Below are 72,089 nucleotides of genomic sequence, written 5' to 3'. Positions count from 1 at the left end.
CCATCAAGAAACCCTTGATCTCACCTCTCCCTCCTCGGGACCATGAGCTGAGAGCAAGGTGTCCTTGGTGCCACAAAAATGTTGTTCTTGCTTCTTCATGCAATTACTAGTGTTAGATTCTCAGTTGTAAAAGTTGATACCAGTTGTGATTACATGCGTAGATATGTTCTTGCTTAGTTTTCATAGTTATCTTACATGATTTCCTACCAATAAAGTTCTGTTCATCATGATTGCTGGGTTTCTAGGTCAAATTAGGTCAAGATAGCTAGATCTTTGGCTTGCATAGTCTTTCTTTGATTAGTTTTGACGAATATTCTGCAGAGCATCTGTGATACTTCCCTGTCTATCCTTCCTCTATCATCCCACCTACTCCAACCTCTAATTCCAGATTCCTTACCTTCATTCGCCACCCTTTTCCAACTTGACCTAATTTCCACCTCTTTGTGCAACCTTGTTCCTTCCATCCTTGAACCAAATCCAACCACTTTCATCAGCTCTTAGCTTCATTTACTAGGTCCTAGACCACTTCACATCCTCATACATCCTCCATTTCCACTTTCTCACCATTTGTTTCACCATTAACCCTACAAAATCCTCTCTTGGCCCTTCCTGTAGAACATCATGTAGAACCCTTGTAGACTTCTTGCAGAAGATCACGTGTGTAGTTTCTCGAGATCTAATCACTATGAAACTCTCTGGAAGGGTGCTAGGGACCCCTTAGGCCCTCTTCTCACCCTCCCAACCTCCTGCAAGCACCCACTCCATTTCCTTTTGCCAATCAACCTGTGCAGAATAAAAAATAGTTAAAGAACATGCATAATAATTCTGCCAACTTACTCAAAAATACAAAAATATGCCTTTTCCATATTTTACTTTAGAAGTAGCTTAGTTACATGCATTTTACCTTTCCAAGAAGTCAATGACATTCATTTCCACCGCTTTCATCTCTTTTTGCGCACCAGTAGGGTTAGTCGATAAAAGTAGGGTTTGCTAGGGTTTGAATTTCCTTTCAGCTTTCAGCTTCTTTCTGCAAGTATACTAGCCTCTTTTGAGTTAGCTTTCATCCATGATAGTTAAAAGCTTCTTCTAAGAGCTCATAGAAGTTGGCTTAAGCTCCTAGCGGACTTGTGCTAGCTGATCAAGTGATAGCCTGCAGTAAGAGCTAGTACTTGTGCATACAACACTGTCGCTTTCAAGTTTGTTACGAACTACGAAGTTGATAAAAGTAAAGAAGGGAGCCCTAGAAGTTGTATCATTATTGCTACAATACTAGAGCCCACCAAAAATCTAGCTTCTTGTGATTGGTATTTTGCAATAATCAATTTCTTGCTGAAGCTAGAAATCCCTTCAGGCCTTACTCAAAGTCAAGCCATAACTATTAAGCTTAGGGAAGCTAAATATTGCATTAATGAAAATCCACTCTATTGGAGGGATCCATCCAGAGTGGTTTTGAGGTGTCTGGATAAAGAAGTGTTAATAGAGGTCATGGAACAGTTTCATTCCAGCATGTGTGGAGGGCACCATTATTGGAAAACTACTTCCCATAAAATTCTCGGAGCTCGGTACTATTGGCCTACTTTATTTTCTGATGTACTTTCATTTGTTAAATCTTGTGAAAGATTCCAAACATTTGAAGGAAAGCAGTAGTTGAAGTCCCTGCCCCTAAAACCAATACATGCAAAGGGACCCTTTCAGTAGTGGGGTTTGGATTTCATTGGAGAGATCAATCCACATTCCAGTGGCCAGCACAGATGGATATTAGTAGCCATTGATTATTTTACCAAGTGGATTGAAACAATTCCCACCAAGAAGGTTGATCATAATGTGGTCATGAAGTTTTTGATAGAGAATATCTTCAACAGATTTGGTTGTCCACATAAATTGGTCACAGATAATGCAGTAGCCTTCAGGGCAAAAGATTTGGTTGAAATGTGTGATTCATTGGGTATTAAACTTGTTCATTCCACCTCATATTATCCTCAAGGAAATGATCTGGCAGAATCCTCTAATAAAAGCCCGATAAGGATAATTAAGAAGCTCTTAGAGGACAACAAAAAGAATTGGGATTCTAAGCTCAAGTATGCATTGTGGGCTGACAGAGTGACCATTAAAAAATCCGCAGGGAATTCTCCTTTCAAGCTGGTATATAGCACTAAAGTTGTATTCCCCATTTAGTTAACTCTCCCTATGGAAAAATTCCTTCAAACAGAACAAAATGAAGAAGAAGGCATGGAAAAAAGAATCACTGATTTGGCAGAGTTACATCAGATTAGAGAATAGCTGGTTGAAAACGCTATAGCACATCAGAAAAAGATCAAGGAAGCCTTTGACAAGAAGGAAAAAACAGATAATTTTCAGGTTGGTGACTTGGTTTTGAAATGGGATGCACTAAAAGAAAAGAAAGGCAACCATGGAAAATTTGATACTTTCTGGACGGGGCCTTTCATCATTTCTCAGATTCAAGGGAACAACACCTTCATACTGAAAATTATGGGAGGAGAAGCATTTTTTGATGGCCTACTTAATGGGCATTTTCTGAAAAATTATGTTGTTTAAGGTCTTTGGCCTTAAAGATTGTAAATATTTTGTTTTTATCAGTTTTGTGTAGGCAAAGTAGACTCCATGCCCAATGGAACACTAGGAATTTTGGCTAATTTGATTTCAACTGGAAAGGCATTGATCTACAGGTTCTTGAAACCTCACATCGAGGATCTCATCCCCAGAAGGAGCCAGTGTTAGCTCTGCTACATAATTCGGTATTTGTTAGGTCAAAGACACCGAGGCCGTGTGGTTTTTTGTAAAAAGGGAGCTCGCAACTGTTCATTTTATCCTTTCCCTCTTTATTTGCTTTATACCCTTATAACTCCCGCCACCTCCATTTCCTCCTTCCCCTTCATGCTCCTTATTCTCCCTTAACCTCGCTGTTTCTATTTCCTCTATAATCCTTCAAAAACCTCGTATAAGTCCTTTTCCCTTGGGTCCCGAGTGCAAAGTTAACCCATGAAACTATGGTCATATAACCCTCGGAACTAAGGTATTAACCCTTTATAGCCACGCGTATACGAAAAAGTGTTACCGTTGAGGCCGTCCCCTATCACATCATTCAACAAATGTGTACATTAATCCACCACTGTCCGATCCTCCACCTCATGATCTAACGATTTACACTGCTCTCGCTCCCGTAACCTGCACGTATGATAGCCTGCGGGGAAAGCGGTTTCCCGTTAGACCCACCAGCCACGTGTCGCTCATTGAATGTGCTCGTGCCCCCGCATACGGAAACTGCCTGCCATCCCGAAGCAGTGTGGGGAAACTGCTTACCACCCACATGTACATTTCCCCGCTCGTTAACCTTCTCACACCTTTCCCGTGCGATAACCATGGGATCTGCCACGTCTAGATCCAACGGCCCATGTTCTCCCTGCTCACATTCCTATCGATATCACCTGCAAGTTGATCCATGTCGTCTATTTGTGAGATTCGATGATGTATATTCACTCCTCCCGCCATGAGATCTCAGCCGTTTGCTAGTTCCATCCAACTGCTAGCATTCATTCCCAGGCCCTCATTCATTTTCCATACGGTTTTCATCTTTTTGGCCTGTCCTGTGCACCCGAAGGAGGAAGGAGGCCATGATCCAACACTCTCTGCATTAAATCTGCAACAATCGCATTCAACCAACAGCACGACCAGGGAAGGAAAGTACAACCTTGAGTAGTTAGATGCCTTCAGCAGTTATGGAACTTGTTCCATACGACATTCCACCAGTTCGTGAAGTACAAAAAAGTACCAGAAAGGGTCATTTTGTTCATTTAAATAGTTAGATTGTATCAGAGACCCATATTAAACAGTTAATGTGGTTGGTGGTCCTTTATGACCCCTCCATGCATAGGATAACAGATATTTTGTAATCACCTTCCATATATACCCAGAAACAAGATGTAATGGAGGTTGATGAATGTTATTTTTATGTAAAGTTCAACTTCTAGAGACTGTAACTACTGTAATACCTGCAGCATCTGGTATTCATTTTCAGCTAATGCAAGCTTCTTTTGCTATTAATTGCTCACTTTCCACTTCTTCTTTGTTCCAGGCTATGCCTGTTATGCATTTTTCATGTGCTCTTGATGTTTAGCAATAGAGGGGCTATCATCCCACCTCTGTGTTAGAATCTAGTAAGTATTATTGAATGTGTATGCAGATTTATGTTGTTTTAATGCCAAAGAGTTGTCATCCTGTCTGTGCATTAGGAAATAGTTTTGCAGACCTCTTTATTGGTTGCAACTGGCCATCTCAGGGTCCAGTGCATCTGCTAGTGTGATCAGTATTCTCCATTTCCACTTAATCCTCAAACTGTGAGTAATTGGTGGTCTAAAGCCTTGTAGTATGGGGGTTTTCACCCATGTCTGGGGTCAAGCATAGTAGAATTGGTTATTTGGCTTGAATATGCATCATTCCTTCCATTCATCCAACATTTTCCAACATTTTTGTTGAGTTTGTAATGTTCTCAAGCATCTCTGATATACAACCTAGGAGAGTTTCTTGGGGTGATAACAGGGTCATTATTATTATCATACCAAATTTCTTGTCACTTTTAGTAAGATATCCCTTAGAATGAGGGGTTATCTTTAAAATAGGATCCTTATGGTTTCTTAGAGCTTCCAAAGTAATTTTGCATATTTGAGTTGAAGGATTTTTATGACTTATTGGAAAGCTTAGTTCAGCCATAATGAACTCAAGAAAGATCTTCAAGCAAACAAAATTAATAAGTTAGAATGTGATTTAAAATAGTAAACCCTATCAAAATGGTTTAAATGATTTAATAAAAGAAAAGGTATGATGGAGGATAGGATATAAATACCTTTGTTTTATGACATAATTTTGGGAGATATCACGTTCGAGAATTCATAGGGTTGAAGAGAGATTAGAATGGATTTAGATTCAAAGACTGACGGAGACATTATTTGTTTCACATGAAGGTTTGAACTCGACATCCTACAATATTCAAATTCAGGGGTAAATATGGGAGGGAACTTTCACTTATGTCACATCAAAAGAACTTGGAAAGAATCTCATCCAAGGAAGATAATACGCCATAAATACTAACAATTACTTTGGTAAATACTTGGTGAGCACTATCCATCAAATTAAACAAGATAAAAAAGATATATTCGTCGATTATTTGACTGATGGAAGTGGAAATACATGAATTTCCCCTGATTGTGACATATTGTAGGTGAATCAACTTCAAATCCCTCATTCATACCTAGCAAGATATAGTAGATTACGTTAATTATCATTTCCATTAATGGCGATTTGTCTCGAATTGGTTTACAACATAATATCGTGGTTGGTAATCCAAGGCTTTCTTTTGATGATGGAATTTAGCACATTTATTTTGATGGTGATAGTTGTACCATGGATTTATTTTTTGATGAAGATTATGTTAGAGCATTAAATAACAATTGCAACCTTTCAATTTTGGCAAATAAGAGGGACTGATTGATTATTTGGACAACTAACAAAAGAACAAAGTTTTTAGATAGTTCATCCTTCATTCTTTCTTAAATATAACATAAAAAGAACACTAATGTTCCATCACTTATTTTATTGAAGATTACTCCATCAACTTCAGCAATCATGATTCTCATTAGTCCCACAACGACAAAAAATATCAGATTCACGAGATGGATTTCCTTTTTAACTGAAAATCCATTACATTCAATACTTATAATATCATTATAATTGTTATAGGAAGACCTCTGGCATGTTTGTTTTTATTTACATTGTAAATCAAAATTTGCACAACAATTAGAGCTACCCAAGAACCTATAGAAAATTTTCCCCTTATCTCTATTCAGCAACATTCATTATTCTTTGCTCCAAAGTGAAAACAATAGTCATCCTGGTGCAATCCACATTCATCAACATGGATCTCTTAACACAACCATCAACATCAACATCAACATCAACATTGGTCTTATCAATTTGTTTTGCATTAACCTAATGGTATACAAGTCTCATGTTCAATTTCTGTTCGTCATCATGCTTGGAAATTCCAAACATACTAGCTCAAAAATTTTTAATTTGTCGAAAATTTTGAAAGTGATGGTAAGAAACTACTATAAGCATGACATTCATATCCTACCATTTCATTTTTTCTACATCTCTTTTGCAAAATATTTCTCCAATATTGTTTATCCCCTTATATGTTATCATCATTATGATATAGCATCATTATACTATAACATCGTGAAACCATTCACTTACTCTAGTATCCATTCAATTTCTATTTCATTTAGACATCGCATTTTCCATAGAAGTATCCACTTCTAACTAAGTTGCTAAATTGGCAAATACTTCATGCTTTTGCATTAATAAATCCTATCAATAGTTTAGACACTTCAATCCTATTCAAACTCGAGTATTTACAATTATTCATAACTCAGAAGATAATGTTTTAATTGTAGCAGCTATTGATAGTGGTAAGACTATTTGTGCATAAAAAGGCATATATAATATATTTTTTTGTGTCTATATTGGTCCTATAAAATCTCTTGCTAATCAAAGTGATATATAATATATTTCATTGTGTCTATATTGGTCTTATAAAATCTCTCACTAATCAAAGTGATCAACATTGGGAGAAGAAATTTGGAAGAGGATTGAATGTGAAAGTGGTTGCACCAACATGTGAATCTACAACCAATTTAAATCTCGTTCAATAAGCACAATAAAGAGATGGGATTCTTTGGTATCTTCCCTCAGAAAAATTTGGGAAATGCATAGGGATGAATGATTCCAAGGATTTGGATGCACCAGTAGAGAGAAGATGCATGTTAGGGATTTACATGGAAAAGTATCAACCAAAAAATTTTTGGGAGCATATTTCTGATGAGAGCTTTCACTTAAGCCTTCAAATATTTTTGACAAGGATTGAATGGAGTTATATTTGGTATGAGAACATTACTAAGATATTGCAAGAGAAGTCCCTCCATAAAGGGAACTACAATTCCAAGTATGTGGGTTTGTTGATACAGATTCCATGGCACTGTAATTTGTTTGGAAATTAATCCCAACCAAAATAAGTAAATACTCTACACATGCCATACCACGAAGTACAAAACAAATAATATTGCGGATTTCTCTACATGCTGAAGCGATGTCGAGTAAATGAGTTTCTGAGAAATGTACAACTCCTCCCATCTACAAAATATGATTCAATCTAATTCAGTGTTCATTTCTGAGCAGAGTTGGTAAGTTGTAAATGCCAGGGTGTACTAGGCAAGAAGGTGTATGTACTACACATTGTCTTAAATTTTTGGAAATTAATTTGGAATTGTTATGGATTCTATGTAAACAGAAGGGCTGAACAAATCAGAGGAATCCCTAGACTAGTAATCAATTATAGACCTCTGAACTCTGTTTTAGCTAACAATACCTACGCAATCTCTCATAAAGGGGATCTTATTAGTAGGATTGCATGTGCTAAAGTGTTCTCCAAATTTGATTTAAAGTCAGGATTTTCGCAAGTTACAATCTCAGAAGGAGACAAATCTAAGACTTCCTTCAGTGTGCCAGCAGGTAACTATGAGTGGAATGTGATGCTTTTGGACTCAAACATGCACCATCCAAATTCCAAAAGGTATTTTTAAACCCTTCTTTGATTGGTTAATTGTTTATATTGATGATATTCTTATCTTCTCAAAGAATGTCCAGGACCATTTTATGCACATACAGATTTTTGTAAATACCATTAAAAGAAATGGTCTTGTTCTTAGCAAAACTAAAATTGAAGTCTTTCAAACTTCAATTAAGTTTCTTGGTCATACAATTTTTAATGGCCAAATCTCTTTGCAAAAAAATTCTCTAGAATTTTCTAGCAAGTTTCGAGATGTTATTACAGATAAGATGAAGCTCCAAATATTTCCTGGATGCTTGAACTATGTTAGCAATTTCTAAGAAGATTTTGCTAAAGATAGAAGTTTGTTAAATCAACGTCTTAGAAAGAATCCAGAACCTTGGATTGAAGCACACACCAGAGCAGTGAAAAATATAAAGGCCAAGGTTAAATCCCTTCCTATTTTGCACATCTTTGATGATGAAGCAAACAATATTGTTGAATCCGACACCAGTAACATCAGATGGGGGGGAATCCTGAAGCAAAAGAAAAATAATGAAGAGAAAATTGTACAATTTGTTTTAGGTACATGGAATCCTGCTGAAAGAAACTACTCTACTATAGAAAAAGAATTTAAGGCAGCATGGACGTGTATAGATAAATTTAAAATACATCTTGTCAATAAGCCATTTCTCGTCAGGATAGATGCATGAGCTCTCAAAAAAGTCTTAACCAAAGACAACAAAAAGACGGGAGAAGCGAAATTCACAAGATGACAAGCTCGCTTTGCTAACTTCGATTTTGAAGTGCATCATATAAAAGGATATGAAAATTGTTTGCCAGACTTTCTCAGCAGAGAACATATCCAGAACCAACATCAAGAACATGTAATGATCATTGTGACAGAATGGGACCCAGCTCAGCAACAAGAAGTGTTGAGAACAATTAATGAAGATCAAAGTTGGGATGAATATAAAAATAATTGGAAACCTACATGGCAGCCCAGAAATACAAAGGTTTTAAATGCAGACTTATAGCTGCACACTGACATCCTACACCTTGTTCCTGAAAGAAGAGTATTTCCAAAAGGAAATTGGTGGATACATGATATGGTGTACACCAGCAGTATGGCCGCAACTCAACAAGCTGGAGAAGAATTACAGTATGCTTTCCATGACATTGCAATGGTATGGTCAGAAGGAGGAGATAGAAGAAAAATATTTCATAGATTTTTCTTGATTAATAGAACTAGAAATACAAACTGGCCAATCATGAGAAATAATGTTGCAATCCAGCCAAAAAATGATCCAAATCTCATTTTTCCTGATACCATTTATAATTTTTCTAGATACAAGAAATTATGGTGGGATATTTTAAATGTCGATGGAAAAGATGAAATTCATTATACAAAGCTTAAATTTGGATCCACAGGAAGAATGTAGAGAAATCAACAAGCAGAATGGTTAAGAGACTGGTGGAAAGATTATGGAATAAATAGAACTGCAATTGATCCAGTCTACTATGAAAGCTACTTCCAAATGCAGTGTAAAAATTGTTTTGAAAGAAACATTGTAGATTGTTTCCACATACCATGTAAAAGGGTCAAAGATTTATTTCAATATCCTCACCATGCAACTTTACAACAATTCATGGCTAGGCATGATGAATGTTTAGTCATGACTAAAATAAAACATCAATATGTACTCAATAAACCCATGATCATTAGACGAGTGTATACTAAAGCATGGGGTGGGATCATATATCCCAGAATCTGATTTCTAGGGATTACACCTCTTGGTAGTCCCAATACATAATTGGTTCTCGTGGGCTTTTCCAAAAAGCATCCACATTTTAATTATGATGTCTAGTCACAGACTGAATGTGACCAGTTTTCTAGTGGGCTTTATTGTTCAAAAAACATCCACTATGTAAAATTTATGCTTCCACTATGTAAATGTAGTACAAAGATTCTTTAGTCATGAGACTTGGAGCACTTCTCTGACTCCTGGTGAGCTTTGAGCCACATCTCATGTACTGACAGAATATTTTTGTACTAAGTTTGTCTGCCCAATGGTCGGATGTTTGTCCCCTCCTTTTCCTATATAAGAAAGGGGTAAGGCTCATTTGACGCATTCTGAGTTGGAATGTCTTAGATATTACATGGTCTAGAGAATTTTCTTCCCGCTCTGCAACTGTGGACTACTGTTTGATCTGCTTGCATCACGAAGAGATCTCAAAAGTCTTAGGTCATCTGAGAAGCCTACGCATTTGTGTGTTCGGCACAGGTGAGAACCTAAAGTGGCCAATTCTTCAGAGATTCTGTCTATATGAGTGTGAGTATTCAAATACTGAGTTTGTGATCTCGCTAGGTAGCCTCTAGTAAGATATCTCCTTGTTGAGTAGAAAAAGTATGGTAAAAGCGAACACAATCTATCTCAGGATTGAACATATTGTAATCCATTTTAATCCATTTCTGAATTAATATAAAAGAGTGTTATCTTGATTTGAAATCTAAGTAATTATGCATTAATGAACTGTTGAGGTAGTATCTACTTGAGTTACTCTGTATTGAGGTTCACCAGAAGTTTGCCAGAGGTTCGCCAACGCATAGAAGGGACTCCAAACCGTGTAAGACATAGAAGCTGTGAAGAAGGTCGATAGAGCGAGAAATGTGCTAGTAGTTTCATGTATGGGTTCGTGTAAGTTAGAGTAAGTGGCAGAAGTAGAGAAGAGACTCAGCAAGGCCTCACAGCTGTGTTGCTATTGCAAGCTTCGTTAAAGCCCCTACAAAAATTGGTATCAGAGCCAGTAACGTCTGGTTCAACTGTTAGTACTCATAAAAACTCTATATCTAAATGGAACCTTTCAGAAAGTCTATTTCTTTCTGCGAAATAGAAGAAAGAGAATCATCTGTTCAAGATAATCCCCTTAGGGATATGTTCACATTTGCATCCAGCCGTGTTTTAAATTCTGCTCAATTAGAATATGAAGAAACACAGTCCTCTGCTAGATGGCAGCTACCCAGAATAAATGCATCTAAAGTTTACTCACACCTGTTCGCTTTCCATTTAAAAGCTGCAAATAGAACTTCTATTAAGGAATCCAGAAGCCAAATTCAAGAAAACTCCAATTGCGTCCAATCTATTCCTCTTTTAAACTCCAAACAACTCCAAGCTGAGGCAAAAAGACTAAAAACTCAGTATCTTCATCTTGGATGCATACACATTGGGATTCGTGCTTTAACACATCAGGGTCTAAATACATTTCTCTTAGCCACTGTTGGGGATTTGACCCATAACAAATACTTTGACTCATTGATAGGTGGGATTGTAGCTCCTCTATCCAATGGTCCTGTCTATTTTGATTGTTATCCTAATCTCTCTGTATATGTTTTCGATGAAACAATTGAAAGTATTCTTCAGCTGCAAATCCATACAACTTGATTTGACATGGCCAAAAAGAGACAGAATATTGCAATACAAACCGGAGGTTGCTTCTGTCATACAAACACCTCTATCCTGCAGTCTTACATGACCCCAACAAAGAGTCAAAAGCAAGTGTAGTGGTGTTAACAGATTCTTGAAATCAAAAGATTGAACACCAAACTATAAGATGGGAAGATCTTACTTTCCCAGAACACTGGGTGGTATCCAATCCCAAGCCTCCTACCATAAAGAAAATTACTTCTACTGATATTAGAGAAGAACCCTCTTCTGCTATTCTTTCCTTCCCTCGAAGATCAACTATTGATAGGCGAAGAATAGATCAGATGTGCAGAAGTTCACCATTGTATAAAAACCCTAAACTTGTAGATACAGCTTGTTCTAGCTCTAGTTCAAATTCTTGTAAACATATTTCATTGTTTGAGTTTGCACAAATTGTAAATTTTTCTTCACTTGAAGTAAAATGCCCAAAATGCCATTGCTCTGTAAATCTTAGCTATCTTGTTGAAATGGTCATGCATGAGAATCATCATCCTAGGATAGATGAAGCCCTACCTTCTACTTCTATAAATCCCTATCCAAATCCTAAATGTTCGGACATACCATTTCTGATGATGCATGAGGTAACTACTTTAGAAAATGAAGATCCAAGGCTAATAGAAATCTTTAGCCTAATCAGACCAGCAAAGCCTAGATATGGTCTAGGATATTTAGAGAAAGCAAATGGCTTAATTCCAGATTCAAGATTTGGGAAAATACCAAATGACTGTAAAATTCTTACAGTCATGGAAATGCATAAATTTTTTACTTTGATGGATGGCTTTCCAAAGCACAAAATTGGTGCTTAATGGATGAAGGCTATGTTAAATTGGGATATCTTTACTCATCCAAAGGCTGAAGAATTTGGTCTAAGTCATTCAATTGAGGAAAAGATCAGACTGTCCCAAGATTGGAAATAGTTCATGGAAGAAAGCAATACATGGATTTCATTCCATTCATGGATCCAGAAGAAACAAACAAAAACAGTTCTGATGAATGATGCCACTACATCCACATCATCCAAAAACTCTTGGTCAGCATTAGATGGTAGCAAAGTTTAAACTCCTACCACATTCCCTCCTTACAAAGGAATAGTCCTAGGAGAGGGCCAGAGTTCTACTAAAGCCATTCCACTAGTATTAAAAGATGACAATGCTTTAGGCATTGATGGTATAATACAAAAAGCCATCGAATAGCTAAATTGGAATAACACAGCTCTCACAGGGCTAGAGATGAATATAGCCACAACAATGCTCAGAGGTTATATCAGAGAATCTTTGATGAAATTAGAAAATGTAGATGAGAAATTTGTAGGACATATTGATTCTACTTCAGGCAAAATAAATGGACTGGAAGGAAAAGTTGATAAAATGTCTTTATCAGAAGAAGATAAACCTGTTCCATCCTCTTTTATGTACAAAAGAAGTGTAAAAGTATAAGATCCTATCAAGCCTGTTGATAGGTTTCCCCATTTATTTCCTAAAGAAGTTGCACCTACACAGAAAAATAAAACTAAAGCCTCTAGTTCTGAGGAACACATTTCCTTGGCATCTCTATTCAAAGAAGAAGAAATGGAAGAAGAAGTACTTCCAATATATGATCCCTTAGAAAGCCAGTACAACAAATACTCTGCTCCAGATCTAAGAGGCAAAGGCAAGCTCCCAGATTCTCACACATTTTTTCTCGATTCTCATAAAGAATGGAACATTAACAACCTTAGTATTGGTCAAATCAAGCAGATGGTGGACATGATGTTCACTGAATATAAGCTCATGTGCTTGAGAGGGAAAAATGAAGTAGAAGCTTATAAAACAATAATTCAATGTTTCATAGGGACACTACTATGGTGGTGGGAGACTAAGTCTTCTCCAGACTTAGTAGCCAAGATGGAAGAACAATTGCTCAAAGATGAGGAGGGAAATATTATACACAATTCTAATGGGACTGTTCAGAATAACATGATTGGAGCATTAACCTCCATGATATTAGAGCACTGGTGTGGATCAGAAGCAGAGTGGTTGATAAACATGAGGTCATCCTAAAGAATTGAAAGTACAATAAGATGTCCCAATTTGAAGATTTCCATTGAGATTGGATGCAACACATTTATGAGGTAAAGGGTTCAAAGAACCTTCTCTAGAAGCAGGTATATCTAGTAGCCTTATGTTCAAGGTTTGTTGATTACATTTGCCTATAAGAAAATTTTCAAATGCTATTTGAATCTTACACACGGGAAAAAAATTATTTTAATATAACAAAAGATTTGGTTGGCCTATGCACTAGCTCAAAAGTTAACAAATCTCTTGAAAAACTATCTAAAATCCCATACAGTAAATCTATATGCAGCAAACATGGATTATCCATTGATGAGCCATTAGTTAGAAGAAGAAATATCAAGAGAAGAGCTAAAAAATAAATGAATAATACAACCAAGCACCATTATAGGAAAAAAAGGCCTATCTTCTAGGCCTAGGAAGCAACAAAGAGAGGGATATTACAGGTATGTCCCTAAGACTCACTACTACAAGCCATCAAATATCCATTTTCATAGTGCCAAGCAAGAAAAATGGAACAAATTAACATGTTGGCTTTGTGGTAACACTAGAAGCACTGCAAATAGATGTCCCGTAGGAGAAGAGTCCAAGAAAAATAGAGGTAAGAAATCTCAACCTCTATCACAGAAAAAGACTGTAAAAACAGAAAAAACAGAGACCCCAATGTTTTGTATGAGATGTGGGTCTAGAACACATAAAACAGAGCACTGTCAAAATGTAGTAATCAAAGATCATCCTCTGATTCAGCAACAATAATCACTTTATTCCTCTGCTGAATATTCTAGTTCCAGTTCTGTTTATACATTAGTAAAAGAAAATGAAGAATTGAATCTTCATGCTCACGTCTGTAATTGCTCAGATTCCAAAGAATGCCAGTGTAATTACTCACACACACATTCTGACTTTTTTGATGATGAACAAGCAAACAAACCACAGAAACAAAAAGTATTAATGGCTCAGACAGAAAAAGAAGAAATCAAGATTCTGTCACAAATAAGAGCAATGGAAGACGGTGAAATGAAAAGTCGTCTCGCTAAAGCCTTCATGGACCAGCTCAAATCTTCTAGTCACAGTAAAGGATCTTCAAAGAAGCCCCTATTCATCGATGCCTCCTATGACCGCAATGTAAAATCTTTTCAAAGGCAAAAACAGCAAGATAAGCTTTGTGCACTTACCTTCGGGGAGGTAAGTAAAGAAATTCATAACGTTAAATCCAGGGAAAATTTTAAGAACCACCCTAAATTTATATGTATAATAAATGGGATAATCCCCATGATACATAGGAAAAATGGGAGGCAATTTTATCAATAATATAATATGTATATATAATTTTTTTGACGAATCTCTCACCAGATTATATTATCTTGTACAATGATGGAGAATCTTTCACTAAATTATAAAGTCTTCTAAGATCTTGGAAAATCTTTTACTGAATAATAAAACATTTTGAAGTCTTAGTGAATGTTTTGTTAAAGTATGAAACCATATATGATAATAAGAAAACATATTCATTAAACTGTAATATACTAACATACATGTTTGGAAAAAAGAAACATAATTTTCTCTTCGTACAAACAATGTTCCAAGTTTCAGTGATGGTGTTTGTCAAGGTTCTTACAATACACTCTTTCATATCCTTCTATTAGTTTTGATAATATTCTACAACAAAGTTCTTGTAGGTGTTGATATTGACCATGAGTTATGTGAAAGTAGGAGAGATTAATCTTTTCTCTACAACTTTTGCCAACCTACCACTTTTTTCAAGTTATCAAATTTATTTCTTATTCCATAGACTCCAAATGCGAGATAAAAAAAAAAAAAAAAAAAAAAAAGACATCAAATTTGTTTACCCCAACTCGCCAACAAGTAGCAAGCCCCAAATATATTATATAAGAAAGTAGTAGGTATCCCAAAGGCTTGAAGGAGATATAATTGAAAGAAGTGACAATTGTGAGAAGTCTTCCAATCAATATATGAATATATCTTTTTAGATTTATTATTATTTTAATTGGAAATGTTCAATTAAATAATAAAATTTAATTACGTCTCTCCCAATCTAAATTGCTTATTAGCATAATTCACTACTCTCATACGTCTCACATTTTTTAAGATCGTTGTAACATGTAGACTAATTTCCTTTTTGGTGAACAATCTCCACCTTTTAGGAAAATATGTTGCAGTGGATCCAACCCCTACAGGTCATTAAGACAAACTAAGAATAGCACAGAAGATGAAAGGTTGTACAAACCAGCTTATTTTTCAAACAGCTAATCCAACATGAGTACCTAAACTTTTTCATGAAGATATCATATTGAGAATGTAACATGTAGATTAATTTCTTTTTTGGTGAACAATCTCCACCTTTTAGGAAAATATGGTGCAATGGCTCCAACCCCTATAGATCATTAGGACAAACTAAGAATAGCATAGAAGATGAAAGGTTGTACAAACTAGCTTATTTTTCAAACAACTAATCCAACATCAGTACCTAAACTTTTTCATGAAGATATCAAATTGAGAATGTTTGAAAAATGGTGAGAAATCTTCTATGAGGGTGATGTGGAAAGAGTGATAAGGTTCCATTGTTTTGAATTTTTTTTGTTAGAAAACCAATATTAATGGAGATATTGGTATTTTTACTATATTTTGTGAAGTGACTAAATGTAGTTTTAACCATTCACCTTAAGATGTTTTTACAATATAATTTCCTAAGTCTATTTAATATCTTCATTGTCATAAAAACCAACCTATATCCATCTTAACTCCACATCTACCACTCTCAGAGGGATGAAATCTATTTATCCCTCTCAGAACTTGGTAGACCCAGAATTAAGATGGATCTAAGATGATAGAATTTCCCCTTTAAATAGTCTATGCTCACATGAATACCATGGTATTACCATGGGTCAATACCACGGGTTATCATAAACCTCGAGCTTAAAAATTACTATTAGTAATTTATAAAAATTAGTAAAATTAATAATTGATTTTTATTTTATTTTTTATTTTAACCAAATTAAAATGTTTAACATACATTAAATTACAACATCCATTTTTATTCTTGATCCACCAATCCCCCGAGAGGGATCAAATATTTTTTCACTCTACGCTAGTTTGCATATCACGATATTTGATCCCTCTCAGGGCTTAGTATATCCAGAGTAAATATGGATCTATGTTGGTTTAATTCCCCCCTTTAAATAGGCTACATTTCATGTGAATACCATGGGTCAATACCATGTGCCATTTTTATTTTTACTAATACTAATATTAGGGTTAATAATGTTTTTTTGCATGGTATTAATAATAATTTAGCCCATGGTATTTGGCCCATAGTATTTTGCCCATAGGTTTCATCTAAATAAAACGGATTTTTTGAGTGTTCCTAAATATAAGGTGACTTATGGAGTAAATATAAAAAAATGTTCTATTTGTTTACCATACCTCTCATTTATTTATATTTTTATTAATTTACCATACTTTTTTTACAAATATGGTATTTGGCCCATACGATTCACTTAAATAAAACCTATTTTTTGAGCCTTCATAAATAGAAAGAGGGTTATGGACTAAATATAAAAAGAGGTTTTATTTATTTACCATACCTCTAGTTTATTTATAATTTTATTTATTTACCATACCTCCTTTTTATTTATATTTTTATTTGTTTACACCCTTGCATGTACATGAGGTGACTCATGGAGTAAATATAATTATTTATTTATTTATTTACCTTACCTCTCATTTATTTATATTTTTATTAATTTACCAAACCTCTTTTATAAATATGGTATTTGACCCATGGATTCACTTAAATAAAACCTATTCTTCAAAATTAGGGCAAATGGAAGGTTGTAACTCCTAATTTCAAGGGCTAAATTTACCTTTTTTACCCTCTCCCTTAAAATAAGGTGGACTAACCTCCATACCTATTTTTTTTATAAAATAAATTTGAGGCGATTTGTAAAAATGTACTATGATACAAAATATTCGCCCACTAAGAATTTAAAACTCCTTAATTTCGCCTAAGGGTGAAAATTCGCCCATAAAAGTTTCCATGTTTAAATCTAAAATTTCTGCAAATAAGATTTAGGTTGAAAGGTTAGAAAAAGGAAAAAAAAATGTTGCAGTTCAATGAATATGATCCACCAGAATTCCAAGAATCAAATATCCAGATATTTGAAGGAAAAAAGGATCGATAAGCTCATGAGAGCTTGTGTAACGAATTCGCACTCCTTGGGCTTTTTGACCCCCAACCATGAGTTGCTCAACACTTCGCACTCCTTGGGCTTTTTGACCCCCAGCCATGAGTTGCTCAACACTTCTGGGCTTTTTGACCCCAGCCATGAGTTGCTCAACACTTCGCACTCCTTGGGCTTTTTGACCCCCAGCCATGAGTTGCTCAACACTTCTGAGCAAAGCTGCTTCATTCCATTCCACTTGCCCAGAATGGGAGATTCTCCTCGAGTCAACTATTTTTAGCTTCGCGGATGGCGGCGAGCCCCGTCAATAGGGGGCTTTTTTAGATCCAGGTAAATGGGGGGATGATCAAGAGGGGGATTATGAATATAAATGCCTTAATATCTTCTCGGAGCAGCCCCCCCTTACCGACTAATCTGGAAGAGGGGTCAGCCATGTAGTTGCCGTCTTACTGCTGGTTTTCAAGAAATGAGGATACTTGCAATAGAATATCAACAACACCATGTACAGGTTAACAAATGTATTCAGGGTCAAATGTTTAGTCTAACTGCTCTTATAGATTCACGAGCAGATGTTAATATATTAAACACTAAAGTTGTTCCTGCTAAATACTGAAAGTCTGCAGAAAGAAAGGTGATTGGGTTGGGTGACAAAACAATTAAATATGAAGTACCCAAGGCTTCAATCTATTTTGGTAATCATTGTATAAAGCTAAAATTTGAAGTTGGTGATATTCGAGTAGCCTGTATTATTGGCAATATTTTCTTAGCTACACTAGAACCACATGGGTCTATCCGATTGAAGAAAAATAGAGGTGGATATTTCATCACACTACCAACATCCAGTTACATTCCTAAAAGGATTGAGATACTTTACATCTCAAATCCCACCCATGTTTTTATTTAATGCTTGTCTAGCCTTAAGTTTAATGCATCAAATCTTAGTTACTATCCCTCCCGCTAATTAGGTATTATACATTGGGTTTGCGGTTGACCACCTATTATTCAGTGAAACATATCAAATACTTTTTAGTTTTACAAAGTTTTACTTTAACAACTTTTTATTTATTTTATTTTTGGAAATAATTTTATTCACACTTATTTGTCATCTAATTGGTTTTTATTTATTGATGTTCTTGCCAAATGCGTCGTTTGGAAAACAATCTACAACAATACAATGAGCAGATGTTTAACACGAGGCGACTGTGCAACCATAGCATCAGTAAATTTATGCTTTATTTCGTTGTAACTCATTTGTGGAGCAAGCACGACTCCATTTATTTCTTTAACATACCAACGCTATGTAGGAATATGATGAGAGGAAACGATTGTTGAGCCCATATTGTTAATAAAATTATGTTGTATTTCAATAGATCTAGTTTCTGAGCAATCACATCGCCGAGGATACCAATAAATTAGTTATTATCGGTTGAGACTGACATCTTTTATCCGCAAGGCCTCCGCAGGTAAAAACATACATTTTCTCTTCTTTTTTTTCACACTGATATGTCGTCATGGCTTCGCAGGGCCAAGGAGGTGCCTCAACCTCACGATTGATACAAACATGGTGGAATTCGCCATATGAAAACATGATTTTACCATAGGAAATGGCAAGTACAAAGTTCCCAGCGTCTTGTCCAAGATAAATAGTACATTTTTCACTCCCTTAAGTTTCCTTCCTTCCTTCTTGGAAAAACACAAATCACAGCCGAGAAATGTTCAGAACCTGTTTTTCTCGTGAATATCCCCGTACTGTGTTACGATGAAGATGCTCTAAATAGAAATTAAAAGTATAATTACTACAGAGATCTCTAGGGTGGCCTTCCATTATCTTCTTCTTCTCCTACTACTACAATAACTAATGCAGAGGATTCTAAGCCCGAAGTTGTCGTTGCTTCTGAAGTTGTGAAGTATGATTATGGAAGAATGAATAATAATGGGTCAGCTAATAATCAACTCATGTGAAACTGCTAAAGTAAAATTTGTTGTAGGGACAATAATATTGTAAATTTATTTTATCAATGGTACGTTTCACACTAATTAACCATTAATGTGTTTTCGCGACCTTTGTTTTCAACGATCTCTAGGCTTATTGATTACCTACAATTCTTGCTTATTAACAAGTGATACAACTATGACAACAAGGTTTCCTGCTCCATTCCCCATGCCCCTATCATTCACATTACTTGCCTAAACCTGTAGAACACATACCGTCAAGCCGAATTTCTGGGTAACACTAATTAATTCTGTTACGTTTCAAGATTTTCAGTGAGGTTTTTGAGTTTTCAGGGTGTCCTTGGAAAACTTTCCATGAAATTTTATAGTATTTAGGTTTTTGTTATCAATATTTGTCGGTGTAATGATCACTCCTACTATTCCTTGGTGGGGAGTTAATAGTTCGTGAGAGTAGACAAGTTTAGGTAGAAAGTAAATGGCAGAGGGTGGCATCCCTATAGATTCTCTCACTAGGTTTCTCTATAAATTGTCATATTTTGAATGCAATCATTAAGATCTTGAGTTAATTTTTCAACTCTGACTAGGTTTCTCTATAAATTGTCATATTTTGAATGCAATCATTAAGATCTTGAGTTAATTTTTGACTCTGACACATGGTATAAGAGCCATGTGAAGGATCAATGCTATGAATGCCTCATGGAGGTCAATAGAGTTTTGTATGAGCTTGGGTTTTGAGGGCTCAGCGGTGTGAAGTGTTGGCAATTGGAATAATTGCTACACGTTGTGGAGTGGTTGGAGCACTTGTGGATGCCCTTTCGACACTACTTAGAGTAGCTCTGTGTCAGCATTGGACACTGTCATCGCATTTTTTATTTATTTGTGGTGCTCCATGTGGTGGAGGCATAACGCTATGTTTTAAAGTTGGAATGTATGCCAACAAGAGTTGTGGAGCATAGGTTTGAGTGGTCAACTAGGTGTTTCTCGTGGCTAACAATGAGAACTCAAGAGGAGATCAACATTGTTGTGTGAATATTAGGGAAGTGGTTTGTGCCTGCTGTGGATCACAACATCAAGAGCTGTGTTTGTGGTTGATTATGGTGTCTGGCATAGTTAAGGAGGTTTTAAACATGTTTGAGTCAAGTGTGATACATGTGGAAAGTTGGATGAGTTCCTCCATTGTTGATTATTGCCTATCACAAATTTGTTTACTTCCCATAGTTGATTTGTGTGGTGCACAAGTAAAGTTGGTGTGAAAAGAACAAGGCTGACTTATGTAAAGTCGTTGCAGAGTTGTAGTCATTAAAAAGCACATGCTAATAGTTGTGGCTTCGAAATAAATCCACAAATGTGAGGTGTGACAACATATTTTGTTGTTCTATGTAGGTGAGCTACATAGTGGTCAAGATGCCTATAGTGCATAAAAGAAAATAACAAAAGGTTGTTGTTTGTAGAGTTCTAGTGAAGGAGAGTGTTGATGGTGCTCAATCTGCCAACATTCAGGGGATCAACCCGGTATGAAGGCCCAACTAGTCCTCACACCGTTTGGTGTGGGAGTCCCATCCGGTATGATGGCCTAGTTCCCAATTTTCCTCAACTATTGCTTGTCATCATAGGAAAGTGATTTTCTTTGCCTTTGAGAAGTGAGGTTTGTGTGCTTGGTGAATGCTAGTGTACTTGTGTCAATGGTTCTTTCACTGTAAGGGGCGAGGGTGAGAGTGAGTCCCAGGTTGGTTGGGATGAAGTCCCAACTCAACTAGGAACACACAACATAACATGACGTGCACAGCTTCTGGAGGAGCAGTCCACACAGATGCGACAGTCACAACACACAAGGTAAGATAACACATACAACACTAAATAGATGAGTCCGAATGAGTCCAATGGTTGTTACAACAAGCTTTATGCGAAAGGTCTGTATGATCTCCGAGGAGATATCCACCATGAGCAAGACAACGTTAACAGCATATACAACACATTTCCATTAAAAAATTATGCATTACAACAAGTGAAATAGTTCAAGTGTTCAATATTAGTCTTACAACAGTTACAATACATGTGTGAAAATGTGTTCGTCTGTTAGCAGGCTTCTAAATTAAGCGAAAGTTCCAAGACACATTATTACACCATACATCACTAACCCTATAAGTAGGGCATTGGAGCCACTACTTACTGTTCAAATAAAATATTATAGACTCTCTTGGCAAGGTGGGTGGAGCTGAGGTGAAAAAGTCCCTTCATGTACAAATAATGGGGGTATCTATAGCCAAAGGTGAAACTGACCCTTGTGGTTGTTCAACTACCCTCATGATTGTTTGACTTCCATGAATTTTCGAATTTGTATGACTCTTTGTACAACAAGTGGCTCTCCTAGACTTCCACGTTACATTACATTGATTGACAACATAGCCCATAGTAGAGATGTGGGCGACATGACTCATGAAATGACTTGACATGAAAATGCTAGTACATTCGTGTTGTTGTTGGAGCGCATGTCAAGCTACAATGCTACTAGGTGATGGATATCTTCATGGTGTAGCACAGATTCACCTCCACATCGAAAAGTGGGCAGAGTCTTCGATGGTATTTGGTTCGCTCAATGATGCTTTGGAACAATTTTCCTTGCTTTCATGTTGGAAGACTTGACAAGGTCATCTGCTCACGAAAGATGCATGTTCGTTTGTTCATCCATCCATGAGCACATCTTGCATGTTTGCTCATCCATCCATCCCCCAGCACATCGTTGCATGATTATCCATTGCAAGCACATCTCTTCGCATGCATCATTCGTTCATCCGTTGGTGAACTTGTCCTTCTGCATCTGCTCCCTTTGTTCATCCCTTTCATTGTCGCACCATGTTTGTTAGTGTACCTGTGTCTGCAGTCACTCATGATGAGATGACATCAAATCGAAAAACCTCCTAGTCTACCATCAAAGAGGATTATTTTAGATGCAGGTGACCCAAAGAGACAGAAAGGTTGCGAAGTGGGATGATGGCTCCGAGCACTACTGATGAAAACTGCGCAAGAGTCACTGAGTGATGAAGATGGGAAATCCAAGTCGACAGTGATTGTCCGCGAGGTCTGGCTCGGTTGGAAGGCAAAACTGCGTAAGTTTTGGGAGGGACAGTTCGCGTTGCAGGAAGGAAAGGTAGGTAGAATCTGCGAAGTTTCCGAAACGAGCAGAAAACAAGTGCTGGAAAGCAAAATCTTTGCAATTTTCCTGAGGAACAAGCTAGGTTGGAGGGAGGATTAGCAGGAAAAAATTGCGCAGTTTTTGGGAGGAACTAGCTGGGGGCCTAGCAGTCAAAACTGCATGATTCCTAGAGAGAACTGGCAGTTGGCTACTGGGGGACAGGCAGTCATACGCTGAGTGCTTGGCAATAGAAACTACGTAATTCCTAAAGGGAACTTTCAATCTGCTGCTACGAGCTGTTGGTGAGGAAAACTACATTAAGGCTAAAAGGCTAGCCTGCTAATCATCTCTACGAAGTTTCTGGGTAGAGAGGACTGTTGTCTAGAAGAAGGCTTGCTCAAGAAAACTGTGCAATTTCTCGGATGAGCAGCCAGTCGACTGTCGGGAGGACTGACTGAGAAAACTACTCAATTTTCTGAGGGAGAGAGGAGATATCACTTGGTGTTTGTTTGCATGTCTGTGCAATTTCCTGAGTCAGCGGAGCGGGCAAGGCCAGTAACCTCTGCCCAATTTTTGAGGGGATTTAGTCCCGGGCTGGATGACAGGGTCTGACATTCTGAGTGGTTAGTATGGAAGCTAATTGGATTGCTTGCAATCAGAACATCTTGGAAATACTTGCTTGGTGCTTCGGCGGTGCTCTGGGTGAGTCGATCGAGTCCATGGAGGGTTGATGGGCCAATTGTCAGATGGGAGTCTAGTCATTAGAACTTCAACAAAATGACTAACTGTGTGAATGATTGAAAGATGCATAGGTGATCACGCAAACACACACTCGCATGACTTTATGATGAAACGAATCAAAACATCCAGACACACACGTTCAACATGACTGACAAACGGTGCAATCGACAAGTGCGATACTCGTGATTGATTGTTGATCGACCGTGATGATGCTTGTGTGACAGTGAATGTAACTCTATGTGTAAGTGCGATATATGCTTTCATAGTGAAGACAACAAGTACACATGAGATGAAGACCTTGAGAATAGCCAAAACATGCCAGGTCGCAAGCATGACTTAGACACCAATATGTAGAAACTTGGGTTGAATGAACAAGCAAGGCAGATGCAAAGACTCCCATGGGCTCATGGAGTGAACCTAAGGGGCCACAGTCATCAAGTGAAACTCCCAAGGGAGGCTCCAAAATTAGGTGCAAGCCAAAATTTTGGAGGATGGTTGTAGCCACTACAACACATGGTGACACACTGGTAGAACACCAACTTCTTTGTTTTGGTTCATTGCTAGCATGGGGCCTTGCTCTTTCATGGAGTATTGATTCGCTGTGAGGGTTACTTCGGCTTCCCCACTTACCCCATTTACATACATTGTTCACCCTTTTGCAGCTCAGTCAAACACCATCAGAAGTTCAACTTAAATATCAATGTTTAGAATCTGGGAAGGGTAGTTTAGCTCGCGAATTAAATATTTTCAGAGTATAAGTTTTCATATTTGGTGTTGCTTCGCTGCCAGCAGGCCTAGATAGTACCCTGATGGAGTCACATAGCAACACACACATTTCTCCACTACCAGCATGCTTGGTTAGTACCCCGGTGGAGTTGCATGCTTCACCTCTATGTGCAGGAAGCCTTTCTCTTCTTTCACCTTTGTATTTCTCAGGAGGACTGTGCATAGGCACTAATTTATTTTTGGGGTGGAAGAGGGATCTCGACTTATTGAGAGCAGTAGAGGTTATTACTTCAAAGAAGCATGTAAGATCTATGACATAGGTTTTCTCATTTGGATTTTCCCCTTCTCTGTTTCTACTAGTTGGATGAGCTTGAACACATGGAGAAAAAGGCCGAGTACATGCATGGGGCCTCCCAGTGTAGACACAGGTTCATGGTTGGACCAAAAATTTCCTTACAGATGGCTCGTATTTTCCGTCAAGACTTCATCGGTTGAAGGTTATAACCAAGCACAAAGAAGATGGACACAAGACTGGCCAAGTGCTGTAGTGACACAAGTCTCTTCAAATTTCAGCCACACACTCTATTCAAAATGCAGAATGTAGTAGTTGGAAACACTTATTTCTGGAAACAAAAATAGTAATATACCAAGCAAACAAAAGAAACGTAAACAGAAATAGTAAGCAAAATCAAACAAAGTAAAAACAAAGATAATAATAAAAGCAAACAAGATGAAAACAATAAGAGTCAAGAAGACTATGTACATGGCATGGGTGCGGCCTGACCTACTGAAAGTAATTCTGGAGATCTCGACCATTGACAGGAAGGTTGTCAATCCTCCCGTCAAATGATTGTAGATGATATGTGTGTGGGCCAAGCTTCTTGTGCACCAGTGCAAGTCCATCGGGCTACACTACCAGAACCTGGTGGCATTCAAAAGAACCTTTAAGTGAAGACAACACCACTGCTTCAGGTACTACATTCAACATAGGCTCGGATGATGGCATGGGGTAGTTGTTTTTATTCTGGGAACGGTTCAAGTTACTGAAATCAATGCATAAGTAGATTGTCTGGGATTTATTATGTGCAGAATTTAAATTAGAAACCCAAGTATGATAACGAAATTTGAAAGTAACCCAAACATCCAATAACTTAGTCAACTCATTCTGTATAAGGATTTCAAATGACATATGTGTTTTACTTGACTTTTGTTCGAATGGTTTGGCTTCTCTTTTACTTGGAATCTTGTGTTTGGTTATTTGTGTGTCGTATGTACTGAGGTCGTTATCTACCCTCATGGACACATCCTAGTACTATTTAATGATGTGTTCAAAAGATGACCACTGCTGCAACACGTCGTTTCTACCAAGATTTACCATCTTTGGATTATGATTAGTCCCTAGGTTATGTTGTTCGTTCGTAGTGGTGGACTTGTGGGTTCTGTTGTTTCTTGGTCTTTGACCAAAATTCTACAAAACATAGAACTTGTTGACAGAACCCAACCCCTCGAGGATGGCGTCACCTTTCTTGCCTTCAGCTATAGTTTCCAAAGATTGCTCATGCTTACCTTCATCAATTTTTATGTGCTTGAAAGTATCAAGATTTTTCATGGAGTGTAGTGTTACTTTGAGTGCGACCATGTGGAGGCTAAGGGTTCTTGGTAATCCTAACCCATGTGCTTCATGCTCAGCAATGTTGTTTGTGAATTTGAACTTCAAGCAGCTTGAAATCATGCATTTTCTATTGTTTTGGGTGAATGATCTATACTCGGTCCTTGAGCCATCATATGTCTTTGATTTGTCAAAATCCTTGCCCCACAACTTGTTTATACACTGACCTTTTGACATGGTTGTACTGCTGCTACTACTGTTGCTCCTACTAAAGCTACTATTAGTACAATGAACTGTACAGGTTTCATTACAATCAGTGGGGCAAGGAAGGAGTCCCAACTGTGTGTCTAATGAGGTTGGAGCTGTCTGTGTAGGATAACACTCCAATATTGTTTCCAGAAGGCAGTTGCCAAAGATGAGTTCTGCGAAGGCCAACGGTTCGTTCTCACTATTAAGGGGAGTGACATTGTGTTTCATATACCTCTCGAATAACACCCAGATTTGGTTGCATTTTCCCTTGTACGGAAGCCACATGTGAGATCAATCTATAGAAAAATATCCATCTAGCTTGCTGGACAAGTCTCTACTGAGTAATAGACCATATGCTTTCAGTATGTCCACAACAACTATCTTGATGCATTGGTGGACTCGACTGTCATGAGATGGTAGGATGATCACGTCGCGCAGTTCACCAATAGCTAGTACTGATCTCTGATCAAGTTGGATAATCCGTGTGGATGTCTCACTCCATTGAGCAATTATCTTCCTAGTAATGGAGAGCTTCATGATGTTCGCTGCCACGCTTGAATCAACCAAGCACTTTTGAAAATTATAGATAAAAGTTTGAAATGAAAGTAGCAATGGGGGGGAAACTGAGTTTTCTTCTTCCATCCAGAGTGTATTGAGCACAGTGGAAAGTGATCCGAGAGGTGTGCTTGCTCCCTTGCTGGTAGAGGTTTTGCTATCTGCTATTATTTGTCCCAATGCATGTAACATGATATCTCACTGACTCTGGACCTTGGCTAACTATATCAAACTAATGTTCACTTGAGTTTTCTTCATGCCATCAACAATGTTAAAGTCCAGAGGTGGTAGAGTCATCAACATTTCCAAGATGGAACAGATGTTCATGTTGTCCGGCGGAGTGTTTTGCAACTTGTTGCTCATGGATGTACTCTTATCTATCTTTGTCTTCCAAGACTTTCTTCGTGTTTCCTGCTTTGGGGCAACCAATGGATCGACCTTCTTCATCAGCAGTCTCACCTTTTCTTGCATTTGCCCAAGTGTAGGGGGAGACCCTTTACTCCTAAGATTGTAATGATGATTTTGCTTTTGGGGTTGCTTCTCAGTGTTTGTCTTCAACATTACTTGCGACCACTGATATGCATTCACTACATGCCCAAAAATTGATGTTTCATCAGCTCCAACCTCTTCCTCATTGTCAGTGTTTTCCAGCTGATCCTGCATATTGCATTCCACATCGAGTGTATGACTACAGACAGAGCTAACGACTCACTTCCAATCCAAACAAGAGATCTCAGGGTGATTTTATTCATGGAAGGAACAAAACATAGGATATGCGTAGAGTTCGAGTTGGAACATAGGCTTTTGCGTATTTTTGGAATTGGACCGATTGCTGCTTGATGAGTTGTTTGCTCCTCTGTCTGGGAGGATGGCTGCTTGAAAATGTGCCCGTTTTTTGTTGCTTGAGCTCGGACACTTCCATGGTCAAGCTCTTGACAAGGCGAGTGAGGGTCTCAATATCGATTGCTTCCTTGTCTATACCCTTTCTCGCAATTGCTTGGGGATTCCTGCTCACATCCTTGGATTCCTTCACTGATTAGCCATCCTTCATGACTCTGATCGTGCGCAGGTCTTTCTCAACAACAATAGCCTCTTCACAACTTTCCAAGAGTGTTGTTTTCGCAGCTCGCTTCATGAACTACGCAATGTTGGTTGAAAGTGTGGACGCGTAGTAATCAACAGTGATGGAGTGAGGATTTCTAGTGTTCGCTGCAAACTTGTTTAGAATACGTCTGATTGAAGTCTTTTACTTTTTCTTTTCCCTCCATCTTGAGGCTTGCCAACTCTTTGAGTAGCATGGCTAGGGTTTTGTCATCAACAATCTTCTTAAGGAACATGTGTTTGAATGCACCCTAGTTCTGTATAGAGTTTAGTGGAAGACTGTGACACCATGCAGCTACGCGACCATCCTAGGTACATGGGAAAAATCTACATGCTACGTCGTCAAATCGTACCTCAAGGGTCTGCAGTTGTAGGTACAAGTTGTCTAGGTGTTCTTCCACCTTCACCATATTGTCATGGTTAAAATTGATGTTCATTCTCTCCACTCGCTTCAGAATCTTCTGTAGAGAAACTGAGAGATCCAATGGTCCCTGAGTCATCCATTCAAGATCTGGGTTATCCATCTCTTCTTCTTCTTCGTCCTCTTCCTCTCTTTTAGCTAATGGTTCCGTCTCTGAGTCTGTTGGTTCACCTTTGCCTCCACCTCCTCTGCTACCTTCCACTCCACCTCCTATACCGGAGTTTGATCCCAAGATCACAAGAGTGTCTTGTTTGCCTTTTTGGAAGACTAGAGGCTCCTCTTTCTCTTCAATAGCTTCTGCCAGACCTTTAAGTGTGGAAAGGATTGCTTCTTCCACTGATGATACAACAACTCCTGTGGGAGTGGATTTTGGTTTCCTTGACATGTATGGAAGATGTTGTATGCATGGGATCGGTCCAACTGCTTTCGCGTATTGGCGAGTGATGGGACTGATGGAGTGAAGTTGTTAATATAGAATCTCTTGCTCAATCATGGGAGGTGAGGAGTAACCAACTGCAAAGTCGCGTGTAGGTGAGAGGGAGTGCAAGTTATTGCATTGAACAGATGGTTGATGAATGAGTGTCAGGGGATGTTCTTCCATATAGAACTAACAGATGTTTGATGAATGAGTGTGAGGGGATGTTCTTCCATATAGAACTGGCTGCACTCCTTCTAGTGCCAGAAATGTTGATGGTGCTGGATCCACCAACATTCAGGGGATCTCTCTGTTAGGAAGTCCCAACTAGACCTCACACTACTTGGTGTGGGAGTCCCATCTGGAATGATGGCCCGGTTACCATTGTCTTAAGGATGTGCCTCAACTCTTGCTTATCATCACAAGAGAGTGGTCTGCTTTGCCTTCGAGAAGTGGGGTTCACGTGCATGGTGAATGTAAGGGGAGAGGGTGAGAATGAGTCCCAAGTTGGTTGGGATGAAGTCCCAACCTGGCTAGGAACACATAATACAACAGGATGTGCACAGTTTCCGGAGGGGAAGTCCACACAGATGCGACAGTCACAACACACAAGGTAAGATAACACATACAAAACTCAGTGGATGAGTCTGAATGAGTGCAACAGTTGTCACAACAAGCTTTATGTGAAAGGTCTATCTGATGTCTGAGGAGATAGTCACCACGGGCAATACAACATTAACAACATATACAACACATTTCCATTAACACATTATGCATTACAAGTGAAATGGTTCAAGCATTCAACACCATTTAAAGAAACATGCATTACAAGTGTCCAATATTAGTTTTACAATAGTTCCAATACATGTGTGAAAACATGCTAGCATGTTAGCAGGATTCTGAATTAAGAAAAAGTTCCAAGACAGATCATTACACCATACATCACTAACCTCGTGAGCAGGGTGTTGGAGCCACTACTTACTCCTCAAAGAAACGATTACAGACTGCCTTGGCTATGTGGGAGGAGCTGAGGAGAAAAGGTCCCCTCATGTACAAATGATGGAGGAATGTATAACCAAGGGTGAAACTAACCCTTTTGGTTATTCGACTACTCTGATGATTGTTTGACTTCCATGACTTTTCAACTTTGCATCACTCTTTACACAACAAATGGGTCTCTTGGACTTCCAAAATACATTACATTGATTGAAAACATAGCCCATAGTAGAGATGTGGGCAGCATGACTGGACATGACAGTGATGGTACATTCGTGCTGCTGTTGGAGTGCATATCAAGCTATAGTGCTGCTAGGTGATGGATGTCTTCGTGGTGTAGCACAACTTCACCTCCACATGGAAAAGTGCATGAGTCTTCGATGGTCTTTGGTTCGATTGATGATGCTTTGGCACGTTCTTCCTTTCTTGCATGTCGGAAGGCTTGACAGGGTCATCTGTTCATGAAAGGTGCATGTTCATCCATTCGTCTGTCTATGAGCACATTTGGCATGTTTGCTCATCCATCCACTCGTGAACACATCTTTGGATGATTATCTGTTCACGAGCACATCTCTTCGCATGCATTGTTTGTTCATCTATTGGTCAACCTACCATTCTGCATGTGCTCCCTTCATTCATCCCTTTCATTGTCTCGACATGTTTATTAGTGTACCTGTGCCTACAGTCACTCATGACGATATGACATCAAATTGAAAAACCTCCTAATCTACCATGACATATGATCATTTCGGATGCAGGTGATCGAGAGAGACAGCAAGGCTGCTAAGAAAGAGGATGGCTCCAGACACTGCTGATGAAATTTGTGCAAGATTCATTGACTGATGAATATGGGCAATCCAAGTCGACAATGACTGTCCGTGAGGTGTGGCTCGGTTGGAAGGAAAAATTGCGGAAATTTTGAGAGGGATAGTCCAGGCTGCAGGAAGGCAAGGTAGGCCGAATCTGTGAAGTTTCCAGAATGAGTGGGTAGCAATGGATGGGAAGGAAAATTCAAGTAATTTTATGGAGGAACAGGCCAGGCTGCTAGGAGGATTACCAGGCAGAAATTGCCCAGTTTTTGGGTGGAACTCGCCGAGATCCTAGAAGTCAAAACTGCGCAATTCCTAGAGGGAACTGGTAGTTGGTTGCTGGGTCACTTGTAGTAGAAACTACACAATTCCCAATGGGAGCAGTGAGTCAGCTGTTGAGTGCTTGACAACAGAAACTGCACAATTCTTAGAGGGAATTGGGAGTCTGCTGCTAGGAGCTGTTGGTGAGGAAAACTACACTGACTCTGACAGGATGGCCTGCTGATCATCTCTGCATAGTTTCTGAGCTAAGTAGACTATTGTCTAGCAGAAGGCCTACTTGTGAAAAATACACAATTTCCTGGATGAGCAATTGGTCGATTGTCGAGAGGACTGACTCGGAAAACTGCACAATTTTCTGAGAGAGACATGGACGGGAACTTGTTGTTTGTCTAGCTTCTTTGTGCAACTTCCTCAATCAGTAGAGCAGGTAAGGTTAGTAACCTCTACAAAACTTTTGAGGGGAGTCAGTCCTAGGGTGGCTTCCAGGTCTGACTCTCTGGGTGGTCAGCATAAAAGATTATTGGATTGATTGTGATCAACACAACTTGGAAACACCTTCTTGGTGCTTCTGCACTGTTCTAGGTGAAAGTCGATCGAGTCGATGGCAGGGTGATGGTCTAGCTGTCAGAGGGGATTCCGGTTGTTAGAACTTCAACAAAATGGTTAGGTGTGTGAACAGTCGAAAGATGCATAGGTGATCATGCAAACACACACTCACATGACTTAATGACGAAACGACTCAAAACATCCAGACACACATGTTCAACATGACTAACCAATGGTGCAAGCGACAAGCGTGACACTCGTGATTGATCATTGATTGACTGTGACAATGCTTGTATGACAATGAACGTGACTGTGTGTGAGTGCGGCAAATGCTTTCATAGTGAACACAACAAGTACACACGAGGAGAAGACTTTGAGCATAACGAGAACATGGTCGCAAGTATGACTTAGACACCAACATGTAGAAACTTAGGTGGAATGAACAAGCAAGGCAGATGAAAAAACATCTATGGGCTCACGTAGTGAACCTAAGCATCCACAGTCATCAAGTCAAACTCCCAAGGGAGGCTCTGAAATTAGGTGCAGACCAAAATTTTGGAGGGTGGTGGTAGCCACTAGAATAGAGAGGCATGACCTCTTGTAGTTGGGAGTCATGATCTAGAGTGTGTAAATTTGTGGAACATGCTATTGTTGTTATGAGGAAAATCAAAGCATGAGGTAGCTGCGACTATTTTCTTTGGATCAAACAACCCTAAGAAAGTCTCCTTCCACGTGCTTTTCAAAGCCTATCTTTGAAGTGTTTGGATAGGAGGATTCCATATAACATTCTCAATGGATTACCATAATGTGATGGCGGTTTCTTATAAACAACTCCAATGTTATATTGAAAATATAGTCTAGTGTTTGTAGATAGAGCCGACATAGGTGGACTTATCTGCGTGTGGAAAGGAGCAGTACTCTGGTCAAGAAGAGTAACACTAGTCATTGAGTAGAGGAGTGGTTCATTGTGTAAGGGAGTGTTGAAGCCTCTTCATTGGCTTGTGCATTGAAGCATGTGCCAAACAATTATGCACTAATTGGGGACAAGTTTTTATTATGTTTCCAAGTGGTCATTTATCATTGTGTAGAGGAGTGGCTGTGAGGGAAAAGTTCATTGTAGTTGTAGAGTCAAAGTTCAAGGGAGTGGTATAGTCAAAGTTCAAGGTAGTGTTAGAGTTAAAGTCCATTGTTTGCTATAGATTTGGTTGTGTGACAGAGTGATGGGTCAGAAAATGAGACTCAAATAGTCTTGAAAAGAATTGAAACAACCAAGGAGAAATAGTGAAAGGGAAATCAATGAAGAAGAGTATGAAATGTTTTAGCCAAATATAGATCTTATTCATACTGAAGAATTTGAAGATATCTATGCAATATTGAAGCGATTAATGCTGGTTCTACCGTCGTTTTGAGGTAAAAAAATTGAGCTTTGGGAAATTTAAATGGAGGGACTGATTTGTTTAATAAATTTATGGAAATTTTTTGAAGAAAATTCTATAAATCACCACGATAAGAGTAGAGGTACAGTGACGTTGCTTCTCATTATATCAACTCTAGATGAAAACATTTTTCCTAGTATTTTGCAAGAGTTTGATGAAATACATAATGCAAAAATATTTTGGGATGTTCTTGAAATGAAGTATAGTGAGAAAGTTGATGATGATGAAGACCTACAAAAATATGCAGAGATTGTAGAGAGAAATGTTTAGGACTCAATAATAACTCAGGAATTGAAGAAAGTGAATAGCCTCTTTGAAGTAGAGGTGGTACCTCCAATGGCTTTTGTTGATAAAGATGAATTTGAAACAACAATAAAATATGATGATGAAAAGAACTCAAATGATGATTTAGTGAATCTAATGAATGTTTATCAGTGTTTAGTTATTGGTAGCTATTGGAAAGAAGAAACAAAAAAGAATTCAATTCTAATCTCAATTGAACAATACTTTAAAAAATATCAATAATAAAATTAAACGTGGAGTTGAAATGAATTGCCATCATCCTAGTTGTAACAAGGAGCAATATCCAGTGAAAATGATCTCAGGTAAGAAGACGAAGAAAGAAGATTGGCACAAAAAATTCAAGAAAACATTTCATCATTATACTGTTATTAGAAAAGAAAGTCAAAATGAAATATTTGAGTCATGTTTGTAAGCCTAGTTGAGACTGATACCAATAGTGTAATGCCCCTCTATTTCTTTATAAATATCTTTATGTGTTTAGATTAAACTACTTTTAGATGTGATGGCTAGAAAGTGAGGATGGATTTGAATTCAGGTGAACAATAAAGTGTGATGATGTAATAAATTTTTTTTATTAATCAAAAGAAAATATGTAAATTACTTGGGAAAGAAAGACTAAAGAAATATATTCTTTCCAAGATCTGAAAACCAGTGTTGGTGGATGAGATCAAAATAATATTCCCTTAAATAACTCCTAAAAATCCCTAGGAGTTGATCAACAAGATTTAATATGATGGGAGAGAGAATTTATTAAATCACTTAGTTGTATAAAAAAATTGAGTGAGGGTGGAGTAAAGTAGCATGAGAGAAATGTGAACTTTAAATAAAAAGGAGGAAATACCTTTTTCGGAAAAGAAAAAATGCATAGGCCAGTGGGCTGATAGACCCATGAAAAGATGGATGTTGTTAAGGGAAAAATATGTTAGGGAAGTAATGTATAAAATATATTCTCTGGAATCACAAGTGGTTGTTGATTCCATCGCAAGTACATCTCAACTCAAGGGGAACTGGAGGATACAGTTCAAGGTTGGGAGGATAAGTTTCAAGTCCCAAGTATTCTTCTAGTAGTTATTATGGGAATGGAATTTAGATGATTTCTAGAAATTAATGATTTTGTTTATGGGGGAATGAGTTACTTATCTATGTGGTAATATCACAATCATGATAGAGTTAATTTTTCACACACACATGGGGTTTTTTCAAGATATAACTTATTAATACTAAAAGTATTGTTCTTATTTTATGGATGTACAGTCTAAATATGGGAGAACTATCTAATGGCCTTTAATTACTATTAATAAATATTTTAATTAATTGTTGACAAGGAACGTAAATGGCTAGAAGGGGTTTACAGAAAATATAGACACTGCTAGATGGGAAAGGAAATTACATAGGCTGAGAAACCAAAAAAACCTGGAAGTGTATTGATAAATTTCCTATTAACCGAATGATGAATGACCTACATTTTCCTTAAATAATTAAGTGCATTGAACAACAAGGTAATTATCCTCATAAATATTATTAATTTATCCGGGAAATTTGTTCTGTACTGAAAGAATTCAAACATAAAAGTAGTAATATGAATCCAATCCCCCATAATCTCCAGCTTCGATGCCTTTAGCCCAAATGTAAATATTATTTCTTATAGGGCCTATTCATTAGAGCATGAAATGTTTTAGGAAGTATGTAGAGACTGTATTCTGTAACAGATTAATTACCCATGCCAAACACAACTAATAATTTATAGCCCATGGAACTGGGTATGACAATGTTACTATCCAGGTGAGGTAGGGATTAATAACTTAGGTTAGAAGTGATCAAAAAACGAGTTAAATCATATCCATTACTAATACAATTAAATATAGTCAGAACTGAAATCATCCAATATATATCGGATAAGGATACACATATATATTACAAGCGTAACCATCATGGTAATCAAGTATTGGGTTATGGGTGAGAAATAGAGGAAGATAACCCTTAAAAATACACTTAAAAACTAACCTTATAACTACCTATTGCATATAAATGTAAGAGAGTTTTATTTCAATTGAATTTTGGGAAGGAGAAAGAGTATACATTCGCACTGTAAAAGTCATGCATTCACAATGAGCTTTTTTTTATAATTCCAGTAACAAAATGAAATATTTGATACCATAAACAGAAATTAAATAACCCAGAAACAAAGAGGTGGAAATCTGATAACTCATGCCAACAAATTAGAGTTTGGAATCGAGTTATTTAAGAGAAAAGATTATGATATCCCCATAGAATATGTGACCCATGTTGGGTCTAGACCAGCGAACAAGAATATTTAATATTTTGCCGCAAAAATACACATAAAAATTAAAATTACATAGTAAAATTGGTACCCATTGTAGGGTAACTTAATTTCCAGAGCCTATGGCTTAAATGGAAAACATGTGATCTATGTCAACACAAATTTTAACCCTGAAAGCGAAGAGGAATTAAGTTTGATGCAGTGGTTACTCCTCCGAAGGAACAAGGGATATTATAGAAACCAACATGAGCGTGAGAAGAACAATCTAGCAAGAAAGGACCAAACCCTTCTGAATTGATTTCTTCTTCAAAGAGAAATCATGAATTCATAATTGTGGGAATTACCTACAATAGTGAAATCAACCAATTAAAATTTCATTAGAAGGAGTGGAAAATAACTGAACAATATAAGAGACGTTATAACATTAACTGAGCCAATTACTTTCCAAGGGTGAGACTCTACCTGGAATCCCCTGCTCACACTAGGAAAATGGTAAGGAAAGAATAGTAAATATGACCATCGATCATAATATCTATGGTTATCAACACTATAGAAGGGAGAACACTGGTAAAAATAAAAATAGAAGCAAGAAGGCATACATGCATTTGGGCCGAACAAAATGATGTCTCTAGGAAATCCCTCACTCCACACCATTAACCCGAGAATTGAAATTTCAAACCATGAAAGGAGGAAATCCTTAAATTATGTCTGTGTAATCCTCATAATCTCTATACAAGATATTTTTAAACAATTTACCAAGGAATAGGATTTTTCCTATGAGTTAAAAAAGGAAGCACGCCAAATAAGTCACGATAATGGTCAAAGCTAATAACATCACCAGGCTTGGTTACAGACCTGGACATGACCAAGGGGGAGCATCAAGGAGTATTCTAACTCCATATAATAATAATAATAAAATTTAAATTAATATATTGAAGTAAAATTAACCTTATGGTGGTAGGTATAAGTAAGATGGTGCTCTAGAGGAGGCCATGGTAACCTGAACAAAACCCCAGCTACTCACATTTTATTCATTTCATGGCACTGTTACAGGAGCTCAACACCACGATACAGAATAAAAGTGTTACAAATTAGGTGAACTGTAGTATAAACATTGGGGTAAAGGAGGAGGATTATCTGCACAGTCAGATGGAACATGGTCCAAGTCTAAAGGTGATTAGGTGGTGGGTTCAAGAGGCCATGTCGACATCACATGTGCCTTGCATATGGGGCCTATTATAACTTGTGCATGGATAATGAAACCTTACTTCCAGAGCCTTCCCAAATAAATATTAAGCTCAGTGTAAATCACATTTTGAAGATTAAGGTTGTGGCAAGTTACTAGAGATTATATTGGTAATTGCTAGACAAATAAATTTCACTTCAGACTTTTGTCTCAATGGAAATGACACTATGGAAGATGGTGATTCATATATAATTTCAGTTTTATATAAACCATCAATGTGAAGGAATACCATTCACTTCACAACAAGACAAAAATCATCCAAAACATAGGTAGCATAACAATATATGTATATAACCAACTTTGACATGAATAACACATAGTGATACCTGTAAGTAGATATTTTCTATCCATTGTGGGTGAAATAATGTCGCGTTAGTTAAATTAGTCAAATGAACCAATAACTAGTATTTCAAATACTAAGTGACATGAAGAATAAATTATAACTAATGAATACATGTTTTTAGAAAAATGGATAACCATCACTATATATAATTAAGTGAATGGATGGGGTAGGAATACAATGAAGATAATCCAAGTTGGAAGGGAAAAATATGGGTTATCCAATATATAAGAATGTTGATGGCTTTCACTATATTCAAAGTATATTCATGGAAATAATAGCAGGTATGTTACTTATGTTATATAAAACAAATATACAAATGTAGGTGTGTTACATATGGTATCAGAGCCAAGTTGCAAACTGGACTTGAAAGGAACCCCCCACACTAATATGACATTACATATAGAATAAAAAAAATGTTCTAAATATTGAGATGTTAATGCTAGCTTTTGATTGACCATAAGGTACTAAAGGGAAGCATGGTGCAACATAGAATGGTGGAGGATCCTACTCCATAGGTAGCAGAAGGAGAGGAGTTATATATAGAGTTTAGAAATGGAAGTACCCCACTAACATCCCAATTTATGGATATTATTAGGAACGTGCAGCAAGAATCGACTCACCTCAGAAACAACAACGAGCGATTGCTAAAATATAGTGAAGAGAACGAAAGAATTATAAGAGAGTTGACTGAAAAATCTTGTCATAAGATAATGGATCTAGAAGAACTAGAAAGGAAGAGTGCGGAGATAGAATCAGAGAGGCCTAAAAATTGAGGTGATTTAGATAGAAATTATCTTTGAAATCAAAGAATAAAGATGAAGGTGGAAGTGAAAGGGGATTTTAGGAAAATAAACCTCCTACCTTTGATGGAGATAAGGAAGAGGATGCAGAGGCTTGGCTCCTCAATATGAACAAGTATTTATAGGTGTATTAGTATGAGAACAATTTAAAAGCCAGATTGGTGATTTACTAGTTGCAAGGGAAAGTTTCTCTCTAATGGGAAGAGGCCAAAATGGTACATACCTTGGAAGAGAAGATTGTTTCATAGGAGGAATTCCAAAGACAATTTAAGTATCAATATCTAAATGGATGGTATTATGATGAAAAATACGAGTTTCGTGAACTAAGACTGGGACAATTAACAATGGACAAGCTTGTGGCTAAATTTACTAATTTCTTTCCGCATGTCCCTTATATTAGAGACGACAAATCCAAGGTACAATGATTTTTGAATTGCTTACTAGCTCCTTATAAAGAAATGATTGAGTTCAACAATCCTGAGACAATGGATGAGGCAAAAGGGAAAGCAAGATTATGCTATCAACAATTCAAGAACGGAGGTGAACGCTTAAAACCTTGGAAAAGTAAGGACAAAAACAAAATTTTAATGAATAAAAAGAAAACTAAACCTTATTATCTTGATAATTTTGGGAAGGATCATCAAATAAATAAATTAAGAAAGGGAGATTTAAATTAGGTGGCATCATCCCAAATTGGGTCAAAACCCATGGACCTAAACAATAAAATGATTAGAGGTTTGAAGGAGAGAGAATTGTTGAAGTGTTAGGGGTGTGGTGAACCATAACTATTGAGATAATGCCTGCATAATCCCTGATCCATTAAGAACATCCAAGTTGTCCATGAAGCAACAATAGTGAATGATGTTCCCATAAACATTCCTAAGATCAGTGCTGCATTGGACGATAGGCACACTAAGCATAAATCTACCATGATTGAGATTGAAGGTACCATTTTAAACCAATCTATTTCTATTTCAATTGATCCAGGAGCTAGTTTAAGTTACATTAGTCTCCAACTTGTTGAAAAATGTGAATTTAAATATGAGAATATCAATAATGACTGGTTGGTACAACTAGCAACCAACACAAAAAGAAAGGTAGCCAGCCAAGTATGACAACGTCCCATTAACATAAATGGCTATTTTACAGAAGTAAATTTAAATATTATTCCTATAGGGTCTTATGATGTAATAATAGGCATAGAGTGGATGGAGAAACACGGATCAACTATAAAATGTTTGGATAAAACAGTAAGTTGTGTGATCCAAAATGGGAAAACCCAGCTAATGAAAGGTATTGAAAAATCTGTATCAATCAGACAAATCTTAGCTTTACAGTTGAAGAGAAGTGCTAGAAAAGGATGACAGTTATACATGGTACAGGTGGAAACCAATAAACAACACATAGAAAAGGAAAATTTAGAGACACTACCAATCATTAGTGAATTTCAAGATGTTTTTCCAAAGGAAATCCAAGGTTTACCACCCTACAGAGACATAGATTTCTCGATCGATCTAGTACCAGGTGCTACCCCAGTATCTAGAGATCCTTACTAAATGAGTATACCAAAGCTATTAGAACTGAAGATACAGTTACATGAACTGCTAGATAAGGTTTACATTAGACCTAGTTTCTCACCATGGGGGGGCCATGTACTATTTTTCAAGAAAAAATAACGACACATTTAGAATGTACATCGATTATTGACAACTAAATAATCTAACCATAAAAAATAAATACCTCTTGCCCCGTATTGATGATCTGTTCAGTCAAATGAGGAGAGAAACCTGTTGACAGTGGTAGACGCACCAACATTTATGGGATCTTCCTTATATGAAGTCCCAACTAGACCTCACGCCATTTGCTATAGGAATCTGATCCTGTATAAAGGTCTAATTGCCAAATCCTTAAAGATTTTCCTTGGCTCTAACTATTAGCAAAAGAGAAGGATGCAATGGTGTCTTCAAAAAGCAAGAAGGTGTACTTGGTGAGTGTTAATTTGTAAATGTATTGAGGTTATTCTATTGTGGAGAGGGGAGAAAATTGATCCTCTAAGTGAGAGGTAATAGTACCACCAAATAAGAGACACACATGAACTGGAAGAATATGTCTAACAACTAGTGGAATAGCCCTTAGAGGATGTGGTAGTCATTACAACAAACCAATGAAGAAATATTTGTCTAATATCCTATGAAATAGTCCATAAGGATTGGATAATAATGACAACCATTATAACACATCATTAATAAGATAATTACTAAAACAACCGAAATAATTCAACTATCTTAGCACCTGTGAAAGAAAACATGAAATACAAACATCCGCAGAATAGTCTTAAAACATTCACAATCCACGCAAGAAGCCTCATGCTCTCCTTCAAGGCTTATGTTATTAAGTAAAAGTTCCAAGACACATATTTAAAATTTACATCACTAGCTGTAGCAATGGAGCATTGGAGCCACCCCTTTCTCCTCGAAGAACTGATATGTTTCTCTAATGCCTTGCAGGAGCTTGAAAATTCTTTTGCTCATACAATGAGGGAGGATATATAACCAAGGATGACTATTTAACTACCATCATGAATGTTTGAATTCCTATGAATTTTCAATTTACATGAATCTTTACATTCCATGTGTGTCCTTCGGACTCCAACTTTACAATACATTTGCAATACAATATACATGAACCACAATGGTGATGTGGCATATGACCACTCATGACATGAAATTACATGACACTACTGACATGACATATTGATGATGTGGAAATTTCAAGCTATTTTTAATGCTAAGTGCTAGATGTATTCTTGAATATGCTTTCTTTTCACCTTTGCATGGCTTGGTCATGAGGAATCTTCAATGATGTCAAGTCTTCGATAGTGGTCACAAACTAGTGTCCCTTCACTTTCTCTTGATTGATCAACTTGTAAGATATTGTAAGAGAGTATTTAAGCATGATCCCCTCCTTCTCCTTTTCCATCATCTTGTCATGACATGATAAGGTACATGTTCCTGCAATTCACTAATGACGAGACAACATCATTATGAAAATTCCCTAGTATAAGATGATGCATTCTGAACCACTGACTAAGGCTCAAACAAGTGACAGGATGGGAAGAGGGACTCGAGGACTGCGTAATGTGTAGTTCCAATAGCCAAGGGAAAATATTGATCATTGAGACTGCACAATGCGCAGTTCAAGCATGTCTGAGGGACAAGACTACATAGTTTCCAGAGCTAGTGAAAAAAACTAAGGGAATGGGAACTGGGAGAGCTAACTACTCTATTATGGGAGTCAAGGAAGGCTAGAAAACTATGCAGATGTGAAGTTCAAGGGCTCAAAGGATGAGCTTTATGCTTGAGGATGTGAATTATGTAGTTTAAGTTGGGGTGATGAGATGACTCCACAATCCTGGAGGTCAAGGTCAAGGCTTGGGCATAGAAAATACGTAGCGTAGCGATATAGGGAGGAAGGAACAAAACAGTGCACAATGCCAAGAAGAAAGGTCACAACGAGAGGACTAAGATTGCGTAGTGCATAACTCAGGAGAGGCCTAGTGAAGCCAGGTTACCTAATCAAGAATTTTTCTGGAAAATGGCTAAGTGTGGGATCAATGTGAACGATGATGAACTTTGACTATGATCACACACTTAGAATATTTTGAAGGCATGAAAACATATATTAACTGAACATATGAACAAAGAATTTCCCTTTCTGTGACAACTTTTATGACAAGGGCGAAACTTAAGATAGACTTTGGGACGACCGTGATGACATTTGTGTGACAATTCCCAGAACATTGTGAATGAATGTAATAGATGTTTACATAGTTAGAAAAACTCATATACAAACTGACAGACCGTGCAAACCATCAGAACAGGCTTGTACACATTGCGCGATAGCCAAACATGCCCAAGTATGATATTTTACTCCACATGCAAAAGGGAACAAATACTTCAAGAAATTTTAATGAAATAAGCTTTCGTATTTGTGACATCAATGTACAAGACCAAGGGAGGCTCCGAAATTAAGGATAAGCCAAAATTTTTGAGGGTGTTGTAGTAGCTAGAACACTTGGTGACACACTGGTTGAATTCCAACTTCTATATCTCGGTTAACTTCTTTTGTGCAGGGCCTCGGTTCTTCAAGGAGTATTTATTCATCATGGAGATTACTTTATTCTTCCCACTTTCCCCATGAATATATATGGTCACATTTATGCATTCTCGGTTGAACACAATGTAAGATTCAACGATATCACAATGTTTCGATTTGGGTAGGCTAGTGTAGTTCGCGAGCTTAATATTTTCAGAGTATAATTTTTCATTTCTATTGTTCCTCCACTGCTAGGATGTCTAGACACTACCCCAGCAGAGTCACACAAGAAAACAAATGTTTCTTTGCTTCTAGTGAGCTTGAAAAGTACCATGACGGAGTTTCTTGCTTCACCTCTCTACATAGGAAGCCTTTATCTTATTTCTCCTTTATTTATTTATTTAAAGAGAACCATGAATCGACACTTGTTTATTTTGGGGCAGAAGAGGGATCCCGACTTGCCATCAGATTTTTGTGAGAGTTAGAGAGTAGGAAAGAAGATACTGGGCAGGAGAATGGCTTATTTTCTCTATACTAGGAAGGAAGGGGAGGTTTTCAGGGAAGGCTTAGGCATGACTCGGTTAGCCCATAAGGCATTTACCAAAGCAGAGTGCTAGTTTCGCTGCTAAGAGAATATGGTCTTTTTCATCATGTGGATTAGGTTCTTATTTGTGGATTCAACAAGACCATTCCCCTCTGGATAATAATTAGTTGAATATTTCAATATAATACCATTTTCCAATGCAAAATTGTAATGTAATAGTGATGAGAAGTATGTTGCATCATAGAAAATAAGTAAAGTAGGAATGTCGAACCTCGAAATGATGTTATGTTGTAGAAAGATAATGACTTCCTGATCATTCAAATGTTTGAGCGGAACTGCTTCTTTCCACCACGTGAAGTAATATGTGGCAGTAAGATTGTAGTGGTGTTTCTTCGATGAATGTAGAAATATTACTCCAATAATATCTAAGCCCGATTGTTGAAAAGGTTCTTCCACTGCAATGGGCTACAATGGGGCAATTAAATTCTTATTTCCATAGGCACACCTCTCACAAACTGAACATTTGCAAGCATAAGCATGAGCATCTATCAATAATGTAGGCTAGTAAAATCAGGCTCGCATGACCTTATGCATCTTTATGTTTCCTGCAAAGAGTCCCCAGACTAGTTGGTCATGGACATCACACAATACCTTTTTTGAATCATGTTCTTCCAAACACTTGAGTAGTACTTAGTTGTGGTGATTTCTCAAAAGAACCTCATGCACCAACTGGTAAGATAATTCTTTAATTATGAGTTCCCTCTTCTACCATGTGGAAAATTGGTAGGGCATCATGTCATGCTCAAGATATTGGTGCACATCAGTGTACAAAGATGTTTTTGTACTAGCGGGGGAGGCTTGCTCGATGTTGTACATCTCAATTTCTTTCTCCCATACTAAAAGATCTTCTTCTTCTTCCTTTGTGTTCATCGATTTTGTTGTTAGTCAAAAAAGACCATGGCCCTTGATTGTGTGAACTAGCTTGATCTATAGATCATATTCATGCAAACCATTCATCCAATTCACTCTCCTTTCACCCTGCTCTTGTTGAAAAAGCAATGATTTCATTGTTGGGTGCAAAACAAAGATAATGAAACAAATTTTCCATAGATAGGGCCAAAAGTGTTTTACCGCCCTATACACTGCATAAGCTTGTTTATTCGTGGTGGGGTAGCTAAGTTTAGGTCATTCTTGAATTTCATTGATGAAATAAATAGGTTACTCGTTGTTCAGATCATACTTTTGAGTGAGCAAAATAGTGAGAGAAGTGTCAAAAGCAAAGGTGTAGTGCAAATAATATTTATTGAAGCCTCAGGTATACAATGCATGTGCTTCTGCGATATCCTATTTAATACGGGAAAAAACATCCTTTTCCCATTTATCCCATTTATAAATTGCATCTTTCTTGACCATCTCATGTATCGTCTTAACAATTTGAGCATAGTTAGAGATGGACTTCTGGAGGAAAATGATTTTCCCCATGAAGGACTGCATGGCATTTTTCTTCACTCGGAAGGGAATCTGCATGATTTATTTGACCTTGTCCAGGTCTACCTTAATCCTACTTTTGGAAATAATGTGACCCAAGAGATTACCCTTAGACACCATGAAGATACTTTTTCTTGGGATTTAAAGACATCCCATACTTGCGAAATCACTCAAAAAATTTCTTTAATTTGCATATGTGGTCTGACCTTTGTTTCGAAAATATTGTCACGTCATCAAGATAGACCACTACGCTCTATCCAATCATCCCACAGAATGTTATGTCCATAGCATGTTGAAATGTTATACCAACATTGATTAACCCAAACGACATTCACCTGAATGCAAATGTGCCCCAATTCATGCAAAAGGTGGTCTTAAGTTTGTCAATCTATGAAACTAAAACATGGTTATATCATGAGTAACCATCTACCAAAGAAAACAATTTTTACCCTGATACTATTTCCAGTATTTGTTCCATGCACGACATGAGGTAGATTTCCTTGTCTGAAGTGCAATTGAGGTTTCAAAAATTGACACACAAGTAGATTTCCTTGGACTTCTTTCTTACCGGGACCAAATTTGATACCAAAGTTGAGTGCTGCACTCTATATATGATCCGAGGATCGAATATTTTCTTTAACTATTTGTGATTAAGGGGCTTAGGCGTTGGATGTCATTTTCTCAATTTCTATTGGAACAACTTGGCCCCTTCTTCTATTGGTATCACATGTTGGGTGATTCATGTGTCATAGGTTTTAAGCTCGTTGTGCATCCACGCAAACACATCTCAGTACAACTTGAATAATCGGATAAAGGCTTGCCACTCTTGTGATTTACAACAAGTGCCAAGATTCATGTACTTCGGATCTTTTTCTATTCCTGAGTTAATCTTCTTGTGTGACGCATGAAACTGTGGGTTTTAACATTAATAGGTCCTCGAAAGAAATTTTGTAGGTCATACAACTTTTCCAATGATAGCACACCCTTTGGGATGAGATTTCATTTACTTGCACTGGCTACTTCCTGCAATGCATTTTCGCGCTCGTCCTCATCAATTGTTGTGTCTTTGAATACATCAACATTTTCCATAAAGCACAGTATCTACTGGTCATCATAAAAAACATGTAAATTACTGATATTATCTGGGACTGATGGCTTATAAATAATTTTAATAGAAAAATCATCCTTCAACCATGGAAACCTAGCAGTGGAATTTTCTAATGCATCTGCAGCCGCGTTACACATTCTTGGAATAAAAATAATATTAAAATCTTTGAAATGTGAAATCAAACACCATACCTCTTGTTGATAGCTTCTAAGATGAGGTGAAGCACAATGTATGGTATTGTGTACCTGTTGCACCATAGTTTATGAGTCACCTAGTGCCTTCAAGATGACAACGTTGAGGTCAATTACTCTTTGCAAGGACAAGATCAATGCTTCATATTCTGCAGTTTTGTTTGTTCACTAAAATTCCAAGCAGACAAAGTGATCCAGGTGGATATTGGTGGCCACCTGCCAAGTCCACCTGGACCCCCACCATTGTTCTTCTCAGCATTTTCAGTTTCCTTAATTGTAGCACAACTTACTATTTTTAGCAGTTTTTCGGGTCCTGAACTTCCGGAGCCGTTTTGAGGCCCTAAACGATGTTTTTTGGGGAATCCAGGGGCAACATCGGTCCATTGATGTTGCCCATTCCAACAATGATAGTTCTCGGATAGATCTTTCTAACGAGCTATTGTATGCGTCAAACAGAGATCGTATGCCAAAGTTATGACCCCGGGAAGTTGATGTACCAACTTACCCCAAACGGGGCCCATAGTTTGGCGTTTCATCTTCTAGGGTTAGGTTTTGGAATGTTAAGGGTTTTTCCACTGTTTCTCAAACATAAATAGGCCTTCGAGCCTCATTGTAAGACAGTTCAGAGGCATGTAGCCATCACATCTCTTCTCAGAGATAAGCTACCATCGCCCTAGCTGGTTTATTTCCATTTCTGGTTGTAAGCATATTTCAGTATTTTCCATTAATGAAATGAAGTATTATTTCCGCTGCACCTTTGTGTATATGGTTATCTCTGTAATTTGTTGCGTTCCTGTTTAAATCCGGATCAGTGGTATCAGAGCGGTCTGCTCTTTCTCTGTTTTTCTTTGCATGTCCCCAACAAGGTCGGGATATAAGGAGTTAGGGCTTGAACTGGTTGAACCTTTGCAAGACCAGCCTCGCAAATCCCGATGGCCTCCCATGGTGGATGAGAAGAAAGACGAGGGGGAAAGAGATCCCATCAAAATCCTGCTCGAAGAAGCCCTTGAGCGACAACGGAACGCGATGATGGACAGCTTTGCCCAGATCCTTCAGCGGCTACCCAAAAGCAACACATCGGCTTCTAGCAGCTACTCTGGAAATGCCACACCCTTTAAGGTACAAGTTAATTTTGAAATCCCCATATTCGAGGGTCAGATAGACACAGATGCCGTAGATAAATGGTTAAATCTACTAGAGGGTTATTTTTCTGTTCATGAATTTTCGAGTCGGGAAAAGATTGTTTTTTCTCTTCTCAAAGCAGCCCCCCACGTCAAGGACTGGTGGGAAACCTACTGCGAGCAGAAGGATGAAAGTACTGGCTCACTATTTTCAGCCGCACCCACCTGGGATTCATTCCGGGATGCCATCAAGGAGCAGTACTACCCTGTTGGAAGCTATGAGGATGAATACATAAAGTGGACCACGTTGTGGCAGGGAAGGGACCAAGACGTGCTGGAGTTCACCAATCTTTTCCATACCCTACGCACAAAGTTGGGTATCAAGGATTCGGAGCAACATTTGATACTCAAATACCGTGGCTGCCTGCACAAGTACATCCAGGAAGAAATAAAATTCCTAAACATCTCCTCGCTTGGCGCAGCATACCGATATGCCGTCAAGGTCGAGCAGAAGTTTAAAGAAAAGAAGCGAGACTTTGGATCTGCGAATCCAAAGCAGGGGAAAGGTGCCCCTAAACCACAGAACAAAGGACAAAGCCAAGGCGGGACAGCCCAAGACAACTAGCCGAAGCTGCAAGCAAAGAAAAGCACCCCAAAGCCGAGAAAGGACACTGGAAAATGGTGCGAGTTCCATAAGAGCTCCACTCACAACACAAGTGAGTGTCGGGCCAAGCAGTCACTGGTGGCTGAGCTAAAGGTTTCAGAATCAGATGCATGGTTCGACTCTGAGTCAGAACCCGATAAGGGGAATGAAAAAGGGAAGCAGATCATTGATGCGGATCCCAGCGCCACTGTTGCTACCACAAAGATCCAGAAAAATGAACCCGAAGATCCAGAGGAGGAGGAGCGTCTCTTCCACTCCTAGATGTGGGTAAAGGGCTCCCCGATATAGTTCATTGTTGATAGCGGGAGTCAAAAGAACCTCATTTCGGCAGAGGTCGTGAAGCGGTTGGGCTTACCGACAACAGCACATCCACAACCATACACCATTGGGTGGCTTCACCAAGGACGAGATCTTCGCGTGAGCCAGCAGTGTCGCCTTCCATACAACATCAAGCCCTTCACGGATGAGGTATTGTGTGACATTGCTCCCCTTGAAGTTTGTGATGTATTACTAGGACAACCATACTTGTGGAAGTGACATGTTGTGTATGAATCAAGGCCCTGTGCTGTTATTATTACATTGGGAAATAAGTTGTACAGGATACCAGAGGTAGCACCACCTACTGCCATCTCTTTGATTACTGCAAAACAATGCAGTAAGATCATTTCCAAAACCAGGAAATTTGTCTTCCTAATGATACGCCCTCAAGGAAAGAAGAAGACAGTGGTCGCAGCCTCCAGACGGGGTCCCTCTGCACGACAACTACAGATGGACAAGGTTGTGGAGGAGTACGAGGACATCTTCACCTCCCCGGCAGGGGTTCCTCTGCACTGTCAAGTCAAGCACTCCATCGATCTGACCCCAGGTGTGCTGCTACCCAATGGACCAATTTATCGGTGCTTCGTTCTGGAGAACGATGAAATCAAGAGGCAGATTCAGGAGCTCCTGAATAAAGGTCACATCCGTCTGAGTTCATCGCCCTGTGGGAGCCCGATCGTATTGGTACAGAAGAAGGATGGGACGTGGAGACTCTGTATTGACTATCGGGCGCTGAACAAGATCACTGTCCGTAGTAGGTACCCGATCCCGCGGATTGATGACCTCCTAGACCAACTAAAGGGGGTGAAATATTTTAGCAAGATCGATCTGAAGTCAGGATATCACCAGGTACCAATCGAACCCTCTAATGTGTGGAAGACTGCCTTCAAATCCAAGGAAGGCCTCTTCGAATGGTTGGTTATGCCTTTCGGATTGACGAATGCTCCTGCAACCTTCATGAGGCTAATGGATGACATCTTGCGGCCATTCACCAACTCCTTTGTAGTAGTATACTTGGATGACATTCTGATCTTCAGCCAGAGTTGGGAAGAGCACCTCCAGCACATCCGACAGGTTCTCCAAACACTGCGGCAACACAAGCTATGTGCCAATTTGGAGAAATGCACTTTTGGCATGACCCAGGTTCAGTATCTGGGATACATCATTGATGAACAGGGGGTGCATGTTGATCCAGCCAAGATCCAAGTCATTTGGGATTGGCCCTCTCCAACCACTCTAACAGAGCTCCGCAGCTTTCTAGGCCTTGCCAACTTCTACCGCAGATTTGTGTTGGGGTTTTCTCATATTTCTTGGCCCTTGAGTCAAGTCACCAAGGGTGGGGCGAAAGCAAAATTCTTTTGGTCTGAATCTCAACAGAAGGCATTCATGGAGTTGAAGGATCGCCTCTGCACGGCACCAGTGCTCGTGTTACCAGATTTACAACAACCATTTGAGGTCGAGACAGATGCCTCTGACTATGCTATTGGGGTAGTCCTTACTCAGCATGGACATCCAGTGGCATATCACAGTGAAACACTTTCAGACACAGTCCGGAAGTACCCCACTTATGATAAAGAAATGTATTCCATTGTATAGGCCTGCCGACAATGGAAGCATTACATTTTGGGGAAGGAAACGATCATCCACACAGACCACCGACCCCTGCACTTCATACAGACCCAAGGGAAATTGCAAAATGATCGCCATCAGAAGTGGTCTACATACCTGCAACAGTTCCACTTGAATATCAAGTATAAGAAGGGCAGCACCAATAATGTTGCAGATTGCCTCAGTCGACCACTGATCATGGCGTTAACGACCGTGCTCAACTCTTGTGGGCACGAGACTTCTGATTGGCCACTTCTCTACAAAAGCGACCCAGAATTCGGCCACACATACCAGACACTCTTGGAGGGTCGGCATGTTCCAGATTTTCACCTCCAGGATGCCCTATTATGCCACCTCGGTCACCTTTGTGTTCCTTCAAGCGAGCGTGCCAAGATGATTTGGGAAGCCCACTACAGTCGGGCTGCGGGGCATTTCGGGGTCGAGAAAACAGTGGCAGTTCTGCAAAATTATTTCTATTGGCCAAATCTTCGACAGGATGTTGGGAAGTACATCAGATCATGTACTGCTTGTGCCATTGCCAAACCGACCATTAAGAAGCACAGCCTCTATACCCCGTTGCCTACCCCTGGTCGACCTTGGGAATCCATCTCCATGGATTACATGTCAGGCCTTCCTTCCACTAAGCATGGAAATGACTGTGTTTTTGTGGTCGTCGACAGGTTCTCGAAGATGGCCATTATGGTGGCCTGCAAGAAGAATATCACAGCAGAAGCCACTACTAAACTCTTCTTTGAACGAGTATGGGTGCACTTTGGGATCCCATAGTCTATCATCTCAGATCGGGACAGTCGGTTTCTCAGCACATTTTGGTCCAGTCTCTAGTCAATGCTGGACACCAAACTCATGAAGTCCACAGCCTTCCATCCTCAAACTGATGGCCAGGCAGAGGTTGTCAATAGGATGATTGTGCACGTTCTGCGCATGTATAACTCAAAGCATCCACGCACATGGGACGAGAGCCTCCCCTATGTTCAGCACAGCTACAACCGAGCTCTTCACAGCTCCACTGGCCATATCCCTTTTCAGGTGGGTTTGGGATTCCAGCCACTATGCCCCATTGATGTGGCCATGCCACTTGCAGCTACTCACATAAATTCAGCTCATGTCCAGTCCGAAACAGATAAGGCCACCAGCTTCATTGAGCGCATCCAACACATTCGCCAACAGGTCCATGACATTCTTGAGAAATCAAATGCCAAGTACAAGCAGCGACATGATCAACATCGGGTTCCACACAAGTTTCAGGTGGGCGACAAAGTCTGGTTGCATTTGCAAAAGGAACGCCCTACTGGAGCCTATCGGAAATTGAGACCACTCCGATATGGTCCTTACACCATTACTAAGGCTATGGGAGACAATGCATTTGAACTCAGCATTCCCCCATTCCTTGGCCTGCACCCAGTGTTCAATGTGGACCGCCTTCGGCCATACTTTCCACCATTGCTAGACACATCCGACATTGCAGAACAGCTCAAACCCACAGAATTAAATCTAGATTGCATGGAACAAGCTACAACTGATCGGATCATGGACACACAGATCAAGAACACTCGCCAACAGAATATCCAACTGTATCGAGTTGTCAAAGCAGGCCAACTCCTTCAGCAGGGCAAGTGGCTCACCAGGGAACAAGTTCAGCAAAAGTTTTCTCATCTCATGGAGGAGCTCAACGCAATGGGGACCATTGCTTCCTAAGGGGGGAGGAATGATCCAGGTGGATATTGGTGGCCACCTGCCAAGTCCACTTGGACCCCCACCATTGTTCTTCTCAACATTTTCAGTTTCCTTAATTGTAGCACAACTTACTATTTTTAGCAGTTTTTCGGGTCCTGAACTTCCGGAGCCGTTTTGAGGCCCTAAACGACGTTTTTTGGGGAATCCGGGGGCAACATGGGTCCATGGAATGGAATGATGTTGCCCATTCCAACAATGATAGTGCTCGGATAGATCTTTCTAACGAACTATTGTATGCGTCAAACGGAGATCGTATGCCAAAGTTACGACCCCGGGAAGTTGATGTACCAACTTACCCCAAACGGGGCCCATAGTTTGGCGTTTCATCTTCTAGGGTTAGGTTTTGGAATGTTAAGGGTTTTTCCACTGTTTCTCAAACATAAATAGGCCTTCGCGCCTCATTGTAAGACAGTTCAGAGGCATGTAGCCATCACATCTCTTCTCAGAGATAAGCTACCATCGCCCTAGCTGGTTTATTTCCATTTCTGGTTGTAAGCAATTTCAGTATTTTCCATTAATGAAATGAAGTATTATTTCCGCTGCACCTTTGTGTATATGGTTATCTCTGTAATTTGTTGCGTTGGTGTTTAAATCCGGATCACAAAGATCAAATAGTTTCTTTGTAGCAGGTCTATTAAAATGGAACCACCTCCAGAGCCCTCCTTCATTTTCAATCCATCTATGTACAAAGTCCACATATCATATTTACAAGGACTCGGAACTACACTGGTACTATTATTACTATTACTAACTGTACAAATCTCATTTTCACCAGTTTGATTAGGAAGGAGGTCCAACTGTGTATCTGGTGGGATTGGGGATGGTTGTGCTAGATAACACCTGAGTTGGGTTTCCAAGAAGAAATTGCCAAAGATAAGTTATACGAAAGTTATTGGTTCATTCAATTCGTTCAAGGCAATGACATTATGCTTCATGTTTCTTTCTGAATTCACAAGGATCTAATTATTTCTACCCTTATATGGAAGCCATAAATGTGACTAGTTTGTAACAAAGTACCCTTGTAGCTTTATGGATCAGTCTCTACCAAAAAAAATCCATATGATTTTCGAATGTCCAAAATCACTATGTTGACGGATTGGTGGACTCACTCATTTGATGATAAAAAAATGATCACATCTTTGAGTTCACCAATTGTATGGAAATGAGTTTTGTCCAACTATATAATTTGTGCATTTGTTTTGTCCCATTTTTCATTTATTTTCTTGGCGATAGAGAATGGCATTATATTCACTGATGCACTAAAATTAACCAAGAAATTGTGTATATTGAAATTAAAGATTTCAAAAGTTAACAAAAAAGAAGGGTAGGGTGTATTTTCACCCATTGTCAAAGCATTAAGTACAAATTCGAGGGAACAAAAAGATGTACCAGATCCCTTATCAGAAGAAGCATGATTACCTGTGATGGATTGTCCAAGTTCATGTAAAAGGATGTCCCACTCGCTCATGAACTTTGTTAGTTCAAACATTGAAATGTTAGCATGTAAATTATTCTTGTCATCAACTATGTTGTAATGTACAGTGGGAAGGACTACCAAAATGTGCGGAGACGTAACTTGGTTTGTGACTTCTGAAATGTTAGTTTTATTCTTACTGTTTATGGAAGAACATTTCATTGTTGTTGAGTGACGAGACTTGGTTTAAGTGTTCTATTTTGAGCTAACAGGAAGACTGATCTTTCTTAACAAATTTTTCTTTGATTTTCTAGTTCATCAACTATGGTACAGTAGCCAGCACTTGGCTTCTCAAATTGTACCAGTTGGTCTGCTTCTAGGATAGGGCATCACTCAGAGATTGTTTGTTAGCATTACTCTTTTTGGCTATGAATATGCTATTGAACATGTTTACTATGTACCCCACACTCTGAGTCTCTTCAATTTCAGTAGCTTATAACTTTTCTTCCACTCGCTAAGTCTGCTCCTTATCCATTACCGTATCAACAAGATGCATAACAAGAATGCTCATGGTCTGGTTACATTATGGGCACGTTTTCTCGGAATGATATTCTTGATGATACAACAATGATGATGGAGTCATGAGGTTTAGTGTTTACTGAGAACTTATTCAGAATGCGGTTAAAAATATGATTGAAATCTTTCACTTTTTTCCTTTTTCTCTATCTTGATACTGTCCAACTCTTTCAATAACATGGTGGGGGTCTTTTCATCAGCAAAATTCTCAAGGATAATTTTCTTAAACCCTCTCCAGTTTAGGATGGAATTCGGAGGAAGACTATGATAGCACACAACTACTCTACCGTCTAAGGTACACAAAAAATACTCTACGCATAATACCATGATGGCATACCTAAAGTATTTGTAGATGTAGGTAGAAGGTTTTAAATGGTCCTTAGTTTTTACTCCTTTTTCAGGGTCATACTTCATTAGGATCTTTTCTAGATGCCTTGGAATCTTGTGTAACGGTAGTGCAAGTGGGTGCTGAGACATCCAATCTAGACCTTGGTCTACCATGTATTTTTCGTTGTTTTCCCCTACTTCTTCAGAATCTGATTAGTCTTCTTCTTCTTCTTCTCCGCCCAACCCATAGAAAGTATCGCCTAAGAGCATTGTGTTATTACCATCACCATCGTTGAAGGTTGGAGGTTGTTCTTGTTTTCATGTTTTTTCTTCACCGTCTACTAACTCTTCAAGGGTACACATTGAATTGTCATATATCTCCATAATGTGAAAGACAAACAAAAGGTACGCATTGCAACTTTATATTTCGAAACCAATCAATTTGCATGGTACTAATGGCTTTTCTCTCGAAAATAAATTGTCACTTGGTCAATTTTTATAGAGGAAATGATAGCACATTATAAGGATTCAGACAGCAACACCTTCTTTAGCCAATTGTTATATCTAAAAAAAAAGGGTTCAATGGTGGAGCACATTTAGGACTTCCAAAAATTGAATATAAGGGTAAATTATATTCCAAATTATCATAGGATTGATGTGTTCATATGGACTTTAAATGATAACATCCAACATGAGGTTCGCCTTTGGGAACCTGATTCATTGGAAAAGGCATTTAGGTTGGCAAGAAAAATTGAAAGAAAAATTACGGCAACAAGAAAGCCTACCACTCACGACTATAAAGATGGAAGTGTTCTTGTGCTTAGCCTTCCGCAACCTACAAGGTTGACACCAAAACAATTGGAATAAAAAGAGCAAAAGGGATTTGTTACAATTGTGATAGAAAATACACTAAAGGTCATAAGTATGTTGAGAATAAATTAGTTTACATAGATTGTTAAGAGGAGGAATAAAATGAACAAGAAACATAAAAAGAAGAGAGTATACACTAGGAACTAACACTAGAGAAATAAGAAATGAATCTAATGATATCTTGTAATGAATTGGGAGGAATTACCACTCCTCAAACTCTTGAGATAGAAGGACATATCAAGAAGAAAAAGGTAATAGTGTTGATTGATTCAGGTAGTACCCATAATTTTATTCATCGTAAGATAGCCAAGGAATTGAATTGTTTCCTATATCGAGCACCACACTTTCAAGTGATGGTTGCAAATGGAGGAGCTATAATTTTCTCTAGAAAGTGCCATAATATCAAGTTATCCATGAGAGATTATGTATTGAATAGTCTAATGCTTTCCATTCCAATAGGTGGTGTTGATTTTGTACTAGGAGTCTAATGGCTAGAATATTTGGGTACTATAGCTTTCAATTTTCAAGAATTGTTCTTAAAATGTTTTTGGGAAAGAAAGAAAGTTTGATCTAAGAATGAAACTAATTGCAAAAATGAATGAAATATTTTCATACAACTTATAGAAAATCAAAAAACATATTCTTTTAATCTAGAGTTCTAAGATTTTGAAAATAAAGGATTTTATCTAATTTTCATAAAACCACACTTAACTCAAAAGGAAACGCTTGAACATTGAGCATAAAAGAAAATGATTTAATTACGCTGCTACAGAATTGAACTCATTATGCACTAGGTCCTAAAAATAAATCTTTAATCTATTTTACAAATACTCAAGTAAACAATAATGAAATCTTAAACAATAATGAAATCTAGATTTCAAAAGCTAATGTTGCTTCAAAAGAGAATCACAATGAAATATAAAATGTGAAACTTAAACTCAAGATTTGTCAGTAATGCACAGATTTCAAAAGATAATGTTGCTTCAAAAGAGAATCACAATGAAATATAAAATGTGAAACTTAAACTCAAGATTGGTTAGTAATGTGTGCATTAACGATTAAATTTCAGTAATGTGTGCATTAACGACTAAAATTGAAATTTAATGCTAAAACACTAAACAATGATAACAAAAATGAGGAGAAGTTCAAGTCCTTTTGTGAAATAGCTTTAGAAATTGATTGTTATAACATCATATGTCAATATAAAGTGTAATAATTTTTTAATGAAAAATAAATTTTACAACTACATTTATAACTATAGTAACTAATTGTTTTAATATATCAGAGACGCTATTATGTTTTGAGTTCAAAACAACTTATAAGTTGTTGGAGTCTCTCGAGAAAAATAAAGGAGCTAAAACAATTGTAAATAGTAGTTTACTCTGATAAACGGGAGCTTCAACATCTATATTTCATGTCAATATATTTTTGTCTATTCGAAATCATAATCTAAAGATACCATATTTTACTGTGAAAAAATGGAGCTGAAGGCTCTATATTTCATGTGAATATATTTTTGTCTATTAGAAATAATAATCTAAAGATATTTCGTTTCACCCTAGTTTTGGAAGTGTAAATCTTGTTTTACTGTATATTACTTTGTTCTTGACTGCGCGTAATTTCTAACTATTGTATCATTTCCTATGTCTTTACTGTCATAATTTGTTTTACTTGTCCGAATGAATAATAATGAAATGAAAATGATCTGGGTACTTATATTGATCTCAGCTAGTGTGGAAGAATGCAATACAACTTCAAAGGAGAAGAAACATTTCTATTGGAATTAATAGTGGCGATATTGCAATAATATATGGAAATGATGTGGACAACTCATGTTGAGCCATTGTTTGCCTCTAGTTTATTTTGATTTTCGTTTTGAAATATTTGTTCGTCTATTGTGGCAGCAACCAAGATGAGGTTCACCGAACCCTTTCAGGTTTGCATAAGTCTATCTGAAAGAAGAGTCAGCTCATATATTAGTGAATGGAGTCGTCATGGTAATAGAAGGTGCCGCCATATCAAAATAGAGAGTATTGTTGAAGGAAACTAGAACGAGTTTGAAGATGTCTCATATGCAGATGGGCCTCGAGCACGATGACCACATTGAATGAATAGGTGATTTATAGAGCTACTATTGGCTACACAACATTACTTCTCTCAATGTGGAAGCCATTGGGTGATCAAATTGTTTCCACAAGAATCGACATGAATCACTGTGCAAGTTTTCTAATAGCATTTCTATGATCCCAATAGGATTCAATTTTCTTGTTGCATAAGGGGTTGTTAATAGAGAAATCAAGGGAACAATTGGTAGAGGGAGTAGTCTTACTACTTTATGTTTCACCCTTCATTTTTTGTGTCCTCTCCAGCTGGCGGTCATTCTCTGGCTACTCCAATCTAACAACATCCCTCTCCTAGCAATGCCCTTCTCCTCCAATCTAACAACATCTATCTCCTAGCAATGTCCCTCTCCTCATTTTCACCAACCTTATTTTAGTTAGGGTCTAGATGTTTCGTACACACCATGCATCATGCAGCCACTCCATGTTTTAAAATCTCAAATTAAGGGCCAGAATGAAATTTTAAAATAAAGAGGAAGGATATTTTGGTTTTTTCGTTTTTCTAATTTACATATGTTTGGTGTGGGTTGTGTTTAGCATTTCAAGATTAGGCATCTGCTAGTAGTGACATGGTTTTAGTGAGTGTGACAAAGAACAGTAGGCAAAAGCCACTGTCCATCTACAACTCGCTTGGTGGTTGTCATGAAGTGATAGAAGCCACAAATTTGAAGGTGGTTATCTCTAGTTTAACAATGGAGAATATCTTTGTTTTACTGTCTTTCTATCTCTATTTTGATACTTTCGACTTGTTTTCTGATCATATAAATCTCCATAGTTTGATTTACAAAGATTATTTTTTTATTCAAATTTGAACCATTTATGGGATTGATTACAAAAGAAATATAAATAATTTAGGCAGGTTTTTCATGCACAATGCTCTACTTGTTTCATTTTAAAAATTTGGCATAATTTTAAGAGTTGGTGTATAGGTATAGTTTTATCAAAAAATTAATAAATATTTTCTCCAATTGTAAGGAGGAGCCATAATAATAGTAAATATTTTATGCGACCTGCTCATGGACAATGCTCCACTTATTTCATGTAAATAATTTGGCATAATTTTAAGAGTTGGTATATGGGTCTAGTTTTATCAAACAATTTATAAAATCACCTAAAATCTTCAAACATTTTAAGCATATAACCATTTTTTTATAGATTTTATTTTGTATTTTCATAAATCACTTTGATACCTTGAAGTGAGTTACCAAACTATGAGAAAGTGAACAACCAAAGAAGTTTGTGGTGAAAGGAATAGGGAACAATGGAATAAATAGCTATGGTTTCCAACTTATAAATAAATATCAAAAACTTGAGAGCAAAAATATAATTTGAAACATGTAAAACATAGATTTCAACAAAAATACAATACTCTATTTTATAAGGTACAATGGAGTTGCCACCATTACACGGGAGTTTTCTCAACTAGAAACATGGGAGTTGTAGCCCATTTCTAAATTATAGAATTTGTTTGATTCAAAAAAAAATTGTTCACTTTTCACATGATTGGGTGCATAAAAGATAAACAAAACAAAAAAAAAGAAGAGAAGAAATCCTATTTGATGGAAAACTAATTATGGTGATAAATGGAATATGAACCAATGGAACATGAATCATGATACAAATTCGTGCAATTCAAATATTATATCTCTTCAAACATTTATATGTTAAAAAATGTTGATTATATCTAAAATTTTATGTTGAATCACTTTATGATATAAAATAAATTTTAAAATTCAAAATAAAATTGTATAAAATTTTATGGCCAAAGTAGAGCCAATTAAATAGAGGTGAGAAAAATTGATAAATTTACTTATCACCTAAATTAACCTCATATCACAACAAATCAAATTATTATTGATTAAATTTTGAAATAATAAAATCAAATAAAAGAAAAAATAGCTAAAGAAATTTAATTAATAATTTAAAATCATTAATTTTCCAATTTAAAAGAAAAATTGCTAATTAATTTATTTATATTTGAATAAGGTATAGAAGTTGACACCATACTAATAATTTTTTAATAACAAACTACATGTGAGCTTTCACCATTATAGGGGAAAAGTTCACCCCTAAACTAAAGAGTTACAACCACATAATCTAAATAAAAAATGACCATTATATCAAAGTCAGTGGTACAAGAGTTACAACCACACAATCTAAATAAAAAAGCACCATTATGTTAAAGTCACTGGTACAATTAATAATAATAGATGCTATGGTCTTAGATACTTTCAAGGACATCTATAAATTGTGCTATTTTTTAAATCATATAATTGGTTTCTTTCTCATTTCGAAAGTTTGAACCTCAAGAGAAAGTGAATATGTTTACCAAATAATTGTTCTCCATTAATCAATTAAATTTAAAAGAAATCAATAAATTCATATTTTATATTTACTTCAATAATGAAAAAAGCAACAAAATAAAATAGATAATTTATAAAAATAATTTTAAATGTATTTTAATTTTGAAATTCAAAATATCACTTTCAAATTTTTTAAAATTATTTATTTTCTTTTAATATTAAATTCATTATTTAAATAGTGATAATAACAAGTATTTAAATATACAAGACACCTCTCAATCTTTGATTTAATTCCCTATAATTCTTTTAAGGCAATCTATGATTTGCATATTAATTTGCATATTAATTTTCAGAGGGTATAAAAAAAATTAGAGCTTGGAACTTGTGGTCACATGATCCAATAAAATAATTAGAGCTTTGAACTTGTGGTTACATGATCCAATAAAATTAGAGTTTTGAAGTTGTGGTTACATGATCTCTTTGAGAGGAAGTTGGATATTTTTCATTACATGTAAACTTCAAATTGTCTTTTTGGTAGGAATTCATAAACGTGAGATTTTAAATACCTATTAGGTTTAGAGTCTTATAATGAAAATTACATTAAACTTGCAATTTTTAGAAAACTATAAATATGATCCAAAATAACATTTCAATCACGATTTTAAATGTGGAATAAGTTAAATATCTATTGATCTCATATATATGATATATAGACATTTAATGTGTTGAAACAAATAAGTATAATTCCTCAAAACATAGTAGATTTTAATTTAGAAAACAAGAGTTCAATGTGTTCCTAAAAATTGTCACCATTAAAGGGGAGTTGCCACAATTTTAATAAGAAAACAGGGAAGTTATTACAATTGCAACAAGGAAGTTAGGAAGTTTCCACCACCATAAATAATAACAAATTTGATGTCATGGTCTTAAATAATTTCTTGTACATTTATAAATTATGCCAATTCTTAAATCCTATAATTGATTTGGTTCGCTTTTCAAAAGCTTGAACCCAAGGGAGAAGGTGGACTTGATATATCTCGGAAGGGATCATGCAAACACACTTTCAAAATTCTAATTTTTTTTTACGCCCGATGCAAATTAATATGCAAATCATAGGTTGCATTAAATTTTTTTATAATCGTGGGCAATCGAGGAATGGAATGGGTCTTTCTGATTCAAAGATGTGTTATTATCATTATTTAATAATTTTAAAAACAAATAAAAAATATTCGAAATGATATTGTGAATTTAAAAAATAAAATTAATTTTATAAATGATTTATTTTCTATTACTATTTTATTATTATTATTATTTAGGTAAATACTTTCACGACTTTGATACCAATTTTATTTATTTATTTTTGGATGGGGAGTTTTTAACCAATGAGTTTTACATATTGGTGATTTTTTACTTTAAATTATGTTGCTCCAAATCCTTTTTCTAGTGGTGGAAACTCTCTTATTTCCTTGTTACATTGGCACAACTTCCCTGTTTCCTTGTTACAGTTCCCCCAACTCCCTTAGTTCCTTGTTGACAACCTCCTTGTTTTCTTGTTACAGTGCCCCCAACTCCCTTAGTTCCTTGTTGACAACTTCTCTATTTCCTTGTTACAACTCCCTTAGTTCCTTGTTGACAACTTCCCTGTTTCCTTGTTACAATGCCCCCAACTCCCCTGTAATAGTGTCAAGTTGTATGTAGTTTGTTACGAAAGCTTTAATGGTATTGACTCAACTTTTCCACTTAATTTACACATAAACAAATTAAATAGAAATTTTTCTTTCAAATTGGAAAATTAATTATTTTAACTTATTAATCAAAATTTTTTCAATAATTTTTGTTTTACTTAATTTTATTACTTCAAAATTTAATCAACAATAATTTATTTTTCATCATAATCACTCTTATTTGATGCATTCTTAACTATTTTGTTAAATAATACATTTGGATATAATTTATGTTTATTGTAATATGAGGTTAAATTAAGTATTTAGTTAATTCATGAGTTTTCTCAACTTAATTTAATTGGCTCATAATTGGTTGTAAAATGTTGTACAATTTTATTTTGAATTTTAGAAAATATTTTATACCATAAAGTGATTCAAAATCACTTTTTGGATATAATCAACATATATTTTTAAGATATAATATTTGAATTGCAGGAACACATTGAACTCTTGTTTTCTAAATTAAAATCTACTAGGTTTTGACGAATTCTACTTATGTGTTTCAACATATTAAATACACATATATCATATACCCAATATGTATTTAAAAACTCTAGTTTATGAATTCCTACCAATGGAACAATTTGAAGTTTATAGGTAATGAACAATATCTACCTACCTATGAAAGGGATCTTACAACCACAACTTCAAAGCTCTAATTTTATTGGATAATGCAACCACAAGTTCAAAGGTCTAATTTTCTTTCACCCTATGAAAATTAATGTGCAAATCATAGGTTGCATTAAAATATTTATAACTGTATGAAATCAAGGAATGAGAGGGGTCTTCCATATTTAAAGTCATGTTATCACTATTTAAAGAATCAACATAATATTAAAAATAAATAAAGAATTTAATGAAAAACTAGAAATAATATTTTGAATTTCAAAACTAAAATTAATTTAAAAATATTTTTATAAATCATTTATTTTATTGGTTGTTTTTTAATTATTTAAGTAAATAAAAAATATAAATTCATTGATTTTTTTTAAATTTAATTGATCACACTAATATGTTTCAATCATCCATAAGCACATTTATTAATGGAGGCTCAGTTTAAGCCTTTGAAATGTGAACCAAACTAATCATATGAATTAAAAATTGGTACAATCTATACATGTCCTTGAAAGTATTTATGAGCTTAACATCAATTATTATTATTATTATTATTTGGTTTCAGAGTTTTGTACTAGTGACTTTGATGTAATGGTGATTTTTTACTTTAAATTATGTGGTTGTTCTGACATGTTCCCATTTTATAGTTGTTCCCTTTTTATAGTTGTGACAACTCGTCCTTGAAAGTATTTATGAGCTTAACATCAATTATTATTATTATTGTTATTTTGTTTCAGAGTTTTGTACTAGTGACTTTGATGTAATGGTGATTTTTTACTTTAAATTATGTGGTTGTTCTGACATGTTTCCATTTTATAGTTGTTCCCTTTTTATAGTTGTGACAACTCTCTTGTTTTCTTCTTATACTTGCAACAACTCCCCCATAATGGTGGCAATTCACTTGTATCTTGTTATGAAAACATTACTGGTATGTTATCAACTTCTATACCATATTCACATATAAATAAATTCATTAGAAAATTTATTTTAAATTGGAAAATTAATCATTTTAAATTGTTAATTAAGTTTGCTTAATTTTTGTTTGTTTTATTATTTCAAAATTCAATCAATAATAGTTTTATTTTTTATTAAAACCACTCTTATTTAGTGCATTTTTTATCATTTTGTTAGATAACACATTTCATCATAATTTATGCTTATTGTGATCTGATGTTAATTTAGCTGACAAATTAATCTATTGAGTTTTCTCACTTAAATTTAATTGGATTTTACTTGGTTTTAAAATGTTATAATTTTATTTTGAATTTTAAAATATATTTTATGCCACAAAGTGATTCAGAATCAAATTTTGGATATAATCAACATTTCTTTTAAGATATAAATTCTTTGAAGAGATGTGATATTTGAATGCTGATAATTTTTATCTTGATTCATGTTTCATTGTGAAAAGTGAATGAAAGCAAATATATCAATCAAAAAAATTATATAATTTTGAAATGTGATGTGACTCCTCATTTAGTAGTGGGAACTCCCCTCTTTCTAGTTGGGGCAACCCCCCTTAATGGTGGAAACTCCCTTGTAGGTTACTAAAACAATAGGGTATTGTATTTTTGTTGAAATCTATGTTTTACATGTTGCAAATTATATTGTTGATGTGAGGTTTTTGGTATTTATTTTTAAGATGGAAACCATAGCTATTTATTCCATTGTGCCTTCTTTCTTTCAACACATTTGTCTTTCAATGTTCACTTTCTCAAGCTCATTTATCAAAGCCATTTATTCAAATACAAAAATATGTATATATATATATAGATATATATATATATATATATATATATATATATATATATATATATATATATATATATATATATATATATATATATATATATATATAATATGGTTATATGTTTAAAATGTTTGAAGATTTTACGTGAATTTATAAATTCTTTTATACAACTATACCCATACACCAACTCTTAAAATCATGCAAAATATTTTGCATGAAACAAGTCCAACATTGTCCATGAGCAAACTTTTTAAAATATTTATCCTGAGGTGCATAAAATATTTACTCTTATTATCGCTCCTCCTTGAAGGTGAAACAAAAAGTCTAGCATTGTCCATGAGCAAGGTGCAAAAAAAAATTACTATTATTATGGTTCCTCCTTATATCTACAAAAATTATTTATAAATTCTTCGATAAAAATGTATGCGTACTCCAACTCTTAAAATTATTCCAAAATTTTTACATGAAACAAGTCCAGCATTGTCCATGAACAAGCTACATAAAATATTTTTCGTGAGCTACATAAAACATTTACTATTATTATCGCTCCACCTTAAATCTTTAGAAGAGATGGAAGGGAATTGAAGTAGAGATTGTTTCAATTTTCAAACTATAGATAAAAACCTTCAAATTTATGTCAATGGGATGGAAGGGCATTGTAGAGATTGTCTCTATTGTCAAACTAGAGATAACTACCTTCAAATTTGTGGCTTTTTTCAAGTCATGACAACCACCAAGAGAGTTAGAGATGGTCAATTTCTTGTGACCACTATTCTTTCTGACAATCAGAAAAAATATGTCACTTCTAACGGTAATCTTCAAACACTAAACACAAACCTCACCAAACATATGTAAATTAGAAAGAAAAGAAACCCAAATATCTTCTCGCTTTATTTCGAACTTTCGTTCTCGCACTTAATTTGAAATTTGAAAACTTGGAGTGAGAGAAACATAATCCATGGCGAGATCATGTATGGTTTGTATGTACAACTAGACCATAAGGAAAACGGGCACTAGGAGGAGGTTGGTGAAATTGAGAAGACAAGCATTTCTCGAAAATAGATGTTGCTGGAGAAGATAGAGTAGGCACATCGGAGTAGCCAAAGAATGACTGTCAACAAAGGAGGTCACAAAAAACGAAGGGCGAAACGTGAATTAGTTAGACTACTCCGTTGGATTGGCCTACCCATTTTCTATAGTTCTCGTTGGGATACATGATACTCTAGAATCACGTACCGCAAAGAAAAAACCATGAGAGGGAAAGGAATGGATGTCAAGGGCCATATGATGGGCATAATTGAGCTCGCATGCTCCGAGACTTCGTGGAGAATTACTTATATGGACAATCAAATGATAAGATGGAAAATAAAACAAATTTAAGCACATGGTTTTGACTATAGGAAACTAACTTGTCCATGTTTTTAATATAAAGTTTTCGTTATGTATTATAATGCTCTAGTACCTTCCAAATCTATAGGTGGCATGACCATTGGTAAGCGGGCAAAGTTCCTTGAAGATAAGTTGTACTAGAAAGAGGGTTTCTGGTGATGGTGAAGTTCCAAAAAATGAAACTACTTCTCCAATTTTAGAAAGGGAACTTTTCTCATTATAGATGGTATTGGAGTAGAATTTAGTGGTTATTGTTTCTTTATCTTCTCTCCCTAGGTTTCCTTGATAACGTAGGAGAATTCAAAAGAAGTCTTCACTTGTGGGAGGATTAAGAATATTGGCATCCATAGTGATGATCAAAGGGATTGATTTGAGAAAGTTTTGATAGGAGGTGCTTTAGGTCTTTATTCAGCTTGGTTGGTAATCCCAACTATAATATTTGGTTTATGGGCTCTATCAAACATTAATTTAGTTAATTCTTTGACTTCTAGCTTGCTCCAAGATTTCTTGGGTTATTTTCATATGAAGGTGCAGCACACGTTTAGGATTATAAAGACAATGAAGATTTTATCATCATTTTTTCCTGAAGATGAATAAATTTAGAATGTTAAAAGAATAGATAAAAAAAAAATTATCGCGATGGCAAGAGATGGAGACTTGAAGAATTTTTCTCTCTAATTCTGAATTAAGAAATGATCTCCTAGCATTTGTGCAATTCATTATAAATTCAACTTGTATCTAAGACAGTTGAGATGAAAATTATTACATATACTGTTAGGCCAGAGCATACATAACACACATTGGATTTATACTCAGAGACATAGATGGCAATAGCAGAGAATAATTCACAGAGACAGACAAATCGAGAAACAACAAGATTACTTAATCAGAAATAATGGAATAGATAAAACAATCACTGGAGAACAGAAATCACTTTGCATTACATAATAGGCTTGGGCCTTGGCTTGCTTTCCTTGGCTAGAGAAATTACAAATTTATAGAGGCAGAAGAAGGATCTAGAATCTTGTGTGTGATTCAAATGGAGATCTGGAATGATCTAGAAACCACTGGTGGTGTAGGAGGATCTAGAATCCTGCATGTGATTTTAGAAACTAATGGCGGTGTAGAAAGATCTAGAATCCTAGAGATCTAGAAAGATCTGATCTAGAATCCTCCGTGAATTTGGCTTCACACTTAACATTCTCCCACATGAAGCCGAATAAGAGTCATCAAGTCAAACTGAGTCCTACCATGCCTCTACATAACTCATGTTTATTTCGTGGAAGAATCTTAGTGACAATATCAACAGGGTTCCTATTTGTATGGATCTTCTCCAAGGATAACTATTCTTCCTCCAACACATGCCAGATCCAATGGTACCTTAAGTCAATGTGCTTGGTTTTTGAATGAAATGCTGGGTTTTTCGCCAAGTGAATGACACTCTGACTATCACAATATAACACATACTTGTCCTGCTTTATTCCTATTTCTCCTTGGAATCGTTACATCCACAACATCTCTTTACAAGCTTTTGTTGAAGCTATGTACTCTGCTTCTGTTGTAGAGAGGGCTACTATTCTTTGTAGACTTGACACCCAAGATACTGCTGCACCTGCAAACATATACAAATAACTTGTAGTGGACTTTCTGGTATCCATATCTCCAGCCATATCCGCATCTGTAAATCCTTGAAGCACAGTCTCATCATGACCAAAACATAAACAATAATGACTAGTACCCTTGAGATACCTCAAAATCCATTTTACTGCGTGCCAATGTTGTTTTCCTAGATTGGAAAGGAACCTACTCACTACTCCCACTGAATATGCAATGTCTAGTCATATGCATACCATGGCATACATCAAACTGCCAACTACTGAAGCATAAAGAATCTTTCTCATCTCTTCTTTCTCCTTGTCATCACTAGGACATAATTCAGTGCTCAGCTTGAAGTGGGCTGCAAGTGGTGTACCAATTGGCTTGGCATCCTTCATATTAAACCTATCAAGCACCTTCTTGATATATTTTTATTGTGACAACCAGAAGCTTTTGTTTTTCCTGTCACACATAATCCGCATGCCCAATATCTGTTGTGCTGGTCCCAAATCCTTCATTGAAAATTTGCTACCCAAATCTTTCTTTAACCTATTGATCTTATTCTTATCATGCCCAACAATCAACATGTCATCCACATATAACAATAATATGATATACATTCCTTGATCATACCTCTTGATATATACACAATGGTTAGCTTCCAATCTCTGAAAACCATGTTCCAACATGAATGAATCAAATTTCTTGTACCATTGTTGAGGTGCCTATTTCAACCCACAGAGACTCTTCTTCAACCTACAAACAAGGCCTTCTTTGCCTTTTTCTATGAATCCTTTTGGCTGCTCCATATAAATTTCTTCCTCCAATTCACCATGAAGGAATGCAATTTTTAAATCTAACTGTTCACTTTCTAGGTCTAAAGCAGTAACTAGACCAATCATGACTCTAATGGATGACATTTTAAAAACAGGTGAAAAAATTTCAGTGAAGTCAATACCTTCTTTTTGGGCAAAACCTTTCACCACTAGTCTTGCTTTATACCTCCCCTTCTTTTCGTCACCTTCATGCTTAATCCTGTAAACCCATTTGTTTTGTAATTCTTTCTACCGTTTGGGAGGTTTACCAACTCCCAAGTTTTATTTTCCTGCAAAGAGTTCATTTCTTCTTCCATTGCTTTCTTCAATTCTTTATTGTGCTCGACTTTACAAGCTTCTCGAAAACAATTAGGTTCACCTTCTTCAGTCAACAAAATATAGAAGGAGGATACCTTTGTGAAGGCTTTTGAGGCCTAGAAGATCTGCGAACCAACTGTGGTGGTGCATTATTAGGTTGAATCTCCTTAAAGGTTCCTGCAATATTCCTTCTTCTTGTTGTTTATTATTTTCCACTTGTTGTTCTTCATGCTCCTAAATTTGCTGTTGATTTTCTTATATTGGTGGTATGTTTACCTGTTGCTCTTCAAGCCTGTCAATAACCTTCTTGACCTCCAACTCTCCTACAGTCCTCTTGAACATTTCTGACTCATTAAATATAACATCCCTGCTACTAATAATTTTATGTTTGATTGGATCCCATAGACGATAACCAAGATTTTCATCCGCATATCCAAAAAAAATGCATTTCATAGATTTATCATCTAGCTTAGTTCTATTTTCTTTGGGAATATGTACGAATGCTTCACATCCAAAGATTTTCAAGCAAGAATAATTCAAATTCTTACCAGTCCAAACTTCTTTAGGGATACTGCAATCCAAGGCTGTAGCTGGAGATCTATTTATTAGCTAGCAAGTGGTCTTGACTACTTTAGGCCAAAAATTCTTCTCCAAACCGGAATTGGACAACATACTTCGCACCTTTTCCATAATGGTGTGATTCATCCTTTCTATGACACCATTCTATTGAGGAGTACTAGGCATAGTCTTCTCATGCTTTATGCCAAACTTGTTACAATATTCCTTAAATGCATTTGAGCAATATTCTCCACCATCATTTGTTCTTAAACACTTCAGCAATTTGTTAGTCTCTCTTTCAACAACAACATGGAATTCTTGAAATATTCCAAAAACTTCACTTTTATTTTTCATAAGATATGCCCAAACATTCCTGGATGCATAATCTATAAATGTTACAAAATATAATGCTCCTCCTAATGATTTAATGTTAACAGGCCCAAACACATCCGAGTGTACCAATTCTAACAAATTTTTCCTTCTGTCATGGCCACCTCTAAGGAATGAAACCCTTCCTTGTCTACCATATATACAATGCTCACAAAGATCAAGATTGTAGGATTTCAAACCTGGCAATAAATTTTTATCAACAAAGATTTTTAAGTCCTTCTCGCTCTTGTGACCCAAATGCTTATGCTAAAGATCTGCTGAATTTCCTTCTTTTGTGATAGCAGCCAAATCTGATTTTCCTATCAGTGTCTTCAAGGTGTATAATGTTCCTATCTTGGGTCCTTTGGCCATGACCAATGCACCTTTGCTAATATTCCAGCCTCGTTTTCCAAAGCTTGTCGAATAGTCTTCATCATCTAGTCGTCCCATAGAGATTAAACTCATGCGCATTTCTGGTACATGCTTGACCTGTTTGAACAATATATCTTGTCCATCATTCATCTTGATCTGGACATATCCCACTCCAATAATACTGCAAAAATGATTATTCCCCAAATGCACTCTACCATAAGCATCGGGATTATATGAAACAAAATTATCTTTGCATGGGGTTACATGGTGAGATGCCGCAGAGTCAAGGATCCAATCAAAGCCACTACTAGATGTATATACACATGCATCCTCTACTAAAACAATAAACAACACATCACCATCTGTGGCTACAACAGTAGTCTCACCTTCATTTGTGCTGGATGACTTGTGATTTGTACTGGACGGTCTCTGATCCTTTTGTCCTTTCTTCCAGAATCGACATTCTTTCTTCATGTGCCCAGGTTTGCCACAATGAAAGCAGATGATCCTTCCTCTCCTTGATTTTGATCGGCCTCTCGATCTTGATCACCCTTGCTGGCCTCGATCCATTCTCCTACCACGATCAGCTAGAGCTAGAGCCTCTCCTCCCTGGTTTTCCACAATTGACTTGCATCGCAGCTCCTCATTCATTAAACTGCTGCTAACATCATCAAAATTGAGGGTCCCTGTAGTTGTTGAAGTGCTCATAGCTACAATTAAATTTTCCCAGCTGTCTGGCATAGAACACATTAGCAAAATAGCTCTAATTCCATCATCTAAAATGATTTTAACAGAGGCCAGTTGATTAGTAATAATATTAAATGCATTCAAGTGCTCACCAACTGAAGCACCCTCCTTCATTTTGAGATTATAAAGCTTCTTCAACAAGAACACTTTGTTTGATGCCGTGTTCTTCTCATATAGATCATGGAGCTTCTTCCATAATCCTTCAGCTATCTTTTCTCCGGACACATTGAAATACACATTCTTTGCTAAATATTGGTGGATTGTTGCAATTGCCTTTCTATCTAGCTTATTCTACTCTTCATTTTTCATCGATGAAGGTTTCTTTTTTGTGCCCTCAATCAGCAAATATTGATCCTTTAAAATCAATGTATCCTCCATCTATGATTTCCATAGGGAGAAATTAGCACCGCAAAACTTCTCCATATCTGTAACTGTTGTCTCCATTTTTGATCAAATTCACGCCCCAAAACACAAAAACTCCACTTAAATAAAACTTTAATTATTACTCTTTAAATTTAGTAATAATGACCTTCCTCCTTTTAAAATACCCTTTTCAAAATTCCTGCTCCTTTTAAAAATATACTTTTCAAAATTCCAACATATAATTATATATGTTTCATAATAAATATAAAAACATATATAATGTTCTAACCTTTTCACATCTCACACACACATATGTTGGTTTGAGGAAAAAAGCTTGACGTATATGTGCCAGCTTGATGTAAAAAAAAACTTACAAACACCACGTTTCAACTCCAAACTCCACAGATCTCCATGCATCAAACTCCAACAACACATTTCAACATAGATCCACGACCTTGTTTTCCTTGCAGCAATTGTCTTTTAGTTCTAGCGTTCCTCAGCTATTTCTTAGACAGATCCTTCAACAGCTCCAGGGGTAACAACCAATGTTTTAATGATCGCTGCCAGAGTAAGGCGATGGCACTAAACGGATTGCCCAGTGGATATTCGACCCTAGCTCTGATACCAATTATTAGACCAGAGCATACATAACACACAGTGGATTTATACTGAGAGACATAGATGGCAATATTAGAGAATAATTCACAGAGACAGACAAATGGAGAAACAACAAGATTGCTTAGTTAGAAACAACGAAATAGATAAAACAATCACTGGAGAAAAAAAATCACTTTGCATTACATAACAGGCTTGGGCCTTGGCTTGCTTTCCTTAGTGAGAGAAATTACAAATTTATAGAGGCAGAAGAAGAATCTAGAATCCTGTGTGTGATTCAGATGGAGATCTGGAATGATCTAGAAACCACTAGCAGTGTAGGAGGATCTAGAATCCTGCATGTGATTCTAGAAACTAATGGCGGTGTAGAAATATCTAGAATCCTAGAGATCTAGAAAGATCTGATCTAGAATCCTCCGTGAATTTGGCTTCACACTTAACATTATCCCACATGAAGCCAAATAAGAGTCATCAAGTCACACCGAGTCCTACCATCCCTCTACATAACTCATGTTTATTTCATGGTAGAATCTTAGTGACCATATCAGCAGGGTTCCTATTTGTATGGATCCTTTCCAAGGATAATTGTTCTTCCTCCAACACATGTCGGATCTAATGGTACCTTAAGTCAATGTGCTTGGTTTTTGAATGAAATGTTGAGTTTTTCGCCAAGTGAATGGAACTCTGACTATCACAATATAACACATATTTGTCCTTCTTTATTCCTATTTCTACTAGGAATCGTTGCATCCACAACATCTCTTTACAAGCTTTTGTTGCAGCTATGTACTCTACTTTTGTTGTAGACAGGGCTACTATTCTTTGTAGCCTTGACACCCAAGATACTGCTACACCTGCAAATGTATACAAATAACCTGTAGTGGACTTTCTGGTATCCATATCTCCAACCATATCCGCATCTATAAATCCTTCAAGCATAGTCTCATCATGACCACAACATAAACAATAATGACTAGTACCCTTGAGATACCTCAAAATCCATTTTACTACTTGCCAATGTTGTTTGCCTGGATTGGCAAGGAACCTACTCACTACTCCCACTGAATATTCAATGTCTGGTCGTGTGCATACCATGGCATACATCAAACTGCCAACTGTTGAAGCATATGGAATCTTGCTCATCTATTCTTTCTCCTTGTCATCACTAGGACATAATTCAGTACTAAGCTTGAAGTGGGCTGCAAGTGGTGTACCAACTGGCTTGGCATCCTTCATATTAAAGCTGTCAAGCACCTTCTTGATATATTTTTCTTGTGACCCACAACCTTTTGTTTTTCCTGCCACACATAATCCGCATGCCCAATATCTATTGTGCTGGTCAAAAATCCTTCATTGCAAATTTGCTACCCAAATCTTTCTTTAACCTATTGATCTTATTCTTATCATGCCCAAAAATGAACATGTCATCCACATATAACAATAATATGATATACTTTGAAGATTTTTTCTCTCTAATTCTAAATTAAGAAATGATCTCCTAGCATTTGTGCAATTCAATATAAATTTAACTTGTATCTAAGACATTTGAGATGAAAATTATTACATATACAAATGGAAAAGTTTTATTCATCAAGCTCATGGAACTATCACCTTTGGCTCCTTAGGAATTCAGTTGCAACTTCTAGCTAAGCCCTTCACCTTTGCGTCATTGCAAATTCAATTGCAACTATTAGCTAAGCTCAGAAATCTATAGAAAATGAATGAAGGTAGAGTACGAGATGGAGTTACTAATGAAGGAAATATTTTCATTTATATATCAACCTTTGTATCTATTCATTTAACATAAAACTACTAATAGTAGTATTTCTCCCATAATTTATTAGACACATGGGTATGAGCAAAGAAAAAAGCTAGATAATAATGAGAATATATTCAATTTCATGAGAATGCATTCGTTGAGATAGTATATCCTACGTCACATTGAACTTATGGTACCACCATGATTGTCATAAAAGTATATGCATCCCATAAGCACAACTAAAAGGATCGAGACTATTGGTAAATATTTGACATTTTTGCGACCATATTTTTTCTATTTAAGTTATAGTATCATAACCATTAGCTATGAGTACCTACACATAAAAGACAATTCCTTTTATTTACTATTTCATGGAACTTTTGTAATGTCTTTCATGTATCACTTGATTTCATTCCCTTTTATGGGGAATGATAATGTGTTTCTCAAACATTCTTCAAAGGTTTCCCTTTCTTCTGTTTTCTACCACTCTTGAACTAACCTAGACTAGCAACTACTTTATCATCAATTTGTGTTTACAATTTACCCCTTCTAACAAACACTATTTTAAACTTCCAACCTATATAATTCATTCTATCTAACTTATTTTGAAATTCAAATTTATATGATCCATTCTATCTAACTTGGTTGCTCAACTCAGATAAGAATATTCTATTTGACATGGATAATGACTAAAAGAAATAAGATAAATTTGTGAATAATAGAAATTTTATTTGCACACAACAATTTTCACAATGTTGTTACAAACTCAGTTGGTTTGTGTAAATTTCATAGGGTGTGTGAATGCACAACAATTCATCCTCTTGTTTGTAGCTCCTAATAGTTTATAGTGCATCCTCTAGTGGGAACGGAACACACAACTCTAACATTAACAAAGTGCTCTATTATGTAATGGAAACTTATCTTACTCTCCCCACTATTGTGTACTACCTGGAAACTTCTATCACTATCACCACTAATTTGTATTACCGTAGCTAGTAACGCCATGGTATGATACCAAAATATAAATTAAATGCAACATAGAAATTGAACATTAATTAAACACCTAAATTAAGTGGTACTATATGCAAAAGGAAGTTATTTTATATTTCAAACTATTAAAAAACGAAATACATACATATACATAGGTCTTTTAGAAATCAACAAGACATATTTTCATTACTAGTTTCCCAAAACTTACGCCACAATTCTCTATCACCTCGCTAGACCTCTATTTTGTCTTAGGAAATGTCCATGCATATGATCCATGTGTGCTCATCAAATCAAAATTGGGCT

At 36.7% G+C, this 72,089-nt stretch overlaps 1 pseudogene; it reads left to right on the top strand.

The window, feature by feature from the left end:
- Positions 1 to 28,729: 28,729 nt before the first annotated feature.
- Positions 28,730 to 63,881, top strand: LOC149209811 (uncharacterized; annotated as a pseudogene).
- The last annotated feature ends 8,208 nt before the right edge of the window (positions 63,882 to 72,089 follow it).

Source organism: Pinus tabuliformis, chromosome 1_2, assembly GCF_031772625.1.
Source record: "Pinus tabuliformis cultivar Carrire ecotype Pingquan chromosome 1_2, CPIR1, whole genome shotgun sequence".
Lineage (NCBI taxonomy): Eukaryota > Viridiplantae > Streptophyta > Pinopsida > Pinales > Pinaceae > Pinus > Pinus tabuliformis.
The sequence above is the reverse complement of the archived record's forward strand: the minus strand, read 5'-3'. Positions and strand labels throughout refer to the sequence as shown.